The sequence below is a fragment of the Rattus norvegicus genome, chromosome 7, assembly GCF_036323735.1.
Source record: "Rattus norvegicus strain BN/NHsdMcwi chromosome 7, GRCr8, whole genome shotgun sequence".
Classification (NCBI taxonomy): Eukaryota; Metazoa; Chordata; class Mammalia; order Rodentia; family Muridae; genus Rattus; species Rattus norvegicus.
This window is the reverse complement of record NC_086025.1, coordinates 71,457,431-71,529,342: the sequence shown is the minus strand read 5'-3', so window position 1 is coordinate 71,529,342 and position 71,912 is coordinate 71,457,431. Positions and strand designations below refer to the sequence as shown.

The following is a 71,912-nucleotide window of genomic DNA, read 5'->3' as shown; positions in this document are numbered from 1 at the left end:
GGTCACTGTGAACACTCCTCCATCCCGATCCATCTGGCCTCTAATTCTAGTTAACCTGGCCAGTGGGCCATTTTACTATCAGCTTTGTAGGTGCTCACCATCTGGGACCAAGGAACCACGTACGCAACATTAAGTACGGTTAAAAAAAAAAAAAATGGTGGTCCTAGCTGGATAAAGTTTGATCCTGTTTCTATAGAAACAAATGTTTTTTGAGCATCCACAAGACTAAAAACGTCTCTGCATTCTTTCTAAACCAATCACCTAGGAGTGTCTGATGAATGACAAACATTTGTAATCTTAGCGCTCAGATGCTGAGTGGAGTAGGATCCAGAGTTCAAGGCCAGCCTGGGCTATATATGAGATGCTGTATCAAAACAAGAATATACATAAAAATTTGCGGAGAGCTTCTTCTAGAAAAAAATAGGCATTATGACTTCTTCACATTTTAAAATGTCCTGCAGTGTACACGACTCGCTTTTCAATTCAGTTATTTTCTTCCTTTTTCCCTAAGAGGATGGGCAACCCCCCTCCCCAGTGGCTCTGGGTTAAGGTCCTCACCCGGTCTCTGCGTAGCTCCGAGGCTTCAGCAGCAGAGGGCGCTGCGCCCGCGGGCTCGGGGCGGGGCCGGGCGCGCTTTTCTCCCCAGCAACAGGGGCCCGCGCGCCGCTCGGGGGTGCGGCCTGGAGGCTTTTCCCAGCCCCGCCCCTCCCCGCCCTGCTGCCCGGGGAGCGCCCAGCTGGGGCGTTGCCTGCCTCTCGGCGACCTCGCCCCTGCGGACCCGGGCGGGGCAGGGCTGGGGACCACTCCGGTGCCCGCCCCCGGCGCAGCCTTCCCACGGGCTGGCCCAGCCGCAGCTGGCTCGCACTTTGGAGCCGGATGGGGAGACGTGACCGCCGAGATTCCGGCGCCCCAGGGACAGGCGGGGGTGGACGGGGGAGGTTGGACTTCTGGGCACCTGGGGCAGTTCGCGATCCCCTGGGAGGGGAAAGGGAAACGGGCGCCCCAGCTCCCGGCTCTGCGTCCCCGCGTGCATTCTCTAAGAACGAGCCTTCGGTTCCTCTTCCCGATTCAGAGCCTAGCCTGGGATGGGGGCCAGGCCACAAGTCCTGCCCAGAGTCACCGGAGGAGTAAGAATTCTTGCACTGTAGTAGATTGACTTCATGCACTGCAGTAAATCTGACGGTGGGGGCTGAGTCCTACTTAACTTCCTAATGTATAAAATGAGAACCTGGATCACCCCGCCCACCCATCTACCGGGACCTGCAAATCCAAATCTGAATACGGAGAGGTTTTCGGAATGGGGGCGGGGCGGGGTCAGCAATCCCAATAACAAAATTACTAGAGTGTGTGTACCACCAGTTTCCGAGGAGCAGTCTAGTTCTAACTAGGCGTGGCACCACCTCTGCGTTTCCCTAAGGACCTTGACAGTTCACTTGTCCTCTACCCTCCCTACCCCTCTCACACCCTCAGGGAAAAAACTCTACTGTGGACTAGCTGCTTTTCAACCACAGGCTTGAGTTTAACACCAACCCCCCTAGGATTAGGGATCTGTAACCAGCAAAGTCCCAAGACCTTAGCGTCAAAGGTCACAGAGTTGTTCCGTTTCTTTTAATGCTGCTGTTTCAGATCCCAATTCCAGCTTTTCCACTTGCTGCCCTACTATGGTAGTGTCCTACTAAGGTAGTGTCTCAGCTTGCTTCTTCAGCTGACAAATGGAGGCCACACTGCTTGGTTGTGACTGGATCTGGGACTCCTGAGAAATCCCCTCCTTTTGTTTGCAGACTCCCACTGAGTCCTTTCAGTATTTATGTCAAGAAATTCTTCCTACAGTGCTTGAGACTTGACACTGGGTGACCAGTATCATCTGCCTTGTAGCAGCCTAACTCTAAGTCACATTTAAATGACATCGATGTCTTAAGTCCCGTGAACAGGAAGTGGGGGGTAAATAAACACAGGGAGGAATCATGCTAGATTGGGAGTCTCCGTAAAATTTCAAAATTTCTTAGTAAATCAGGATCAAGGGAAAATTGTCCAACCCTGTGCTTAACACTGATGGGGAATTCACCTCAAGATTCCCAGGCCCCACACTCCTCAGGTATGCATGGGGGTGTTATTCTCCCCTCCCCACCCCCCCCAGGTTCACAGTGGTAATCACTATCAGAAAGGTTAGCCTTCCTCCCTCCTTCCTGTTAGGACCTTCTGCCCCAGCCGCAGGACAGGTGCATGGCACAGACAGACCTCCCAGTCATGGGAGTCCAACTGCTCCTGTCGGCCTCCTAGCCCCCCCGCCCTGTACCATGGTGGAGTCAAGTTTTCTCCTTTGAAGTTTTCTAAGACATTGTTTTCTGAATCTGTTCTCACAGGACCCAGGTAGAGAAGGTTGACAGAACAGGCAATCATTTGTGTCATTTATATAAGGGAAATCCTTATATCAGAGCAGAGCAGAGCAGAGCAGAGCAGAGCAGAGCAGAGATGAGACCAGGAGTCCAAAGGCCAAGAGATCCTGTTCTGAGTTCCAGGCTGACACATACAGACTTGGTGGCGACCCATGTCCATCAGTGGGTCTGTGAAACCACATTTCTAGAAGGGGGAATCTCATGCTACACCTCTTCTGTTTCCCAAAGCACCTTTAAGTAATCCAAAGTGTTGGCAATTAAGACCCGCTGTGTGGGTCAGTACAGTGACTGACGGACGGAATAGGAAAATGTGAAGTCTGGACTAAAAAGCCGATCTGCACTCAGCGCCAAGTCATAAGACGCCCAAGGCCAGGTTCCTTTAGCTGTGACTGAGCAGGACTGTGGGATTCTTGGAAGGGACCCATCTGGGAATGAGCATGACTACATGCCAGGCACAGTGGGCACACCGCAGTCTGCTCCAGGTCCTTCTAGGCCACCGTGCCTCATTTTAAGTGCCACAGCTGTGCGGCTAGTCTGGAGCAGCTAATGCTCTGGGTTTTTCCAAGCAAGGGGGACTGCTTGCTGATTATAGAATTTACACTCGGGTTTTCCAGAGCATCTAGGGTTTCCTTCAAGGTGTTTAGAATGCATTTCCCCCGTCTGGTCTGTCTACATCATTTCTACAAAAGCCCCCTACCCTAACGCCAACCCACTAGAGTTACTGCGACTGTTTTCCACACATACCCCACCCCTTCTCATGACTAACTGGGGTGCACATGTTACCCTGTATGCATGCCTGTGAAGTCCTATCTCATCTTGCAGATGAGATACTTGGGATGGAAAGCCTTGCACAGAGCAGCCTCAAATATCTTTAGAGAATTTGTCCCTGTTTAGGACAGGGTGGACACCAAACAGACGATCTCTCGAGATCCACACCCTTTTCTGAGAATTCTTTGACCCCTGGCTGCATTTCCTGAGTGCCACAGGGCCTTGCGGTCAGCCATTGACAGGAAAGATCTGGAGCCAGGCTTGGAGCCAGGCTTTGAGCCAGCAAGTGGTGTCCACAGACGCAGTGTAGCTTCCCTAGAGAGGGCTAGGGTAAGAGCGAGGCCAGGAAGGAAAGACTCCAGTCCCCGGTGCTGGTGTGGATGCTCTGCTCTTCCCCAAAAGACCTTCAAGTCTAAAGACCCGGAGCAAACATCAGCGACCTCGGCTACCACCCCAGCCAGTGGACACCTAGGAACGGCTCTTCTCTCTCTCTCTCTCTCCCTCTCCTCTCTCTCTCTCTCTCTGTCTCGATCGCTCGCAGGAGGCGTGCTGCAGGTAGTTCAGGCAGCTGCCAGCCATGCAGCTCCCCGCTCCATTGCTCGCCTGCGCCCCAGCTCTTTCTTAGGGGTTTTCCGGCTCCGGGAGCCCCAAAGCCACCCGGGGCGCGCACAGCTTTCTGATGAGTCAGCAGCAGCCGGGAGCTTCGGGCCACCGCGGGCATCTGCTCCGTGACGCACCGTGAGTCACGGGCGCCCGGGCAGCCGCAGCCCGCCAGCTTCGCTGCAGCGCCGCCCCCACGGCGCCCACCGGGCCGGGCGCCCGCACCCGCACCCGCACCGTGCCTCTCCTTGGCTTCCCCGCCGCGGCCGGGTTCCAGGCTGACATCAGACGCTGGCCGCCAGGCCACCCTCTGAGTCAACAGTTTCCGAAGCGCAGCCTGCTGCCAGGGGCGGGGGAGACGCAGCCTCCCGGGGAGGCGCGGCCCGCACCAGTCCCGCTGCGATGGAGGGCGGAGGTGGGAGTGGGTGGGGACTAACGGGGCCTTTACCAGAAGTCACGAGGCCGAGGGAGAAGGGAGGGCCAACGCCACCCTGCGGGGTAGCTGGGTGCCTTGGAAGCCCGCCGCCCCGGGCCACACGCTGCAGCCGGCGCTGGGTGGCAAAGCTGGACCCGCCCCGAGGGCGGGAGGAGAGGAAAGGCGGGCCCTTGCTGGGAAAGGCCCCAGGCCAAGTTTCTAGAAGCAGGAAATGCACCGCCCTGGAGACCTCACTCGGCTCCAGGGTGCCAGGGGACCGCTAAGGCTGAAGTCCGGCCGCCAGCCCTTTGGTGGGGACAGCTTTGAATAAACCCTACTGCTGGGGGCCTGGCCTTGCTTGTTTAGTATCAGACCAGAGGGGCTAGGGCCTCACTTTACCCTCTCAGTGGGCTGCAGACCCTGTAGTGAATTTGGGATGGCGACGTAGGGAGGCACCCCTCCTCAGCTAAAGGAGATGTATGTGCAAAGATAGTTTCCAGGGTCCTGGTATTAGCGAACAGGTGGTTTCTTGTTAATAGGGGCAGTAATTCTATGAAAAAAAGGCATGAAAAGGAAGAGAAGGATTTTGAGAATGAGTAAATATCAGTGGAGGACTTAATTCTTTATCCCAAAACAAGTTTCCAGAAGTTGAGGATGTGGCTTGGTGGTAGAGCGTTTGCCTGTTGCAGGTCTAGTTCTTAGGGGTGTGTGTGTGTGTGTGTGTGTGTGTGTGTGTGTGTGTGTGTGTGTGTGTGTTGGGAGTGGAGGGTGGTGGATTGAATTTCCCACCGGAGCCCCACATTTGTAGACTAATCTGGCCCTCCTCTGTGTAGCAAGGCTAGGCATGTCTGGGTGCTTTGAGCTGCCTCCGAGTCTGCCCAGTAACTAATCTGTGTCTAGGAGGCCCAAGGAAAGCAAACCATGAGCTCTGGGGACTAAGCATGAGCTTAGTGATAGAATTCGTACCCAGAAGCCACCAGGTCTAGCCTTGTTCTCTAGCCACAAATGCAACAGTTAAGAAAAAAAGAAGTATAAGAAACATGTACCGGGGCTGGGGATTTAGCTCAGTGGTAGAGGGCTTACCTAGGAAGCGCAAGCCCCTGGGTTCGGTCCCCAGCTCCGAAAAAAAGAACAAAAAAAAAAAAAAAAAAAAAAAAAGAAAGAAAAAGAAACATGTACCATCAATGAACTCCATAGGCTCTGGACGATTCTTTAACTCTAGCAGTTCTCTGTTACCAGCTGAAACAGGAAGGCAGGATCAGGAGGAGCTGGGAGGACCCTGAAAGACAGAGAATGTCTACAGTGCTTGGTTTTCTCTTACACTCGAACCTCTTTGATCCGTCTGTGACCCTAGGATGACTAAGACTGTGGGCCTCCAGCTGGAGTTCGTTGTGGGCCCCTTTCCTGGATTTTACTTGCTATTTTTCCCACAGCCACCAGTTAATTAATGGTGCCAGTCTGGGGAGGGAGGTGTCTGTGTCTCCCGGAGAAGCCAGGAGCCTTCAACAACAGCTGGGCTTTGCGAACTGGTCCAGATCTGCCCTGCCTATTCATCAGTAGTGCCTGACAGGGACTGTGTGAGCTTCTCCTTGCCCTGTGTGACCTTCACCTAGACTTAGGCTGAGAGTGAACCTTCTGGGTTTGGACACCTTTTTCCTCAGTGTGCTTTTCAAGGGTGGGCAGTTCGTTTCCGCCATCCCAGTTGGAAATAGCATTGAACCAGACCCCCCTCCCCCCCTTTTTTTTTCGTGCAGCAGAGTTAAGAATGGCAGCTCTTGGGAAACCAAGGGGTCTAATTTGCTGATCTGGCACAAGGTATGACATCAGAGGAAGAAATAGTGGCCAGTTTCTTCCACTGGAAAGCGGAAGCGGTCAAGGCCCAGGCCTGTGGTTCCCTTCAGGGAATGTTGTGGGCTGGATCATGGAGGGTAGCTTTGGGTGGAGTGCAGGTGTAAGAGCGGCTGTGCTGTTGCTTACAGCACAGACTCCACAACGTGTAGCTTCCACACTGTCCAGGCTTGGAATCCAAGATCTTCTGGAAGCAGTTTCTTCCACTTCTGCCTTGGGCCCATCCCAGGCGACACCTTCCTACTCTGTATAGAGCTAGCTGTTTGCCCCAGTAAGTTTGAATGGCCCCGAAATCTCAGCCATGACTCTTGATATGCCTGGCTTGCCCTGTTTGTTTAGTGTTTGAAGAAGAAAGAGCTTCATCTGTGCAAATCACTTTTGCTGGGCCTCCTGGGGGAAGTGAGTTAGCTTCCGGCTCTGGCCCTCTCTTGCCTCCTTATCTGCCCTTGGAAGCATCCTTTGTGTCTGACAGAGCTTCCTGTTTGCTGCGACTGCCTACAAGGCAATCTTATCTTGGCCTTTGAACCCCATCAACTCTTTCTTGTCTGATCAAACAGCCCAGCATTCTCCACTTCACCACTGACCCCAGCAGCCAATCGGATTGGAGAGCTGGGTGAGGTTGGATCCAGGGCAGGGAGGCAGTGCAGTGTAGCTGGACCTTACTGATACTAATCCCTTCAGGAGCAGAGGCGAGCCTGGCCACTGAACTCCTCACTAGCCTTGGTAAAGGTCCAGTGCAAGTCTACATCCTGAAAATGAAGACGGGGGTGCTAAGATTCCTGGGGTTTAGTTGTAGCTCAGTGGGAAATCAGGGGCTTAGCATGTATGAGACTGCAGCACCCAGCACCCATTAAATTAATAATATAATAATCATAACAACAAAGTAAAGTGAAGTTGTCCATATGCACAATGAAGGGCGGCTTCTTCTTCTTCCTCTTCCTCCTCCTCCCCTCCTCCTCCTTCTTCTTCTCTCCTCTTCTTCCCCCTCCTCCTCCTCCTCCTCTTCTTCTTCTCCTTCTCCTCCTCTTCTCCTCTTCCTCTTCTTTTTCTCCTTCTCCTCCTCCTCTTCTTCTTCTCCTCTTCCTCTTCTTTTTCTCCTCCTCCTCCTCTTCTTCTCTTCTTCTTCTTTTTTAAAGAACAGGTTAAAAGTGAGGTAAACTACGAAGATAACGGAATTTTCCATAGTCACACGGCAAAGGTCTACACTACCACGGATGTCAGAGGTGATAATTGAGGGAATCAAGGGAGATCTGCCTCAGAAGGGTTGGGGTGCCTGCTTAGTGTTTGCCACCCCACTGGCATTCTTCTGTCAGCCTTGGATCTCCAATGGATCAGACAGCTAGGGTCTGACTCTTTCTGGTCACTGGAGTTCCAAACTGAGTTACCTTGTGGGTACTGGGAACTGGGTTATCCGGAAGAGGAGTGTTCTTTACTGACCGATCATCTCTACAGCCTGTTTTTGCTTTTTTAGTTTGTAAAAACAGATACTTTTTTTAAGTAAAAGAGAAAACAATACCCTCTCCTCATCCTCTTTGACCAGATGCTGGGATTTCCCACAATAACCAATTCTCCAACACCAGCTGAGAGAACTACGGTTTAATTCTGCTCTGACACTGTCTACCTGGAATGAAGTCAGATCCCATAAATTACAAGCTCAGTGTTATAGAAGTGTGCTCCTCCTTCAGATGCCACCAGGAACTCAACTTCCAGCATGTCCACCAGCTGGTCTAATAAGCCGGAGGTCCTCATCCCTTTCTGAGGCTCCATCACTAACGTAGGCAAGCGTTCGGCATGTGCACTATTAAAGGGGACTAGGGGTGGGGGGCAAGGGTTGTAAGGATACTCAAGGCCACACATCAAGGACACAGATGAACTGCATGCGGGTGGAGAGGTGTGTAGCGCTAGGTACAAGGAAAACAGTGGTGAACTTGCATGCCTTTGTGAACCTTCAGACCTGCCACATCCTGGGAACTCTCCAGTCCTCGCTGTCCAGAGATTTCTCAGAGAGCCTCCACTGGCTTTGCATGCAACATAGTTGCCTTTACTTCCAGCTGCGACTGAAGGTCCTAGCTTCTAATCATGGCCCGATCCTCTAAGACCAGCTCCTGAGACGTAAGACTCTCCTTAGAGCAAAGGGTATTCTTAGAACTCAGACAATTCCCAAGTGACAGGAAAGAAAAACTGTTACCAATGCCATCCAGGAAAGGATGACTCTGTGTGTGTGTGTGTGTGTGTGTGTGTGTGTGTGTGTGTGTGTGAGAGAGAGAGAGAGAGACAGAGAGAGAGACAGAGAGAGAGACAGAGAGACAGAGAGACAGAGACAGAGAGAGATTGAGAGAGAGAGATTTTTTTTTTTAAAGATTTATTTTATTTATTATATATAAGTACACTGTAGCTGTCTTCAGATACACCAGAAGAGGGCATCGGATCTCTTTACAGATGGTTGTGAGCCACCATGTGGTTGCTGGGAATTGAACTCATGACCTCTGGAAGAACAGTCGGGTGTTCTTAACCACTGAGCCATCTCTCCAGCCCGAGAGAGAGAGATTTTTAAAAGAAAAGGAAAATGTCTTGTGGCTCGTAACTCTGCATATCATATGCATGTGCATGCTGGTACCAGCAGAGGCCAGCAGAGGGCGGTTGGTCCCCTGAAGCAGGAGTTACAAATGGTTATTAAATGGCATGTGGGTGCTGGGAATTGAGTCCTTGGTTCTCTGGAAGTGGTTAAGGTAGTGCTCTTAATCACTGCAGCATCTCTCCAGCGCCCAAATATGTATTGTCTCAATGTATCTCGTAAGAGCTCTTATGAGAACCATAGAATACCTAGCAGGCATTTAATAAAGAATTGTTTAAAAACTACCCATGTGGCTGGGCTTGTAGCTCATTTGGTGAGATGTTTGCTTCCATGCATGAATGCCTGGCTTTGATCCTCCGCACTGCATAGCCGGTATGGTGATATACGCACACCTATGACCTCAGCATTTGGGCCATATGAGAGGAGGCACGGGAGGTCAAGACCATTTTCAGCGATTTCATTGCTGTCGAATTGCTGTTAAAAATACCCAGCACCCAGGAGGCAGAGGCAGAGAGGCAGAGAGGCAGAGAGGCAGAGAGACAGAGAGGCAGAGAGGCAGAGGCAGAGGAAGAGGCAGAGGCGGAGAGGCAGAGAGACAGAGAGGCAGAGAGGCAGAGAGACAGAGAGACAGAGAGGCAGAGAGGCAGAGGCAGAGGAAGAGGCAGAGGCAGAGGAAGAGGAAGAGGAAGAGGCAGAGGCAGAGGCGGAGAGGCAGAGAGACAGAGAGGCAGAGAGGCAGAGAGACAGAGAGGCAGAGAGGCAGAGGCAGAGGCAGAGAGGCAGAGGCAGAGAGGCAGAGAGACAGAGAGGCAGAGAGGCAGAGGCAGAGGCAGAGAGGCAGAGGCAGAGGCAGAGAGGCAGAGGCAGAGGCAGAGGCAGAGGCAGAGGCAGAGAGGCAGAGGCAGAGAGACAGAGAGGCAGAGAGGCAGAGGCAGAGGCAGAGGCAGAGAGGCAGAGGCAGAGAGACAGAGAGGCAGAGAGGCAGAGGCAGAGGCAGAGAGGCAGAGGCAGAGGCAGAGAGGCAGAGGCAGAGGCAGAGGCAGAGAGGCAGAGGAAGAGGCAGAGGCAGAGGAAGAGGCAGAGGCAGAGGCAGAGGAAGAGGCAGAGGCAGAGGCAGAGGCAGAGAGGCAGAGAGGCAGAGGAAGAGGCAGAGGCAGAGAGGCAGAGAGGCAGAGGCAGAGAGGCAGAGGCAGAGAGGCAGAGGCAGAGGCAGAGAGGCAGAGGCAGAGGCAGAGAGGCAGAGGCAGAGAGGCAGAGAGGCAGAGGCAGAGGCAGAGGCAGAGAGGCAGAGGCAGAGGCAGAGAGGCAGAGAGGCAGAGAGGCAGAGAGGCAGAGGAAGAGGCAGAGGCAGAGGCAGAGAGGCAGAGGCAGAGAGGCAGAGGCAGAGGCAGAGGCAGAGAGGCAGAGGCAGAGAGGCAGAGAGGCAGAGGCAGAGAGGCAGAGAGGCAGAGGCAGAGGCAGAGGCAGAGAGGCAGAGGCAGAGGCAGAGAGGCAGAGGCAGAGAGGCAGAGAGGCAGAGAGGCAGAGGCAGAGGCAGAGAGGCAGAGAGGCAGAGAGGCAGAGAGGCAGAGAGGCTGAGGCTGAGGCTGAGGCAGGAGCATCTCTGAGTTGGAGATCAGCCTCATCACAGATATAGTTCCAGGACAGCCAGAGAAATCCCATCTTGAAAAACAAAGCAAGCAAACAAAAAGACTGACAAAAGCAATTTAAGGGACAAAGGCTTATTATGGCTTCTAGGGTGCAGCAGGTCATGGTGAGGAAGTCATGGACCCAGGAGCCAGAGGCAGCTGGTCACATTGTACCCATAGTCCAGAAGCAGGAGATGAATGCTCCAGTCTGGCTGTTTCTCTTTGTATTCAGCTCAAGACCAAAACCTAAGGAATGGTGCCTACCTTAACTGGTTCCCTTTTAAATTTGGGGATCTAGGAGTCAAACCCAGAGCTCCATGCATGCCAAGAAAGTGCTCTGTTACTGATGATGGTGGGGTTGGGGGACTGTAGGCATAGATTTTTCTCTAACTTCTTCAACCTCCCTTCTAGCCTTCTAGGTAGAGGAGAGAGAAGGTTAATAGGAAAGGGAGATTGTGGACCTGTTTAATAGTAGTTCTTTGTGGCGATTCTACTCTTCCTTGTCAGGATACCAGCAGTCCAGTCCAATAACAAACCCAAACAGGAATCAGGAGCAGTGGCTCAACCAGGAGCAGTGGCTCAATCCAGCAAAATGGCAAGGCTCCAGCGAATCAGCACAGGTCAGCAGAAGAGGCCAGAATCCGCTGGAATACAAGAAGTTCTTTGGTGTGTTTCTCTCTATGAAGTGAAGACCAGAGAAGGAAGACCAGCGAAGACCAGTGAAGACCAGTGAAGCGTTGTACAGTGTTGCAGTGCAAGACGCTCACTGTTTATGGGGCTCTATTTATACTCTTTCCAAAATCCCATGCCCTCTCGCGTGTCTGATTCAGCAAAACATCATCTCATGTGACAATTTCCAGAAAAACATCACGTGACAACTGAGTTTCCAAAGAAACCCAGAATTTCCACTTCAGGGGTTGTTTTCAGGTCTAAGTTTGTCCAGGATGAGGAAGGTTGGCCACACAGAGAACCTCTATAAATCCATCATTAGGACACCTACATTTTAAGCAGTATTTAAGAATGGCACAACTTGCCATCCACTCAATGCTGCCAGCCAGAGGCACCCATCAGACTAACAACTGATGACACCGTTGATTGTGGCCCTGACAGACATTAGGCAAACAAGAGCCAAACAAAGAAGGCTTCAATGTAGGAGGGGCTGTAAGAGCCCAACATTCTATTGTGTCAACTATGTTAACAAAAAGTTGATGATTTGTTATGCATGGAAATGGTTCCTTTCATTATTGTTTAATTATTAAGAATAACATGGATGCCCTACTATGTAGGGAAGAGTTATCAACATAAGACACATCCACATAATGGAGACATTGTACAACTTCAGAGAGATTAAAAAAGTACAAGAGACACTGATATCAAATCATATATTTAGTGCATTAGCTTTATTTTAAAAACACGTAAAGAAACAACATAATGTTAGCAACGCTGTCTACCTCCCTCAGAAAAGGATCACAAGAGATCCGTTATGATACCTTTTAAGCTTGCTACATCAATTATAATGAAGGCAGGAGAAATTAGTGTTATTTTAATAGAAATATAAATAATTTCTTAGAACACAGTCCAGGAAAGCTCGGGCTGGGAACAGAGAGGCAGCTGTGCTTTGTCCAACTGATTCCTGCCTTAGCTGCAGTCAGTTTGTATCCATGTAGAATAGTGCTCAGAATTACCCATTATGCTTTGTTCAAACGCATGCCACAGAGGTCTCCAGATCTGTTAAATCAGGATTTCTACCCAGGACCCAGAAGTTACATCTATTTTCTAACCCTCCGTCATGTATTCATTTATTATAAGATGTACTGAGTAGCTCAGACAAGCCTCAAACTCTTGACCCTCTGACTCTCACCAACCAAGTGCTGGGATTCAAGCCTTACTAGCATTTGACAAGGTTTGCATATTTGATTGTGAGCCCCCACCTCCCCACCCTGTAATCCTACAGCTTGGTAGGCAGAGGCAGGAGGATCACTGTAAATTCATAGCCACTTAGTGAGCCTAGCTTAATTAGTGAGGTCCAGCACTACATACTAAGACTTTGTCTCCCAAATAGAAAATAAAAAAGGTGTGGTGGCGGGGGAAGGGGGGCACAGCACAGAGACGGACGGCCTAGTGGGTTACAGGATTTTCTTTGCAATCACAAGGAACTGAGTTTGTTCCTCAGAACCGTGTAAAAAGCAGGTGTGGTTGAGTGCCTATCAGTAACCCCAGCTTCAAAGGAGGCAGATAGGAGATGGGGACTGCTTGCTGCCAGCCTAGCTCCAGATCCGGTGAGAGACGCTGTCCTGAGGCAATAAGGCTGCAGTGAGTGATAGCATGGGACAGCTGGCGTCATCTCTGGCCTCTGCATATGCAGAATAGTTGACTCAATAAGAAGACCCTCCCAACAAAGATGGCTCCTGCCCCATTGTGGGAGGCTGTGACTGCCCATTGTGAGTGGCTGTAGATAACCCACTCATTAGCCCTCCATTTAGACCCTCAGTCCTTTCTAGATGCTGGAGTGAAGATGCTGTGTTTCGTTTACTCCGTCCAACCTCTTCTCCCAGGGTGGGAATCGAACCCAGGGGCCTTGCACACGGTAGCTGGCGTTCTACCACTGAGCTCATCTCTAGTTCTCCCTCACATTCTTCCAGTTCCCTGCACTTGGCTTTGAAGAAACAAGCCAACTGATCAGATAAACCACTCTTTTATAAAGTCAGTCCTTGGTGGGGTCTCTAAGGAGGTGAGCATTCTGCACACAGGTAGTTGACAGTTACAGACACTATTACTTTCTTCAGATGGGGTCATGCTATACACTGTTTGGCCTGGTGCTCATTAGTTAACCCAGGCTTGCCTCAAACTCATGTAGTTCTCTCGCTACAGCCTCTGAAAACCATAGGCATGCATGCATGAGCATTTACATTTTTTTTATTAACTTGAGTATTTCTTATTTACATTTCGAGTGTTATTCCCTTTCCCGGTTTCCGGGCAAACATCCCCCTAATCCCTCCCCCTCCCCTTCTTTATGGGTGTTCCCCTCCCCACCCTCCCCCCATTGCTGCCCTCCCCCCAACAATCACGTTCACTGGGGGTTCAGTCTTAGCAGGACCCAGGGCTTCCCCTTCCACTGGTGATCTTACTAGGATATTCAATGCTACCTATGAGGTCAGAGTCCAGGGTCAGTCCATGTATAGTCTTTAGGTAGTGGCTTAGTCCCTGGAAGCTCTGGTTGCTTGGCATTGTTGTTCATAAAGGGTCTTGAGCTCCTTCAAGCTCTTCCAGTTCTTTCTCTGATTCCTTCAACTGGGGTCCTATTCTCAGTTCAGTGGTTTGCTGCTGGCATTCGCCTCTGTATTTGCTGTATTCTGGCTGTGTCTCTCAGGAGAGATCTACATCCGGCTCCTGTCTGCCTGCACTTCTTTGCTTCATCCATCTTGTCTAATTGGATGGCTGTATATGTATGGGCCACATGTGGGGCAGGCTCTGAATGGGTGTTCCTTCAGTCTCTTTTTTAATCTTTGCCTCTCTCTTCCCTGCCAAGGGTATTCTTGTTCCCCTTTTAAAGAAGGAGTGAAGCATTCACATTTTGATCATCCGTCTTGAGTTTCATGTGTTCTATGCATCTAGGGTAATTCAAGCATTTGGGCTAATAGCCAGAAGCATTTACATTTTTAAAACATCACCACCACCACCATCATCACCACCATCATCGTCGTCACTCTCATCATCATCACCACCACCACCATCGTCGTCATCATCACCACCACCACCATCGTCGTCATCATCACTATCATCAACATCGTCGTCATTATTGTGTGTGTCATTGTGGAGTTGGTTTTTTTCCACCTTTATGTGGGTTCAGGAAGGGAACTCAGACCCCCAGGCTTCTGTGCCAAGCAACTTTATGTGCCCTGGCACGCACCTCCCCACCCCTGTCCACCTCTTTCTTAAACAAGAGCATGCTAAATTCCCCAGGTTGGCCTCAAACTTGTGATCTTCCTGCCTCAGCCACACAAGGGCTTAGATAAGATATTACTTTATTACTTTTAGTCAACCTTGAGGTTTCCTTTATTAAGTGGCCGCTGGAAATGATATCCAGGGAGGGTTCTTCGCTTTCTGCTGCACCCTGGCTCTGGACAGGGGTTGCTTAAAAGGGCGCCCAGCTCTGAGACACACTGACTTGTTATGTCGCAGAGCAGCTGTGACAAGCACTGTGATGTCCCAACAGCCACACAATTATGTCTCCCAAGGTGGTGAAATTCAACACCACAGAAGGCAGCAGTTCAAGGTATCAGCCCACACTGCTACTTCCTGCTTCCGGAGTTGCTCACAGCCTCTTAGGAGAAAGAATGAGCCACCCTGGGAATGGAGGTGCCTGCAAACATGTGGAGTAATCTGAGGGAGGAGTAAAACGAAAAGCACGGAGGCCATGTGAAGCTCTGCTTGGAACCTCCTGCCCACATTCCATGCCTGGGCTTTCTGGAAGTTCTTTAACCCCCGGTCCCCTTGAGAGCATGAGGACGAGGTTCTGGGGGGGTGAATAGGTAACAGCCATGGTTTGTGCTCTGGCAGGGGTGGCATCTCCAAGGGGTGGAAATGAGGTATGGCCTCTGGTTCAGCTGCTCAGGCAGCCCCAGGCATCCAGCAGGGGAGAGGCAACCTCCAAGGAGCAGAGGGCTGGAGGTCAGGCAAGTCTGTCTTTCCTGCTTTGGAGGGTTGAGGACAGGAGAAGGAGCCAGGGGGTCATAACTCATCCAGAAGGAAATGCGTTAAAGGGAGGCCTGCATCCTTTCCACACCGTGTAATTAACTCTCAGCAGAAAACGCCGTGGATTCATAACAGGAGCTGACAGCGGGGGAGGACAAGCACGAGAACCTTCTGGGTTCTTTTTAAATTTAATTTTTAAAAGAAACAAGAGCAGTTGCAATTATAATTGTGGACCTTCAGCGATGGTGTCTCCCAGCAACAAGCCAGATCCTGCTGTATGTCACCCTCTTCCCAGGCAGTGAACCGGAAGGTGTCGCCTGTCACAGAGCAGCTCCCTTCTAGCCCTGACCTGGCTCACCTAGGTCTTCCCCTCCACTCCATGCTCCCTTGGCCTGTGACTGTCCCCTGAACCCTGTTCTCTTCATGACAGCAGTCCTCAGGGTCACCTCAGCCTCCAGCCTGGGGCTCTCTGGGCCATGGAAATCAGCCAGGCCTCCTCCTGCGCTCCTCCCCTGGCAGTCTGACTGTGCCCTGGGAGGAAGGGAGATGCAAGAAAGGAGGAAAGGTGGGGAGCCCCAGGGTGTGGTAACTTAAGGTTGGCAATGCCTGGACGCCTGCCAAAATAAACAGGCCACCCCTCTCCCCAGCACAAAGGGCTCTCTGTGAGGATACTCCCAGACCCATATGGAATCCTGGAGGCTCATATTTCTTAACATAAAAAAATGCCCATTCCCAGCCAGGCCTGGGTGTGGCTAGTGGTTTGAATCTTGGTGGGTGGGGCCTGTGGACTCCCAGTGACCCATCTGGATGGTGTCTGTCTGTCCTTGCTGAGAGCTGATCCTCATAGGAAAATGGGGAGAGGCCAGACAGACAGCTTCTCTTGCAGACATGGTAGTTCTGCCTGCCTCTGGACTACACTTTCTAGTGTGTACTCCCGTTTCCCCTGTGTCCGTCCCTAGAAGATCTCTAATCAAACTACACCTAGAGCAGCCTTCTCTCCCAACTGATGCTGTCCATTGTCACAGAGAAATTATCTAGGACCCAGAGAAGTATGCTGTGGGCACAGAATAAGAACCGGTGCCCTCGGCAACGCTGAAGGCTCCTCCAGTGACCGTGGGAATGGACTGGCCAGGAATTTATGAAACCTTCTGTGGACCTTGTGGGGTTTGTGTTTCAGGAGAAAGAGTTAGAACAAGACCTCGGTTCTCAGCGAGGTCTCAAAGCCATAGGAATGGGCAGCCAAGCACCAGAACCAGTTACAACACAGCTCCAAAGCTGTTTCACAGTTTCTGAGGCCTTCGATAATGTACTGTGGACATGGCTAGCACAGTCCTTCCCTGTACTGCAACCGAGGCAGGATCTTAGACCGCGGGGGCCTCTCCTGCATGATTGGCTGTATGAACTACAAAGGAAACATCTAGTCATTGACCAGACCTTTCTTTTTTAAATTTAGTTTTATGTGCATGGGTGTTTTGCCTGCATATATTTTCAAACCATGTGTGTCCCTGGTACCTGCAGAAGCCAGAAGAGGTTGTCAGATTCACTGGAACTGTAGTTACAGATGGTTGTAAGCTGTCGTGCGGGTGCTGGGAATTGAACTCAAGGCCTCAGGAAGAGCAGCCAGTGCTTCTAACTTCTGAGTCATCTCTCCAGCCCCAGTACAAACCTTTCTTGGGCACCAGCTATGGGCCAGTAGAGAAAACCTTCAACAGCCAGTTCCTGGGAGCATGCATTAGATAGGATGCAGTTTCTCCCTGTACTGGTCAGCTATGGTGGCTGTCACAAGCTCTCAGCCTGGGCCGTCTACAGAAAAGAAGCACTGGTCAGTAGCTCTGTGGCCGGTACTCTGCAGAGGCGTTTGCTCCTGGAGGCTGTGTGGAATCATCTGTTCAACGCCTTTCTCCAGCTCCTGGTGCTTTAGGGTTTGGAGTTCCTTGGCTTGTGGAAGCATCGCCAGACCTTGGCTCCACTTCACAAGGTGTCTTCCTGCCAGAAATTTTCTTCCCTTCTCTCTCTCTCTCTCTCTCTCTCTCTCTCTCTCTCTCTCTCTCTCTCTCCCTCCCTCCCTCCCTCCCTTCCTTCCTTCCTTCCTTGCTTTCTTGTGTTTGTTTTTGTTTTTGAGATAAGGTTTTTCTGTGTAGCCTTGGCTCTCCTGGAACTCACTCTGTAGACAAGGCTGGACTTGAACTTGGAGATCCGACTACCTCTGAGTGCTGGGATTTAAAGGTGCATGTCACCACACCTGCCGAATTTTTCTTTTGTGGAAGGACACGGCCATTGTATCGAGGCACCTGCTCGTGGCCTCATCCTAGTCTGATCATTTACCAAGGCTGTTTCCCTGAGAAGATGTCTTCTTGGGCACTGGGGGTTAGAATTCCAGCATGCCATTTTAGGGGTGAGCATAGAACCTTCTCTGGGAAAGCAAAAACTGGTGTGGAGGAGAGCGTTGCCCCCGGACACTCCAGTTTCTTACAAGGTCTTCTGTGACCACCTCTGAATGGTGAGACCAGGTCACAGTCCGCTCCTCACGGTCTTGCTAGCTAGGATTTTAGTGTCTGACCCCTGCCTTGGATAGGCATGGAAAGTACTGTGGGTTTTCTCCCAGTGCAGTTAGAACATTCCAACGACTCATCTAAACAAGGCAACAGAAATCCACTGTGTAAGGAAGGACTTGCAGGCTTCTTTCCAAGGAGCCCCAGAGGGGTGGGGCAGCAGCATCTTGTCTCCTCCTTGTGCGGCCCATGTTAGAGAACCAGCATCTCATGTTTAATAAGCACTTCCTGTAAGCCAGGCAACTCTGCCTTTATTACCTATAGGCTATTCATGTGTGGTACACGTGTGGTTGCTTCTCTTCTTCCATCACCTGTTTCAAGGCAAACATGGGTAATTTTTGCTGTGATTGCCTGTACTCATCACGGGCCCAGTTTCTAATCTCCTGTGTTGCCTGTTTGAATCCTTACAACAGCTCTTGAGATGAGATGGCGCTCACGCCCCTACCACAGATGAGAAGACAGAGGAACAGGGGGGCGCAGGAACTTAGGAAAGACACACTGAGCTGACTCCTGGCGTTCATGTACAGATGATGGAGTGAGAGCTGGAGGCAGAGCCTTCCTAGCCACTGTTGATGGACAGTGGTGAGCCCTGTAAGCTGCTGCCCTGCTGCCCCTGACTGGCACGTCCATTGTGTGCTGGCAGTTGTGCTGTGGGCACACGGCAGCCTTGCCTCTTAGAGGCATTCTGTCTAAGTGCTTGAGGACCCTGAGAAGAAGTGGGGGACGGGGGGAGAAGGCACTGGAGCCAGCCTGGAGCCTCTGTCTGCGTAGGTGGCTGAGGAGAGACTACGTCAGAGGGTTAGCTCCTGAACTTCTGACCCTGCTGGGTGTTCACAGATGGCTCCCTGCAAGGGCAGGGAGGGCCTCACGCTGGTCCCTTGCCAGGGTGCTGCTACACACAGGGCCAGGCTGTTCCCAAGCTTCTTCCCTGGAGGCCATGTGGGTGAGAGAGCAGACCTTTCTAGCTGAGCTGTATTGAGAATATGGTTCAGGCCCCTGACATGTCTAGAGAGACAGAGACCTGGGACTCTGGTCTGCAGAGTTGAGGTGGTTTGGTTTTTTTGTTTGTTTGTTTTGTTTTGTTTTTGTTTTTGTTTTTAAGATTTATTTGTTGTATTTACATGAGTTCACTGTAGCTGTCTTCAGACACACCAGAAGAGAGAAGAGAGCATCGGATCCCATCCCAGATGGTTGTGAGACACTGTGTTTGCTGGGAATTGAACTTAGGACCTTTGGAAGAGCAGTCAGTGCTCTTAACTGCTGAGCCGTCTCTCCAGCCCCCTAGAGCTGAGTTTTGAGTCTTACTATGCAAAGAATGGAGCAAGTGGTCATGACTCTGTTGGTACCAGGGACACCTGTGATTCCCGGGAATGCTTAACTGGCTCTAACACTTGACTTTCCAAAGGAAGCAGGGCGCATGCTAGCATCATGAGGGTTGGGGTTTGTAAGTGTGAATCCCCCACTGAGTTCCTGCTCCCAGACTCTAGGCTTTAAATTGGGGAGGAGGGCAGGAAACAGCAATAAAGGGCCAGGTGTGATGGCAAGTACTTAGAGTTCTGTTTGGGTTTTATGGCATGAGAAGTACATGAGCCCAGACGTTTGGGCCTCGCCTGGGCAACACAGCTAGACATGATTTCCTTCAACCTGATTCACAATCAGGTAAGCATACAATGTCGTTCTATCTGCTAGCAGTACAGTCCATAAAAACACAAAGAAATAAGAAAAAGAAGGAAAAAGAAATTATCCATGGGAAGTCTTTATTATAAACTATGAAATATGAAGTTAATAAAAAGTTGCAGAAATGATTCCAAAAATCAATAATGTTCCAGAGCTTTAAAACTGGATTAATTTCATAATAACAGGAGAATATTAATGTGTTGTAGGCTCTTATTCCTAAGCTTCTCCCCATGAATAAGCAGAAAAGGGGGACATTTATAGAATTTAAAAATAAAACAAGGGGCTGCCCGAGTTTCCAGGCATTCTATTAAATTTGAATTCTTGATAAGTACCAACCCCATTTTAAACATATGTCTCAAATATTTCATGAGACGTGTACTGATACTAAAAAGTTATTTCCCTAATGCTCAAATTTAACCAGCTACCCTGTATTTCTGTTTACTCCAACAGGCTACCTTAGGTCTGTTCTTGAATCCATCTGAGGAGGGGTTGGCAAAGGAATGAGAGTTGAAACAGCTGTTGGGTAGACCCTAGGGATTCCAGGCCTCTGAGGCTGATCCTTGGGCTGCCACTTGGGGACCCGAGAGCTCCCATACTTCTTCTCACAGCAGCATTTCCCTGGAGGGAGCAGACTGGCCCCACAGCTGCAGTGGGGAGCCTGTAAAATACCTTCAAACAAGTCAGAAGAGAGGAGCCCAGAAGTGGCACAGTTGACAGTCACCACAAGAGAGTCCACCAGGCCTGATCACAGGTGCCTGGCCTTGGATATGGCGGACCAGCCTTGCCACCTGGGAGGTTAGTGACACTAAGCCACATCTCCAGTGACCCAATAACTCCAAAGCCTGCTCTGACCTTCCTTCGAGCCCAGCTGTTCAGCCCATCCTCTTACTAAATTCCCCTACATTCTCCAAAGCTGAGGTCATGGAAAACTCCCCCCCTCCGGCGAGGGGGGTGTGTGCTGCCAGGCTGAAGTGCCAATGAGATTAGCTGGGTGGTTTGTGTAGCTGTGGAGGGTTGTGGGTGCAGGGAGAGAGTCACCTAGGCTCCCTAGAAGCCAGGGAGAGAGTCTAGCAGTTTACCCAAAACAGGAATGAAGCTTCTCTGAGGACTCCTCTACTCCAGTGCTGTAGGGCAGATACTCTGGGTCTTCCTGCTTATCCTGTACTGTGGGAGCTACTCCAGGTCCTTTCTGGTGAACAGCAGCCAGGGGAGGGTGAGAGCCAGGGGCAGACCTGCCTGGGAGGCTTCCGTGGGGCCCTGGGAGGGAAAGAAGGAAGAATGGCTTCGTAGAGATGCCTTTAGGCTCATTTTAAAAGATGACAAAACCAAGACAGAAGTTGGGGGCTTTCTGCAGTTAGCAAGTGGTGAGGAGTACCTGTCAGGTCACCCCAGCACTAGAACTCAGCCCATGACAGGACTCTCTGCTGTTCCAGAACATCCTGTCTTCCTGCAGAAGGAAACACCTCCTGTTAGCTCTGTCAGGCTGTGTAGTCATGTCCCCTGACACCCACTTCCACAGGTTGGTCTGCAGCTGTGAAATTTCCACTAGAAAATAATGCTGAAGGGAACTGGTGTACTTGTGTGAGCATGCCAGCAACTCAGTCCCTTGGGCCCTCAGCCCTGCTCCCACAGAGCTTGGTATGGTGTGTGGGCTGGGCTCCAGGGGTTTGTGTGTTGATGATTGTCCCTCCTCTATGCCCTTGGGGAGTCTCATTTGAGGAATCCTGACAGCCTGATGACCAATCCATAGTCCCGTGTATGTGATTGGCCAGGTTTGAGATATCTGCTTCATGGTATCTCCCCGAAAAGGGACTCAAGAGGTTGACTTGCCCCTGTGCCCTCTTCAGTCCTTCACAGAAGGGTCAAGCTTCACCCGTCTTTCTTGCATTGGGATTGTCTCAGTCTCTGAGGGCCCTGTGGCTATACCTCCTCTAAATTCTCTCCCACAGTTGATGGCAAGAAATTTCTGGTAGTTTTGTGTGCGATGGAGAGAGAATGAGAGAAAGGGCTGAGGGAGGGTTACTCAGAGAGAGGTGAGGGGGTAAGGCTTAAGGGCTTCCAATCATGCTCTCATGGTATATACATTTGCCTGGGGAGACTGATGCAGGGCCTCCCAACCGGGTTTGCTTAGAGGATAGTCAAAGGAGTGCAGGCCACCAACCCAGGGCCAGTGCTCCAGCACCTCCTAGCTCAGGGGTTACTAAGCAGCACTCCTCCCATCCCACAATAATTTGCAGCCCCTCTAAACACCCTGCCCACACAGTGCCTTCTCTTACAGTATGAATTTAGAGCCAGGCTGTGGAGAGTTCGAATCCCAGCTCTGAAACTTACCAGACTTGGAAACATGACTTAACTCTTTGTAAACCTCCAACGTGGGGTTCTGAGTACCAGATGTCTGCCTGGCTGTGGGGGTTATGCCAGAAGTCATGACAGCTGGCTGCTTGTCACTGTTCCTAATGTGATGATGTGACAATTGTCTCTCTTTTACCTTTCCTCCCCCATATTCAGCTGAATCTCTGCCAAGTGCTGTCTTCCATGGCCTCAGCAGCATGGAGATCCTGGGCAGCCTGGGGAGCCTCAGCGGCAAGACCCACCCAGCAAGGTGTGGTGAGAAGGGAGACAGAGCAGAAGGTTCCCATGTGAACGAACCAGAGAGCGCCGGTGACCTCTCCCGAGATTCTGAGGAACACTGTTTCCACTGACTAAAGGAGAGAAGGTAGGGAAGGCCTCCTGGGAGACACAGGGACACAGGACAGAGCCAGAGGCTCAGGTCTCTAATGGGGTGGCCGAGACCTTATTTTGGAAAAGGGTCTCTGATGATATAATTAAATATTTCAAGCTGACAACAGCCTGACTTCTCTGGATGGATATTAAGTCTAGTGTTAAGTGTCCTTACAGAGGCAGAACAAGAGAATTCACAGGAGGCAAAGGCCATAAGAAACAAGGCAAAGCCTTGAGCTAAGCCTTGGTGAGCCATGAGTCTAGAGACATCAGCAGCTGAGCAGGACAGGAGGGGGTGGGTCCTCCTGACACTTGACTTCTGGCCCCCCAGAACAATGAGACCATTTTCTATGGTTTTAACTATCTAGCCTGGGTTTTTTTACAACAGCAGCAGGGACCTAGCACCGATCTCCACTGCTAGATCCCTTAGCAAAAGCCCAAGTCAGCGAGGGTGCTTGTCTTGGTTAGTATTCTGTTAACTTGGCACAAGGTGGAGTCACCTGAGCAAAGGAACTCAGCTGAGAAAATGCCTCCATCAGAATGCCAGTGTGGGACGGCCCAGCCTACAGGGGCAGAGCCACTCCCAGGACCATGTCCTGAGTGGCATAAAAAAGCAGGCTGAGCGAGCGATGGAGCAACCCCATCAGCAGTGTTCCTCCACAGTCTCTGCTTTAGTTCCTGCTCGACTCCTGCCCCGACTCCCCTTCATGACGACATAAGCGGTGAGGGGAATAAGCCCGATGCTCTGGGTCACGGCATTCTTTGACAGTGATAAGAGCACTGTAACCACAGAACAAGGGTGACTGTGATGACAAACACTTAGCTCTGGAGGTCAGGAGTCGAGCTCAGGATGCGGGAGCTCAGGCTAGTGGAGGCCTCTCCGGGCATGCTCTCACATAGCCTTTGGATGCTGCTGCCTGCACGCAGGAAGCTGATCCACCATCTCTCAGGTTTGTCTTTTCTTTGAGTCAGGGTCTGGGTCTCGGTCTGTAGCCCAGGTCTGGCTTCAATTACATTCTTCCTGCGTCTACCATGACTCATGTGCCATTGTGAGTGTAGAAGTCAGAGGACAACTGGAAGGTCAGTCCCCTCCTTCCATAGCTTGGTTTCGGGGTTGGGGGGGTTGGGGGCTCAAGGCGTTTGGCTTGGGAGCAAGCACCTTTACCTGAGCCACCTTATGGGCCTTGATTTCATTTATTTTGTTCCTGTGTGTGTGTGTGTGTGTGTGTGTGGTGTGCATGTGTGTGATGTATGGTATGTGCATGCATGTGTGTGTGGTGTGCATATGTGTATGTGGTGTGTGTATATGTATGTGGTGTGTGTCATACATGGTGTGTGTCTGTCTCTGTGTGTGTGGTGTGTGATGTGCGTGTGTGTAAGTGGTGTGTGGTACGTGTATGTGTGCAGTGAGTGTTCATGTGTTTGGTGTGTGTCATGTATGGTGTGTGCACATGTGTGTGTGTGTGTGTGTGTCTGTGTATTGGATATATGGTGTGTGTGCATGAGCTTCAACACACATGAACATGCACACACATGTCCACACACAAATGCACAATCTTAAACTGTCTCCAGATTGTGACTTAATGTGTAACCTGCTTCTAGGTTATCCTGGTGCATGGCTGAGGTGGTGTCTGGCCCTGAGTTCTCCAAGGCCTGGCTTTGAATTAGTGCATTTGCATTGAATTAATTTGTAGAGTTTGTTTCTGAATGCTCTTGGCTTTGCTGCCCAAGACCCTCTGAAACATAACTCTGCAAAGGTTCTCAGCACTGCCCCACGCACAATCACTTCTCCACAGAGGAGACTGTGCAAGCTGAGAGATACACATGCTCCAGTCATCTGGGCTATAGGGGAGGGCACTTCAAGGACAGGAGAGCAAGGCTGTCCTTTTTTTTTTTTTTTTTTTTTTCCTTTTCTTTTTTTTTCGGAGCTGGGGACCGAACCCAGGGCCTTGCGCTTGCTAGGCAAGCGCTCTACCACTGAGCTAAATCCCCAACCCCCAAGGCTGTCCTTTTGAGGCTAGCTCAGTAGCTTGGCTCTGCTTTTGCCTGAGAGGCCGTGGCCCTGACCCAGGGACAATGGTGCCAGCGCTGCCACTCTGGCCTCTGCTCCCCTTCATCCCTTCCATCTGGAAAGGAGGCAGGGCCTCTCAGAGTTTGCTGAAGAGAGACAGCAGATTGCTAAAAGCCTGCTCCAGGGAGGGGATGGAGGGAAGGCTCAGCACTGAAGAGCATTTGCTGCTCTTGGGGAAGATCCAGATTTGGTTCTCAGCACCCGCAGAGCACCTCAGAAGCCTGTAACTCCCTCTTCTGGCCTCTCCTGCCCTCCTCGGGCACTGCAAGCACACCATACATGCAGGCAAAGCACTCACATACAAAAAAATAAATACTTTGCTTTCGGGGTCAGTCTTACTGTGTAACTCTGACTAGTCTGGAATTCACTGTGTAGACCAGGCTGGCCTCAACTCACAGAGATCTGCTTGTCTCTGTTTCCCAAATGCTGGGCTTAAAGACATTCACTATACAGTGGGCACTATATATGTGTGTGTGCATATGTATGTATGTTTGTATGTATGATGTATGTATATATGTATGTATGTGTGATGTATGTATGTATGTATGAATGATATGGGTAGGTATGATGTATTATGTACGCATGTATGTATGATATATGTATGATATAGGTATGTATGCATGATGTATGTATGATATAGGTATGTATTTATTTAGTATGTATGTATGTATGCATGTATGCATATGAGCCTGCTTATAAAAATCATCCAGAGGTACAGTGTGGCTCACTGGTAGGCCATATAGTATGGGCTCCACCTTCATCCCTAAACAAATCCTTCCCCACCAAATCACACCAGAAAGTGGCCCACCATAGAGAGAAACCCCACAAGGTTTAGGGGTAGCTCTGTGGATAAAGCTCTTGTCATGCAGACCTAATGACCCAGGTTCTATTCCCTTCCTGGGGCCTTTCCGGATGGAGAGAGTAGAGTGTAAAGTTGTCTTCTGACCTCCACATGTGCACAGTGGCCCCTCCTCATCACACACACACACACACACACACACACACACACACACACACATGCACGCACACACACACAAATATTTCAAAGATGTGCAATGCTTAAAATCATAAGAGCAGGGCTGGAGAGATGGCTCAGTGGTTAAGAGCACTGACTGCTTTCCCAGAGCTCCTGAGTTCAAATCCCAGCAACCACATGGTGGCTCACAGCCATCCGTAATGAGTTCTCGTGTGTCTGAAGACAGCTACAGTGTACTTACATATAGTAAATAAATTAATCTTTAAAAGAATCATAAGAGCAAAGTACATTGGGGTATGTGGATGAAAACCCATAATGAACACTAAAAAAATTACTAAAAATAAAGACCAATATTATCCCTAAGAGATTTCTAATCGGATCTCATTCCTAAATTCAGATTGCTGCTATGCTCAGACAATAATCTTAGTTTTGGCTCGGGTTAGATGTGACCAGAAATGCTCTTGTGTTGTCTGACCTTCACACCGTGACCACGGCTTCTCTGATGGTTCTCTGGCCCAGCTGGGAGAAGTAGGCCAGTTCCTGGTCCGCCTTACTCTGTCTCAGTGCAGCTTGCTAGGGCAGACAGCTGGGCAGGCCGAGATCTTTGGGACAGATGCTGTCTGATTCAGTGCCCTGCAGAGTAGCCCTACTGTGCCCTTTCCAGCAAGGAGACAGGCTGTGCAGCAGGTGTGATGGGTGGAAGCCAGTGTAGCTCAAGGACCCCAGGATCCAAGTGGCAAGGAGCACTGTGGTAGAGGTCTCTTTAAATGCTGACCTGGGGTTTCCCGCCTTTGGTCATGGAGTTCCCAGATGAACACACACACACACACACACACATTATATTTACAACAGGCCCTAAAGAGCACAACAGCTGGGCAGTTGCCTCTCCTCTATGCTCTCTTAGAATCCACTTTCCCATCGATAACCCCGAGTTATTACTTACTATTCATCTGGGCTACTCCTAACTCCAGTTGGGCAGCCCTCAGGGTCACGCTGTCTTGATCCTTATCCCATGGCAGCTTCTCCTTCCTCTTCTCCTGCGTGTTCTTCTTTCTCGTGGTCCTCCTCTCCCCCACATCTGAGAAACCTAAACCCCACCCATGTCTACTCTGCCTAGCTGCTGCCTGTTGGCATCTTTACTTACCAACCACAAAGATAAAATTGACCTAGACCACTGGATTAGAATCAAGCTACCCAAAAGGATGGGAGACTTCTGATCTGGTGCAAAAAGGAATTCCAATAAAAACGAACATAGCGATTGGTACTCGTCATATGCAGGAGTTCATCAGTCTGTGGTGTCTGTGGCCGTCGCCTTCATCACGATGGTGAGTATCTCATTGGCATGGCGAATGTTCTATCATATACAGCATTTCCTACACGCTGGCTCACAGTTTGGAAGTCAGAATCACAGAAAGGAAAGTAAGAAGGTTATTGACCAGCTTCCACTATACATCGTGAAGCACGGAGAGAAGGGAGTCGATGTTGATGCTGAGAATTGTACAGTGTGTATTGAAAACCTTAAAGTCAAAGATGTTATCAGAATCCTGCCATGCAGGCATATTTTGACCCATGCAGACATGTACATTGACCCATGGCTTTTAGCTCACTGAACATGTCCAGTGTGTACACTTGATGTCATCAAGACCCTGGGCTATTGGGGGGACCCTGAGGATACACAGGAGCTACCCATCCCAGAAGCTGCCCCAAGAAGTGTTTCTGTTGGGAATCTGAGTGTGACAGCCCAAGATGAGAGGTGTGAAAGCAACCTTCCATCATCTTCCCCAAGTGAGTTTGGGCCACACCGACCCTGTCTTAAAGAAGAAGCGGGGGGAGGACACAGCATTGATAGGAGCGGCAGGAGTGACCCTCAGCATGGAGGATCCATCTGCTGGTGCCTCTTTACCGACAGCCTTGCCGACAGAGCCTTGGCGTGAATACAGGACACTCAGTTTTCACTCCAGGGCATAGTTTGTACACTTGAAAACAGTGGATTCTGTTTTACTTTACCTTTTAGATCCAGGCTTGATATGCAAAGGGCCGAGATATTTTATTCCTAAAGGACTTTTAATTAGCCTTCATCTATTTATCTACTAAAGTATGACGTCTATCATAAATTTCCTGGTATCAAACTGTCACAGACATATGTGGAGGGGTTGTTTCTGAGCACTAGATAAGCTTCTGTGGTACTATAAAACAAGGTTCTGTTTCTCAGGCTTTTAGACAAAGCTCACTCAGTTGAATTGTGAAATGTAGTTCCTTAGTGATCACATGAACTTTCCCTGAAACAGACTCTAGAACCTGTAGAGTGAGAAACCTTGCCGTGGGCAGTGGTACACACCTGCAAACTCAGGAGGCCGAGGCAAGCCTACCCTGGGCTGCATAGCAAGACTGCTCCGGAGGAGATAAGGGAGAGAGATCAGCTGTCTTGCACTATATTGTCTACAGAGGCTCTGAAACCACACATACCCTTTATTACGTGAAATTGTGAAAAGAACGCTAGACGCTTCTATGGTTTACATTTTTACCTTTATTGCCTAATTTCTTTTCACACTTAAAAAGAGGAGGAAAAGGGGTTGGGGATTTAGCTCAGTGGTAGAGCGCTTGCCTAGGAAGCGCAAGGCCCTGGGTTCGGTCCCCAGCTCCGGGGGAAAAAAAAAAAAAAGAACCAAAAAAAAAAAAAAAAAAAAAAAAAGAGGAGGAAATCAGGAGGAAGATGGTTCCGATCCAGGTGGTCTAGGTCAGTATTATCTTGTCTCGGTGGGCGGTTTCTATCTTTATCAATTGGCAGTGAATTTATGGTGTGGACGAATTGTGGATTGAGTATTTAACATATAAATCTAATTGCTAAATTACAAGTTTCTGGAACTTTGATTTTACCTGCCAAGGGGACAGTGTGTGAAAGCGGCTGGCAGAGCAACAACAGGAATGTGAGTCTCCCTTGGATCCGTGCAGAGTGAGAACAAGCGGGAATCAGTTCTGCCGCTTTTTAAAATTTTTTACCGCAACAGAGACCCTGTCCCTTGTAAGCCACAGAAGACCCAGTAGCTGTGTCTGGTCACCTAAAGGCAGCCAGGTATGTGTGGCAGAGGGTTGGACAGAGGGGGTACCCAGTGATGAGGAGTTCTTGGCAGGGGAGGAGGGGAGAAAGATGAGACCTATAGGCTGGCCCTAGACAAGTGCACTGATGTCCAGTGCATCTCTACTGTATTCCTCCTAGGGGGCTAGAGAGATGGCGCAATGGTTAAGAGCACTTTCTGTTCTATCAGAGGATCTGAATTATGTTTCCAGCAACCCTCCTAGGTAACTTCACAACTTCTTGTAACTTTAGCTCCAGAGAATTCCACGCCCTCTTCCAGCCTCAGAGGACACACACACACACACACACACACACACACACGCATACACACATACATATACATACATGTATACACAGTACACATATATGCCCATACATACACAACACATGCATACACACATACACAACATACATACACAACACATACAACACATATATAGTACACATATATACAATTACAGTTACATACATAACCACATACACGAACACACAAACACACAAACACATACATATATACATATACACACATATAAACATATATACACACAGACACATACATGCATACACACATACATATACATGTATACATACACATATGCACATATATACATAATACACATATATGCACATACATACACAACACACAACACATATACAATACACATATATACATGGACACTTACACACATAACCACATACATGAACACACAGACAAAAATACACACATACATATACACACACACACACACATATACAAACATATACATACAGAGACAGAGGGAGACAGAGAGACAGACAGAGACACAGAGAGAATGGAAGTTTTTATTTTAAAGATTCCTTTCATATTTCTCTGAGTTGGTTGGCTTACAACCACCTGTAACTTCAGTTCTAGATAATTGGATACCGTCCTCTGTCCTCAGGGAACATTATACACACACACACACACACACACACACACACACACACACATGCACGCACACACTAATAATGATAATTTGTTTTTTTTTTCTTTTCTTTTTTTCGGAGCTGGGGACCGAACCCAGGGCCTTGTGCTTGCTAGGCAAGTGCTCTACTGCTGAGCTAAATCCTCAACCCCTTGATAATTTGTTTTTAAGAAGACAGTGATCTAGCTGAGCACAAGGATTATTACTCTTTGCTTCCTGGCTGTGGACACATGTGCTGTCATCTGGTCCTGTCACCATGCCTTCTCTCCCATGCTGTCTCCAGAGATGTGAACCAGAACAAACCCTTTCTTCTTTAAGTTTCGTTTTCCAGGTGTTTTGCTGCAGAAATGAGAAAAGTAACTCAAGCCTCTTCCAAGGCTCCTGGAGGGCTGAATCAGAAGGAACCGGCTCTGAGAAATGACCAGTCCAGGGCTGAGGCGGGGGGCTACTCTAGCCACACTGGAATTACACGACTGCTGCCCATCTAGACCAAGATTCCCCAGAGTGCAGGTTCTCAGTGTGAACACAGCGGAACTCAAATTCACACCCAGCTCTGATGCAGGGTGTTAGGTGATACTCAGGGTGATGTCAGTGCAGTAACGGTAGGTGCTGGGCACAACAGACAGATGCTGTGCGTGGGATTCAGGGCTGCAGTGTGGCACCAGGGGTCACTCTGCAAGTGTCTACAAGAGCCTTTAGACCCTCACAATTCTAGGTTCATTATGGTGCAAGAGCAGAGATGAAACTTTCTGTCCAAGGGCCTCTGCCGCTCTACAGTGTAACTGGGTCCCAGTTCCTCTACCCCTCCACTGCACCCCACTGCCTGCAGAGACTATCCCTCACTTGTCCACCTACCCAAACATCAATACTTAGGGGTGACACCTAGAATGCTTCAGTTTTTGTGGTAAGATACATATGAGGGGTTGGAGGGTTGGCTCAACGGTTAGTAGAACTTACCACCTATCAGAGGACCCTGGTTTGGTTCCCAGCAACCACATCAGGTGGCTCACAGTGCCCGTAACTCCAGCTTCAAGGGGCCCCAGGTTCCCTTCTTACCTTCATGGGCATCTGCACATGCATACAGATAGACACATACATAAATAAAACTAAATAAATCTTTTAAAAACATAAGAAAGATACATATAGCTTTAAATCCACAATCATAGTCAATCTTACAGTTAGCAACTGGGTGACTGTAGTTCATTTACAATGTTATATGACCATCACCACTGTCTAGTTCCAGAACATTCTTCAACAATCTCCAAAGGAGATCTTGTGTCTGCAAAATAGCTATTGCCCTCCCCACAAGCCTTGCCCATCAGTAATTTATGTCTCTGTGGAATTGCCTATTTTGGCATTCTCTAGTTATCAAATAACACATGGCTTCTCCCACCTAACATAATCTCTTACATGGCATCCGTTCACACCTTACCCCTTTATGACTGAGGACCATTTCACTAGATATGCAGTGTTCTGTTTGTCCCACTGCGACTTGGATGGTTTTCCCCTTGGGCCACTGTAAATGATGCCTCCAGGAGACTTTAAAGAGCACGACAGTTACATGCACTTACTTACGCATTAGCCAAATTTTATTATTTGTTTACTGTTGGTTGTGTATGTGTGTGACACACATGCAAGTGTGAGTGAGGGCATGTCTCGGGGCAGGCAAGGAGGTGAGAAGTCAGAGGCAGCTCTCGGGAGCCCGTTCTCTCCTGCTGTGAGTTTCTGGGGTTGGACTCAGGTTGTCCGGCTTGTGTGTCCAGCACTTTTATACACTCTGTTTTGTGTGCAGCTTTTTGCTTGAATGTCTACTTTCATTCTTCACGGTCTGCATTTGGGGGGCGGGGTTTACTGGGTGTCATATGCAAACTCTACGTTTTATGTATTGAGAAGTTGCCACACTGTTTTCTAAAGCAGCTGAAGTGCTTAATCCCAGGAGCACAGTACACGTCCCAGTTGCTCACACCCTCGCCACATCTGCTGCTTCTTGGGGTTGTTGGCAATCCTTAGGATCGGAGCCAGGACTCTACCTGATAAGCAATCCCGTGCTCCCAAGCTTCACTCCTTCATAAAATGTTATATCCACCTGCGGTAGTTAGCCTAGTGGGAACAGAATCACGTCCTTTTGTGTACTGGGCATCGTGCCAATCGCAGGTCGGCTGCAGAGAACACAGCAAAGATCCTGCTCTCATGGAAGCTCCTCCATTCCAGTAGGAATGGCATACAGGGGTGGAGACAAGACCTGAGGCTGCAGATCCAAGGCTATCTGGGCTTCGGGGGTCGTGTGTGTGTGTGTGTGTGTGTGTGTGTGTGTGCATGCGTGCGCGTGCACGTGCATGTGCCTGGGTATGTGTGCACTCGTGCATACATGTTCCAGTGATGAATACAGAAACCTGGACACTTGACCAGTGGCTTCTATGCTACCGAGGACAATGCTTCTTCCTCTCCCATCAACCTTTACCTGTGCAAATCCCTAGGGAGCAGTGGTTCCCCCTTTCTTTTCAGGGAATTGGGGGACCAGTCTCGTGAAGGTCTCATGCAGGAAACCACAGCTTTGAGTTTGAGAGTGCAGCAGACATGCCGTGTCTGGAGATCCATGCTCCACACCTCACTCACCTCTGCTTCTCTTCTATCTCCTGAGAGGTGTTTAAGCCTTGGAGGGGATGACACAGATGCCACATATGAGCCTTCGAGGTCACCGCTGATCACTGTAAAATCTCTCTGAGCAAAGCAGACAGCAGCACTATTCTATGTGCATAGAGTGATGTAGAAGGCAGTCTGACAGACACGTGTCCATTTAGCACCAATAATAGCAGCTTCCTACTAGAGCCATGACCCCTCCAGCCACAGACTTCTGGCCAGGTTACAGTCCTAAATATGACTTCCCTCCTGTGGAGTGGGCATCAGTCCAGTCAGGTTGGGCGCTCCTCTCTGACACTACTGTTGTACCCCTGAGCTTATCTCACCTGACTTCTAATGGTTGCATTTCCATGCTGTCCATCTGTTGGGGGATCTGGCCACTAGATTGTGGTCTTGAATCAACTCTCGCTTCCTCCTGATGTGGAGTTCCCTCCATGATCTCAAAATTTTGAGTATGAGTCTAGGAATCTGCCTTTCTTGCTTCCCACTTCCCTTCTTGTCAGGTGAGTTAATGCACACCAGAACCTAGGAGCTACCCAAACCAGAAGGCGAGCAGTTGCCACCACTGGATGGCAGAGCGGGTAGGATCTTGTTACCTATTTGTGCTGGCTGAGTATCCCTTGGCCTGGTCCCAGTTTCTCAGGGCAAACAGACTTGTGGAGCAGTCAACCCTGTGTGCCAGGGACAAGGTGGGGTAGCAGCACCCCGCCCCTTGCCTTGCTCTACTCTGTGGTCCACGTGGTGAGACATCTGGCCCAGTGGCTTTTACCCTAGTGGGCAATGGATTGAATTCTCATGCCTGTTGCTTCCTGGTGAATGCTGCCTGGACAGACCCTGGGCTGGGAAGCTGGCCTAAACAGATTCAAGTTCTATCCAAAGCTTTTCAGACAGCCTGGGTACCGACAGACGGTGTTAGGCAACGTGTTTGCAGGTCTCTGGATTTGTTGTTGCAGCTGCAGTTAAAACTAGTAGGTCTTGTGGGGCGGTAATGGTGTATGCTTTTAATCCCAGTATTGAGAAGGGGGAGGGCAGGAAGCAGAGGCAGGCAGATCTAAGAGTTTGAGGCAGCCTGGTCTACAGAGTAAGTTCTAGCACAGCCAGGGATACACAGAGAAACCTTGTCTTGAAAAAAAGAAAAACTAAAACCAAACAAACAAAACTTGTAAGTCTCTGTTGGAGGCATGAGCTCTGAGAAATACAGGTATCTTCCCAGCAACAACGACTCCCCTCCTGGGCTCATTTGAAGACCCCCCATAAATACTCTGCCTGGTTCACAAGGCAACTCATAACACCCCATGACATTAGTTCCAACCCAATATGTACAGTCCTCAGTGTTCAAGGCCTGTGACAGATGCCTTTCCCTCGTGTTTTCTGCAGCCCTCACAGGACCAAGTCTATGGGAGGAGTAAAGAGCCAGACGGAGGAAAGTGAAAATCACAAGTGTTCATTTTTTTTAGAAATAGTCATCAAAGCAATCCATTTTGGGTCAGCAATGTGGCTCAGTGTTCAAGGCGCTTGGCATAAATGTCGATGAGCTAGGTTTAATCCCCTTGACTCACAGGATAGAAGGAGAGACCTGACTTCCATATGTGCATTGTGTCATGCATGTGTGCAGATTGTGTGTACATAGATGAACACAAAATAAATAAATATCTTTTAAAAGTCAAAATGGGTTGAAAGGATGGCTTAGCAGGTGTAAGAGTGGTTTCTGCTCTTCCAGAGAACTTGAGTTTGGTTCCATCCACAGTGGGCCGTGCACAGCCACCTATAACACTCTTTTCTGGTCTCCCCTGGGCACTGGCCCACACTTGGCATAGACTTATATAGACATAGACACTCACATAAATAAAAGTAAAGGCCTGATGTCAGGGATCACACCTTTAATCCCAGCACTCAGAGGCAGAGGCAGGTGGATCTCTGTGAGTTCAAGAATAGTCTGACAGTGACTTTCAGGGCTACAAAGTGAGACACTGTCTCAAAAATAAATTAATAAAATGAAAGTATAGATATGAAATTGTTAAAAACAACTGGGCATGGTGGCTCACACTTTTAATCTCAGCACTCAGGAGATAGAGGCAAACAGATCTGGGTTTAAGGCTAGCCTGGGCTACAGAGAGGGTTCCATGACAACCAGGGCTACACAAAGAAACCCTGTCTTAAAAACCCAAAACTAAACCAAAACAAAAACTCAACATCAATAGATCCATTCACCCCCAACCCCCAAACACGCCACAGCTGGAAAAAGGGCTGTGGCTAATTTCCCCACCAGAAAAAAAACAAGGAACCAATTAATAAACTGTGTTTCTGTGTACATTTCTAGGCCTAAGTGAGCTCTTCTACCTAGATTACTCTGGACAAATAATTTCAGCTGTTAAGAACCACCATCAACACAACATATAACGTCTATAAAGATTACAGTGATCCTAATACCCATATAAATCATGAAGCGTAGCAGAGACCAAGAGCACTAATGGTAGATGCTGTTGTTTGTGGAGCTCCAGCTATGGGCCAGGCGTGGTGCTAAACATTTTGCTTGGATTGTTTCATTTAAACTTCATAACCTTAGGCGAGTTCATCTCTAGGACCACTCAACCAGGGAAGTAACACTCCTACAGGTGGAGAAATTGAGCCTGAGAGGTTGGAGGAGCTAGAGGGTGTACACGGCTTCCATTTTTGGCTCTTTGAGTGTCCCTGTTAACTGCCGTAGAGCACATACTATCACAATCTGATACGTGATGGGGGAATTGTGGGGGATTAAAATCGGCATCTGATGGCCATTTGGTAGAGGAGACTGGATATGTTTCTTTAAAGTCAGGGTCTCGTGTACACCAGACTGACTGCAGATTCCCTGAGGTAGCTGAGGGTGACCTCCAAGTCTTCATCCTCCTGTGCCCACCTCCCAAATGCTGGGGCTTGTGTGTGCACTACCACACCCCATGAGGAGATAGGACTTAAACCCAGAGAGATTCAGAAGCACCCCTCAGCCCTCGGGTATGCTGTTGTTCCAGTGAATCCCAGCTCAGGCAGAATCCCATGCATATGTTCACGGTGTCAGTGCTTACACAGGGCAAAGGACGGCGACCACCTATGCATCCATCATGAGTAGTCACACAGGCTGGGATGCATGCTTCCTGGTAGGTATTAAAATGAACAAGCTGGACTTTTGTATTTGCTGATGTGGAAAAACATACATGAAGCAGTAGGAGAATAACAGGCACACTACAGTACTCTTTAGAAGTACAAATGCGGGGCTGGGGATTTAGCTCAGTGGTAGAGCGCTTACCTAGGAAGCGCAAGGCCCTGGGTTCGGTCCCCAGCTCCGAAAAAAAGAACCAAAAAAAAAAAAAAAAGAAGTACAAATGCACCATTTGCCCAGCATGGACACCACCTTGTGTCTAATCTCCAGCACCATAAAGACCGAGTGTGCATTATACCCAGGGTACATTTAGGCTAGGTGGTTTGTTTTATTTTTGGTTCTTGAGACAGGGTTCCTCTGTGTAGCCCTAGCTGTCCTGGAACTCTCTCTATAGACCAGGCTGGCCTCACATTCATAGATATCTGTAGGCTTAGTGTTTTTCAAAGCCTAATTGAATAAGAGTTCTTAAATGCTTAGGCCTTCCTTCTAGCCCACTGGGCAAAGTTAGGGGAGAAAGCAGGACAAGGGGGGTGTGGACCTGTTTAGAAGTAGTTCCTTGGGGTGAATCCAAATACGAATCAGCAGTGGCAGTCCAGTCCAATCAGCAAACACCAAACATGAATCAGTACCATCAGCTTATTCCAGAAGAAACCGCAAGGCTCCACCAAATTGTCACAAGGCCAAGGAAGTGGCAAGAAGCCGCCAGAAATCCATGAGAAGTTCTCTGGCATGTTTCTGTCTATGAAGTCACGAGAAGTGAAGACTAGGGAGAGCAATGAAGACCAGTGAAGCACTGCAAGGCGAACCAGTGCAAGAGCATTGTTCACGGTCCGTTGGGTTCTACTTATACTCTTTCCAAACATCAAGTGTCCTTTCAAGTGTCTGCCTCATCAAAACATCCTCTTATAAAACAGCTTCCAGAAAAATATCACATGGCACACCACGACTCCAAAAAACTTAGAAATTTCCACTTCAGAGTGTCACCTGCCTCGACCTCTTGAGTGCTTGGGATTAAAGGCATGTGCCACCACCACAAAGTGTGGACTGGGTAATTTGAAGAAATTTTAATAAAAGACACATTTGTAAATTTTGGGTTGAATAAAGGAAACACATAAGTCCAGTGTAGTGCCCATGAAGCTCTACTGCCACTGCCAGAGCCCAGGAGCAGGGAGAGCTGCGCAGAGGAACACCCTCACAGGTGTTGAGCCTCTCAGTAGAGGGCTGCAGTCCCTCCCCTGGGACAGTCAGCAAAGGGATGGGGAGCCTAGTACCTGCCTCCCCCTCTCTTGCCTTCCCTCCCTTCTACCCTGCCTAGTGCTCACCATTTGCAAACCCAGGCTGGAAGCCAGGAGGCAAAGCAGCCAAGTTGGTGCAGGTCAGCCTCCCAGGGCACAGAGTGGCTAGGGTGAGTGTGGTCCGTGGATACAAGGGAATCTGGGTGGGGGCTGGTAGCACGGTCCACCTGGAACATGAAGCAGGGTGGCAAAAGTGCCATCTCACTACAGATGGCAACGCAATGTGAAAGGTGAGAATCCACTATGGTACACACACTCACACACACACACACACACACACACACACACACACACACACACAGCACACACACAGTGATGTAGTTTAATAGAAGGGAGAACTGGTTTTTCAGTGGAGCAGAGCGAGTCACGTGGTTCCAGTGCACAAAACCTGAACGAAGCAGCACAGGGAGAGACTCAGCTCAGAGACACTGCTGGGAGCTCCTGCTGAGCAAAGGGACAGGTCGCCTGCTCTAAGGCAGTGAGAGACACACAATAAAAGCTGCCTGCTCCCTAAGAGCAGGCAATCAAAGGATAGATTTTTTTAAAGTTTGGTTTAAAATTTTTTTAGGATGCAAAGTATTTTACTTTTAAACTTCTAAAGTTTGAACACAGATAGCCTTGTTTAGATGAGTTTCCAAGCTGAATGCAGTTGCATGGCACTCAGTTTCTGATAAACAGTTGCTAATACCCTATGTGGGTGCCTACGTTCTGATGTGTGGATGGTGAGCTGACCAGCTTCAGCTGGTAACGCCCCATTCTACCTTGGTAAGGGCTTAACAAACATTACGCATTGTTCTGGTCTTACACAGCCAGTGCTTTCCTGGGAGGCAACTTCATCTTGCACACTTCAGAGCTGGGTGTGGACACACTCACCATGCTGTGCCTGTTTACCAGGAGGAAGGAGGCTTGTTTAGTATTGAGTTGCAGGCACCTTTTAATTATCTTGATGAGCTCGCTCATATTCACGTGATCAGGTACAAAGAATTTGGTCTTGTCCAGGACCAGCAGCTGCTTCTCAACCTTATATTGCCCTATAATCACTGGGATCTTGGTGGGGTGCTACTCTTGGTTCAAAGCTCCGAGGCTGCTTGAAGGTCTTCTCAGATGGCATAGCATGGTGGGGTCCTGGGTCAGACGATCGATCTGGCTCCCACGATGATTGTGTGATTGATTACTTCCCTTGTGTGTCTCCTCAGCCCACACCTGAGTCAGATGACTTGAGGCACCGATTTAATTTTTTTTTTAAGGATAGAAGAGTATACAGATTTTGCCTGAGCCACACGGGAATTTCTTCCTGTGGTTCAGAACTGATACAAAGGGCTTGAGACGAGAGGCAGAAAGCCAGTTGGTCCACAGACCAAATATTAAGCTCCACAGAAGAGAAAAGTCAGTCAGGGGGAATGAGTGAAGAAATGCCTTAAAGATAGAGATGCAAAAGTCTTGCCAGGATGATTTCTCGGGATCTTTGAACATGATCTACTCATGAGATTTCTGGGATTTCTTTGCCTGGTACAACATAGAGACTAGAAATAGGCTTATACTGTAAGCAGGAATGAATTTAATTAAAGTTAATTACAGAGAAATAAAAATATTGAAGCATTCAACCTTAAAAAATTAGATCGAAGGCAGGGGCAATGCCACCTAGCCTAACTCAGACAGTAGAAATTTAGGCCTTGAGAAATACATAAAGAGAAAACCTGGAAATAGGCTCATACTGTAAGTATACAGGGATATTAAACTCCTCAGAAGGGAGAAATTAGGGAGATCGAATGGAAACAATGCTTCAGAGATTTGAAAAGGTCTTGCTAGGACAATTTCTCAGGATCTTTGAACATGGTCTATTCATGGGATTTCTGGGATTTCTTTGTCCGGTTTGACAAATATAGCCTGCAAATAGGCTTGTACAGTAAGTAGATAGAGATATAAAATATTTGAGTTTGGTGGTTATATTAAAATTCCTCTGGTAGAGAGGTCAAGCTAAATGTATAATGATTTCTGGTTACTGGACTAAGGACTTGTTATTTTGGAAGAGAGGTTCTGTTTTGTGTTAATGGGAAAGGAGAAGAGGGCTTTGGACCCCGTCCAGAGCCATATGGATCAGAAATGACAGAGGAGACTCCCTGAAGAACTAGAAACAAATCAAGAGAATCAAACAGGACAGGTAAAGATTCCTCATGCCATCCTTCACATGGCAACAAGGAAGACTTATTGCAATTGGTTACTAATAAAATTAACTCATAAAAAAGATAGCTGTCTTTCATCTGCTCAAACAAGGAGAATTTCATCTGTAACCAATCTGTGCACCTTGCACAATCCATATGAAATCTTAATGGTACTAAAACTTTGGTTGTGAGATTCATATATTACAGAATGTACAGCTCTGACTAGACTCATTCACTGGGAGGCTGAACTGACCTGCTGCTCCAGCCCCCTGCTTTCTGACGCTGTCCAGAGACTCGCTTCCAGAACAGCTTTAGATTTCAGGCTCATTTCAGGCCATTTTGCTTCATCCAACCTTTTAGATGGTTCTGGTGAGAACTTGTGTCCAACTCTGAACCTTTCAAATATACAGAGACTAGATAACAGATGCTAAAGCCAGCCTCTTGAGTCTAGCCAGTTTTTCTAATTTTCCTATCCTACCTTGCCCGTTTAGAAAGTTTCTTGTCACACATATTCAGCAGGAAGAAGCTATGGAGAGTCGTCAGCCCAGTTCCCTGGGTTTGGGTGTCTGGTAATGGTTATTTTACAAATTATAGCTAGGTTGACATTTTAAAGGATTATTTGTAAATGGTTATAATTTTGAACAGGGAGGAAATAAGTGGGGTGGATTATTGAATTTTATCCTTAAACAAAACGTTGTGTAGCCATAATCTTAAATTGATAGAAATCTTTAAAATTGATGCAAATTGAAGTCATAATTTTTTACATTGGTACAGAATTTATATTGATACAGATTTAAGGTTTTCATTGGTGTGAATTTCGTATATTGATACAAAATTTGAATTGTTACTCTTAGATAGGCATTGTGCCTATGCAATTCATTTAAGAATATGAGGCTTAGGCCCAGTCCTTCTAATAGCTGCTTTACAAACTGTTTAAGATGATTAAGTAAGGCAAGTTAAGGGCCAGATAGCAAACTCATGGTTCTGTTAGATTCTGATTTAATAAAGTACCTTCAGTTTACTCAAATAGAAATGGCTAAGAGTAGCCAAAGTTTAACAGTTCAAGATACTTTACTTATGTAGTCCTCACAAACATCAGAAATCCACAGATTGTGACATTTAATGTTATTTAATCATTTGACAATGAGATATGTCTGCTCTGGACAGTTTCCTCATTCTTCTTCAAAGAATAATTGAGCATCTTCACCTCCAGGTGAGACTGCTTATTGTGTCAAGGCAGCCATGCGGCAGAAGTTGCCTATTTTATCTACAGACAATAGTGTCCAGGACAAGGACACACTGTGGATAGGCGACTGACAGCTCTGCCAAGACCGGGTAAGCAGTCCTTCGTAATCCTGCTTTGCAAAGCTCTGTCAGATGATCCGAGGCCAGAAGGGTGAAGACAGATGCTCCAACGTTATAAGAAATCAGGGGGCTGTCAGCTGTCTCTACAATTGTTTAAGTTTGAGAAGGTGTTGGTTGCTTCCTATATACCCAGGTAATGTTTAAGTCGTTCTTAGATTTCTGATGGGGTTGAAGCCTAGTTTAGTCTCATAATCAAACTCAAGTTGTTTAACATTGAGAGAGAGGTTATAGAACGGAAGACATGGTCTTCAGATGGCACTAGAGGCTAAAATCTAAACATAACCCAGGGATAGAATCATAACTTTAAGTTAGAAAAGTTGGTAGAGTACTTTATCTAATTGACAAATATTAATTGTATATCATACCTTGTAATTTACCTGATTGTTATGGTTTTGTTCAATCTGGGAGAGAGGTGTTTTTTGTTTTTTGTTCTTTTTTCAGAAAAGGTGATTTTAGGGGATGGTTCTGATGCTAAGGTCCTGTTCCCCAATTGATTCTTGATCTATCAATAGAGATGCCAGGGGCCAATTGCTGGGCAGGAGGAGAGAGGCAGTGCTTCTGGCTCCCCACTGCGGGAGACAGGGAGATGAAGAGAGGGAAGTCGTTTTTACCATGATTTGGAGGGAGAAAAGGTGACCAGTCATGTCAGATCTTGGGCAGAGGGAGCATAGGCCACTTCTCCATGCAGAAGGTTAGGTTGTTGAGCTGGAACTAAAGGTAATTGAGCAACTGAAGCTGAGGGCAGAGTGAGAGGTGCTGAGCTAAGAGTACTGGGAAGGGCAAGCTAGCCACAGGAAGCTGGAAGTGCCCAACAACTGAGCCAAGAAGGCAGGTTGAAAATATACTAATAAAATGTACTAATGGGAACCGTGGATCCAAGGGAACCTGGGCGGGGCTGGTAGCATAGTCTGCCAGGAGCTTAAAGTGGGGGTAGCAAAAACTACACGCTACAGCTCCCCAAAGTAGGCCACACCAAGATGCATCCATCTTGTATGCTCACTCTGTGGTGCAGTGTTGCTGTTCTTCTACAGATAGCTGGGGTATTATTTCATTTGTGTTAGTCCTCTCTTCATCAAAACAAAGTACCCAAGACAATTAACTTATAAAGAGTGTGACGCCTTGAATAGGCACGGCCCCCTTACACTTACCTGTTTGAATGCTTGGCCCATCAGGAGTGGCACTCTTAGGAGGTATGGCCTTGTTGGTGTAGGGGTGGGCTTTAAGGTCTTAGAAGCTCAAACTGGTTCACTTCCTACTTTCTGTGGACCAAGATATGGCACTCTCAGCTACCTCTCCAGTACCATGTCTGCCTGCTTGCTGCCATGCTTCCTGCTGGACCATAATGGACTAAACCTCTAAATGCTAAGCCAGCCCCAGTTAAATTCTTTCCTTTATAAGAGTTGTTGTGGTCACCCCCTACACATCTGCAGCAGATGTGCAGCTTGGTCTTCATATGGGTTTCTGAACAAGAGGAGTGGGAGCTGTCTTGGTCTCTGTTCCCTGTCATTGGATCCCCTTCCCCCTACCTGAACTGCCTGGTTAGGCTTCAATGGGAGAAGATGTTTCTAGTCCTGCAGGGACTAGATGTCCTAGGATGAGGTGGTCGCCAAGGGGGAAGGAGAGGGGGTAATAGGTAGGGAAGGGATTTGTAAGGATGGGGCTGGGAGGGGGGGGCTGTGATCGGGATGTAAAGTGGATTATATAGAGATAGATAGATAAAGAGATATAGATAGATAGATATAGAGATATAGATAGAGAGATAGAGATAGAGAGATAGAGATGGATAGATAGATAGATAGAGATAGAGATAGATAGATAGAGACAGTGATAGAGAGAGAGAGAGAGAGAGAGAGAGAGAGAGAGAGAGAGAGAGAGAGAGAAATAGACTAGTGAGTAAATAGAGTTGCTGTGGTCATGGTGTCTCTTCACAGCATTGGAAACCCTAACTAAGACAAAGAGAAAAGGGCTATTTTGGGTTCATGGTTCTAGCCTCTGTTAGGGATGCCACACAGTGATGATGGTAAGTGTATGGGACATAAACTTGCTCTCTTTGTGGTCTGAAAGCAAACATGAAAGAGAAAGTCCTACAAGACTAAGACAGGGCAGTAGCTAAAGGTGTCTGGCACCAATCCCGATGAGCCGAGTCTGATTCCCAGAATCCCCATGGTGGAAAGGGAGAACCAACTCCTAGGTCCTCTGACTCCACATATGAATCATGGAATTTGAGCAGCTCCCTCTACATACACAAAAATTCTAAAAATGCAAATTAAAAGAAGTATCGGGGTTGGGGATTTAGCTCAGTGGTAGAGCGCTTGCCTAGGAAGCACAAGGCCCTGGGTTTGGTCCCCAGCTCCGAAAAAAAGAACACCCCCCCCTCCAAAAAAAGTGTCACATAACCAAGCACACAGGACTGAAACCATACAGTGTCCAGGGCACAGACACCACACTAATCTGTCTAGCACCTGGCCATGCACTAGGATAGCCCCAAGGGGCACAGCCTTTTTAGTGAGCAGCACGGCAAGGCCTAGGAGAGGCACTTCCTGCTGTGCATCTAACTTTACAAGCACAGTGAGGCCAAGCCTCGCCTATGCACGTGTGCCTCTGTACTCTCTGTCAATGAGGCTGTGGCCCTGTACCATCCCACCCCATCCACATGGACCACCCCCTATCCTGCTGCCTCTGTAGTCACAAAGCCAAGCCAAAGTCCAGGTAGTCAACCACCCATGTAGGCAACCTCTGACCAAGCCAACCCCATGCAGCGTGTGAGCTCCCTCCATGCACCTGCCTGATGTGCAATCCTGTTTCTGTCACTCATCACAACACACCTGAGGACCACTTGGTATCATACCCTCCCCATAATGGGTACAACATATATGTGCAGAACTGAGACTCAGAGCCTAGGGGAGGACTGACTTTGGGATGTCTGTATGACATGACTCCTCCTCCGGCCCCCACTCTAGGGTTCTAGCCATAGTTATTGGAAATGAACACTTATATAAAAGACAGATATGGACCCAAGCAACAGGAAGAAGAGAAAAGGACTAGAGTCTCACAGTTCCTTTTAGGGGAATACCCTCCAGTGACCTGAGTACCTTCCATTAGGCCTCATTTCCTTATTAACGCCAGCCTGAGACCCAGTCTCTAACACATGGGAGACATTCACATCCCAGTGCGTCTCTGAGGCTGGGTGAGCCTAAGAAATTACCTCCATCAATCAAGTGCTATGCTACAGAGGTTCTGTGTGACTTCTGAGACAGATGCTAGCCGGTAAAATGGCTTCTGCTCACCTCTCTGCATTGTACCTTCAGAGCTCAAGCCAGTGAGGAAGAAGGCTAGGTTTTTAAAGCTTCTGGTGCAGAGGAGATCATGGAGAGGCCACAGGGTGATTCAAGAGATGCCCAGAAGTCTCTGTGGTGTCAGTCCCCACAAGGCTGCACCTGCTCATGCTCTCGGGGCAGGGGGAGCTGCAGTTCCAGGATAAACTCCCAGCTGCCATTAAGCTCACCGGCGGACCCCATTGTAGATCTTGCGACCTGTGAGAAACAATAAATAATGTTCTATTTTTCAGCATCTAAATATAGCATCGTAGCATTGAGATTAATGTCCGGCGGGTATCCTGAAGTTTTATGGACACTGCCATCTTATTTATTTCTACATTATTTTTGGATTTTGCATTTTTGTTTGTTTTCTAAAACAGGGCCACATGCAACCCAGGTTGGCCTAAAACTTGCTATGTATCTACTGGTCACCTTGACCTCAAATGGTTCGGTAGGTATAGTCTTCCCAGCACTGCGACTGTGGTGCTGTAGGCCATCTTGTCCAGCCATTGCTGTCCTTTTAGCAAGCAGAGTAAGGTGATGATTCCCTTTGGGGCCTCGCTCAACCTGGAAATCCCCCCACGCTCACCTGTCAGTTGACGACCTCAGGCATGCTATGTCCTCTCTGACTTCCATTCTGCCCTCTGGACTATCCCGCTCCTGTGCATAAGGGCACAGACCCATGCCTCGCCTTCCTTCTCTTGGCCTACAAGGCTAGGTACTGGCCTGGTCCTATGCTCTGGAGACCAGACACCTCCTTCTTGAGTTGGCCTCGGCAGCAGCCCCTGCCCCTGCTTGGGTCTCTGTACCTTCAGAAAGCCAGATGTGAGAGTAGGTTACCAGAGAGTAAGCAGAAAATAGTTTCAGATTGTTTCAGTTTCATTCTAACTCTGGCCATTGGCTCGGTTGCTAGGTCTCTATTAAATGTCTATGACTGACCACAGCTGAGTAACTGAATTAGAACCAAGATCTTCTGGAAAGAGAAACAATGAGAGGAAATCCAACCCAATGGGGACTTGCTGGGGAGCCCACTAATGTACAGAAACACGGAATGGAGAGGAACTGACCCGCACCCATGAGGACAGTGGCTGGTAATGACCTGCAGGGCAGCTTCCTGCCAACCTGGGGCTCACCTCCAAGCCCTTCAGCCTTCCAGGAAAGACTTGGGATATTATTCTGGGCATGGCATACTGGGAAGGATACTGGGGGTGGGGAGCAAAAATAAAGGACAAATGGCAAGTCTAGACGGGCAGTCCCAGGAGAAAGGCCAGGCAATTGTACCAAACTCACATGGGCAGGGGTTCAGGCCAGCTGCAGGTGTGGATCGAATGTGAAGGAGTAAGCTGACATTGAACTTCTGAATCGAAAGGCAGAGAGGCCATGGGGGCTACCAGACCTCCTTTGAGTCAGCTTGAGAGACTGGGATAGAACCTGAGAGAGATCAGCAGAAGAATCTGGCTCACCGAGAAATGTTCTGGATGCCTGCAACTATGAGCAGGTTCTTTTCTTGTCAGATACCATAACCCTTGAGCCAGGAAGGTCAAAAGACAAACTTGCTAGCCAGGCAAAGCTACATGCCTATAATCCAAACACTTGAAAGGCAGAGACAGGATTATCGCCACACAGTTGAAGGCATCTTGGTCTATACGGAGTTATAGGACAGCCAGGCCTACTATATAGTAAGATCCGATCTCAAAACAGGCAAGTGAACAAACCCTGTTGGCCAATAGGGCAGAGAGATTCACACTGTTTTGGTGTTTTGGTGAGCCCTAAAGTGTGTGTGTGTGTGTGTGTGTGTGTGTGTGTATGTGTGTGTGTTTGTATGAGTGTATGTGTGTGTATGAGTGTGTATGTATGTGTGTGTATGTGTGTGTGTGTTTGTATGAGTGTATGTGTGTGTGAGTGTGTGTGTATGAGTATGTGTGTATGAGTGTGTGTGTGTGTGTGTGTGTGTGTGTGTGTAGGGTGTGGGGGCTAAGTGGCCTCCTAAGTGCGATGCCTTTCCATGTTCAGAAAGTGTGTTCATTTTTGAAAGCACAAGAGAAGCACATGGCTCCAGACTGAAAGGATATCAAATGCACATTGCAAAACACATCTGTGTCCTGTCTCTGTTCTCAAGTTCCACACCAGTCCACCCCAATGCCCCAGTGCCCCATATGCCACCTGTCTAGGCTCTTATAATCTCAAAGGATTTGTACTGATTCAATGTTGATCAATGGCCCCTTGGCTCCTCTCAGAAATGCCCTAGTTACTGCTGAGGCCAGGTTGCAGAGTGGGAAGATGAGAACAGGGGGAACAGAAGCGGATCCTGTCCAAGGAGAGATGAGTCCCACACGGTTAAGAGAGTCAGTGAGCCTGCCTCTCCCTCTGCCCAGCTGTAATGACTCAGGCAAGTCAGAGTCTCCCTAGCACAGTGTGGTCTGTGACTGGGGATGGAGCTCCAGAGGAGCTACTGTGGTGGGCCCTTGGCCACGTTTAGCCATCGCTAAGGTGGTGGCTGTAATAATCACTGAGCTGGCTCTAGTCATCCCTAGAGCCCATGTTGGGTGTAGATGTGTACTCAGGTCAGTGGGCATTCTGTCTAGGGTGTGAAAGTCACAGGCCATTGTGTGTGTGTGTGTGTGTGTGTGTGTGTGTGTGTGTTCCACCAATGCCTGATTTTAAGCAAGTCATTGGGCATCATGGGTGTCAGTTTTCTCTCATCTGTGAGAAGTCAAGATCTATCCTCTTTAGGTGTCCTCTCTGCTCTCATACTGGAGGGGGAGCTTTGCCTCAGGAAGGTAAGCTGTGGCCTTTGGGGAAGGAATGTATGCCAGTCAGCCGAGTCTGGAGCCTCCTCTGCTTCCTGCTGGGGCAGCAATGGGCTCTAGCTCCGCCTCCCTCAGGGCCACGCCCAGCACCTCCTCCCCCCCTCCCCCCATTCTTGCTTCCCCTTAACTCTCCCTCTTTGTTCACTATGACTCCCGAGGACAGGGCTGCTACCCTGAGGCCCTTGCTTGGCCCAGGAAAGGTCTTCAGAGGGGAGGGGACCTCTGGTCTGGAGGAGGCCCAGTTGGGTGAGGCATGGTCTGTAGATCAGCTCAGATCAGATCAGGCTCCTGAGGGACAGGTGGCGGCCCTGGGGGATGGGACAAAATCTACTTCAGCAGATCACCGCCCATACCTGTCACCCTGGAGCTTGGCTCCAGGCTGCTGTTGTCAAGAGGGGAGAGGGTTGCTATGTAAACAAACCCTCCTCAGCTGGCAGCTTCTGGGCAAACCACAGACCTGAATTCCTGTTTGACAGAGTTTGTGCTCCACCAGGCTGTGAGGGAGAAACTTCCTGGCAGGCTGGAGACTCTGAGATGCCTCTCCGAGAAGGGGGAGAAGGGGCGCCACAGTCAGCAGCGGCAGCATAACACGAAGAGAAGTGTCAGGCAGGCTTTGCTGTGTCACTATGGTGTGGACTGGCCTCTCTCTGCCGAAAGAGAGGCACTATGCATTTCCTACGAACAAACCAGAAGGTCAGCAGGAGTTACCTGGCAGGCTCGAGGTCCGTCCCTGGTACTGCGCAAACCAGAAACAAGCCAGCAAACCCAAGCATGCAAAAGCTGTTTATGACCATTCCCAGTGGGCAGCAAGCCACGGGGCAGTGAGCTCCAGCCACACCTCCCAGCAGTCCTTTTGCTTCTCCATCATAACATGACTTTACAGTTCCAGGGGCTCAGGTAAAAAATGCTGGTGCACACAGTCAGGCAAGAAGGAGGCAGGGCATGATGTTGGCAAAGACTGAGCTTCTCCAGAGAAGAGTGACTAGGAGTCCGTGGCTTCTGAGCTCCTCCCACAACCCCCTGACCTCCCAGGTCCCAAGCTGACTCCTAGTGACCATGTATCAACTTCTATCTTTATGGGCCACACCTCACTGACCTGATGAAGTGAGGGGCCCCCTTTACACATTTTTAGTGCTTTAGTCTATTTCTTTGTATTTCACGAATTAATTTTATATTCTATCTGTCTGTCTGTCTGTCTGTCTGTCTATCTGTCTGTCTGTCTGTCTGTCTGTCTGTGTATAAGCATAAGTGGGACACTTGTGTCATGGTGCACATATGAGGTCAGCAGCTATGGTAATCCATCTGTCCTTCCACTATGTGGGTTCTGGGGATTGAACTCACAGGTTGTCAAACTTGGTGGCAAGCACCTTTATGCAGGGAGACATCTCACAGGCCCTTAGTTCTCTTGCTAGGGGAGGGACCATCTGTCCTGTCTGTTTTCTTGTAGGCAGACCAACCCTGCCCCCCAGAAAGTGGGGAGCAGGACAACTTTGCTTTGGGGAGGAGCTGTGGTGCCCCCAAGCATCTCACCCCTGTTATCCGAGATTCAGGGCAGTCTCAGTTGGAGGAGTTAGGGGAAGGTGAAGAACAGGTGACCTAGGCTTTTGAAAAATGACCCCAGCTTCCTCATATCCACACTGTGGATGGAGTTCTTTCCCACCCTTTTCAATGATGAGATCTCCCTAGAGCATCATGGTGGTCTAAATAACAAGCCACAAAGATTCTGGTGTCCAGATCTCTGGAACATGGTAAAAAGGACATTGCAGTTGTAAGTCAGGATCTGAACATAGATTTTTCTTAGATTACCTGGTCATAGAGTCTCCTCACAACAAAAAAATCTCAACTAAGACACATAGCCATTATCATTTTTTGTTTTGCTTTGTTTTGCTTTTGCTTCTGCTTTTCTTTGCTTTGTCGATACAGGGTTTCTTTATGTAGTCCTGACTAGCTTGGAATTTACTATGTAGCCCAGGCTGTCCTCAAACTTGTACAGATTAACCTGCCTCTGCATCCCCAATGCTGGGATTAATGGTATGATCACCACATTTGGGAGACAACTGTAATTCTTAACGGTTTCACTATTTATTATTATCATTATCATTATCATTATTATTATTATTGTTGTTGTTGTTGTTGTTATTGCTATTGTTACTAGAGAGAGTGTGCTAGTGCTCCAGTATGTGTAGGTCAGTTTGTGAGTCCTGAGGATTAACCTCTGGTCGTCAGGCTTGTGTGGTAAATGCTTTTACTTGCCAAGCCATCTTGCTAACAGACATTGTAAATTTTAAATACGTTTTAAATACGTTTTTTGGCTAAATACCATTCTTCACATTTTGTATGACTTACTAAAACTATTTTATCCTTATTCATACCAGGAGATTTTACACACACACACGCGCGCGCGCGCGCGCACACACACACACACACATACACACTTAACACTCACATTCACAATACCTTCTACGTGCACACACACTCACATACACATTCACACACTCATACACACTCTAAACTCCCCAACAACTCATCCATGCATTCGCATGTGCTAATACTCATACCATATAAATATACATACACATTCTCACACACAGTAACAGATAGACCCAGACATATACACACACCAATAAATAAAAATTATGCACATTCATAAACACAGTATTTCATACTTGTGATCAAAATGCACACTCATAATACACATGCAAACAATCCACACGCATACTTAATCAAACGTACCTATCATACACACAGTACATAAGTGTGTACTCACTTATACACATGTAAAAACACACACATTCTCTCACACTCTTACACAAATACCCATGTAAGACACAAACATCACAGCTCCTCACAAACCTGTACCCCCAATAACCACATATATACACACTCAAGTCATACTCACACACATATACACACACTAACTCAGGCACACATTCACACAATAGTTATAAGTACATCCATTCACACACAAATAAAACAGTCATATCTATATATACACACATATACATATACACATGTACAGAGACATGATCACCCACAAACCTATATAGACATACACATGTACACATAGATACTTGTACATCTATATACATAGATACTGACATATACACATTTACACAATAGAAAGATTCACAAGTGCACATGCAAGAACATACATGTATACACATAGATATACTTGTACATACATATTCTCATATTTATACTCAGTTATAAACTGACACACATATACTCATATATATACACATATAGTCACACAACCATTTACATTTCTATACACATTCATATGCATTGATTCACATTGAATCATGCACACTCAAACACAAATACTGATACATATGCACACGCTTGCACACACACACTCATACACATGCCCACATGCCACACATTCTCACACATATTCGAATACCCTCAGACATACTCACATACCTATACAAGCTACACACACCCTCAGACATATTACAAATACGTATTAATATACACATACATGGAAACCCGTAGACCCACACTCACACAGATTCATACAAGAACAGTGTAAAACACATGCAATACACTTATTTACACTCAAAAGAAAAACATATACATTAAACTATGCACAAATATGCAGATATGTATGTATATACAGATATGTACATTTATACATACACACTCCCACATACTAACACATTACAAACACGGTTTTACACACACACACACACACACACACACACACACACACTGACACAGCCACAGTCATCCCTCACAAGCACACATACAAATCCCATATGTTCTTATTCTGACACTCACACTTACACACCCTAAAGTACACTAACAAACACATTCTCATACCCATACAATGACACATGAGGCACATACTCATCTGTGTACACCAATATATATGTCTATGAGCCCTCACACTAACATACTAACATACACACAAATACACACACACCAATGGATACACATAAACACATATACACACTTATATACTCACATATATTCACACACATAAGGTCAGTACATGCCCATACATGCATAAATATACATTCATACTCACATATACACACTCAAGTACATACATGAACAGTGGCATGCTTACATACATTCATGTATATACACACTCACATTCTCACATGCATGCATACTCTCACATGTACTTATATACACAACCACAAACTTACATACACACTCATTCATTACAGTGTCACACAACACATACTCGTACATGTGTAAATGTGTATTTTGTATATGTGCAAGGTACATATTTACACACACAATGCACACAAACACATTCACACATTGTCACATATACACACTCACATATTCACAGCCACACACATAGTCTTACACATGTATACCCATGTACAATCACTCCCACACATACATGCTCACTCATGTACAGTGTCACACACATAAATCCTAAACACTTGTACTTACACTCACACAAATACATACACAGCTCTAGTAAGATAATTAGGAACTTCGAATATTCTGTGTGTTTAGTACATTCTGAGGACTGTTTTCAACTGAGACAGAGTCTATGTTGCCCAGGTCAATCTTGAACTCACCATGTGGCTCAGTCTGGCTTTAAACTCTCTGTGTAACAGAGATGCTGGTCTTGAATTCACGATCCTCCTGCCTCAGTGTCATGACTGCTGAATTTAAAGGTGTGTGCTACCACACCTACCTCTGGGTTCTTAAGGGTTTTTTTTTTTTTTTGTTTTTTGGTTTTTTTTGTTTTTTGTTTTTTGTTTTGTTTTGTTTTGTTTTGTTTTTTTTTTGGTTTGGAATGGGTTATTGTTATATTGCTCAGGCTGACCTTGAACTCTTGAGCTCAAGGCAATCCTCCCTACTCAATTGAGTAGCCATAACAAACATGTTCTATTACAGACTGGTTAGTTTTTGTTATCAACTTGACACAACATAGAGTTGCCGGGAAAGGGGAGCCTTGGAAGAGAGATAGCTTAGATCAGATTGACTAATGGCTATGTCTGTGAGAGATTATCTTGATTGATGATTGCTGTGGGAGGCCCAGCCCACTGTGGGCAACACCATCCTTAGGTAGGTATGCCTGGCTGTATAGGAAAGTTAGTGTAGGTGTGAGGGAGGGAAGGGAAAGGTTGGAGGGAGAGTAGGCTCTTTCCTCTAAGGTTTCTGCTTCAGGTTCCGGCCCTGAATTCCCTCACTGATAGCCTGTGACTTGGAGGTGGGAGCCGAGGTAAACTGTTTGCTATCCCAGGTTGCTTTTAGTCATGGCATTTATCACAGCAACAGAGAGTGAACCAGGACACAACACACATTTTGAACGCTCTTCAGACCTAAGTTTAAGCATCATTTTTATTGGAGTTTGAAATAAAAACAACAGGGCAGGCTGGCTGTAAATTGTCCAGCTGCCAGGAAAAAGGGGTGGAGACGGGAGTAGGGGCGGAGAGGGGGGATGGGAAGGGTGGGGGTGGGGGATGGGGGGTTGTCAGCCATGAGAAAGTCCAGGGTGTTGGGGTGTGTTTTGGCTGGTATTCAACAAGGAGCTAGAAAGGGAAAAAGGAAAAGTCACGCTTCTGAGTTAGAACTCTGAGAAGCAGCCAGACTTAACGGTGAGCATCTGCAGCAGCAACTTCGCCAGTGATCTTGGGGTCCCCAGTGGTCTTGGGCTCCCCGGTGTTGAACTCTTGATATATTATTTTTCTTTAAATCTTCCAAATGTTTTTCTTATCTAAAATATTAATTTTTTTGGTATACAAAATAGTGGATGTCATGCTGGCACTGCCTTCCACATACATTGCTTTGCGTTGTTCCTATCCAGCTGCTTCCTTCTCCCTCTTCATGCAGTGCTTTGACAGCCCTGGAGTAGGTCCTGGAATCACTACATTCTTCGTTTGCTTGAGGGGTGTTGGCAGACCATGCACAGTTCACTACTGTGTGCCAGGAGCAAGCATAGCAGCTGCCCATGAGGACGGAGGCATGGTGGTCCCAGTTACTGCATAACTAATCCTTTCTTTGACTTTTCCATATGTTTCTTTTTTTGGGGGGGGGTTCTTTTTTTCGGAGCTGGGGATCGAGCCCAGGGCCTTGCGCTTCCTAAGCAAGCGCTCTACCACTGAGCTAAATCCCCAACCCCTTTCCATATGTTTCTAAAGACAGACAGAGGCTTTTCTACACAGAAGGGAGTTTTGGCAAATTGTGATTTATTCTTCAAAACCCAACTCCTCTACAAGTTTCCCCCTTATTATTCTCTGTTCCAGTTTCATTTTTGATGCTGTACTAAAACATGCTGACCAGAAGCAGTTTAGGAAGAAGAGGGTTTATTGGGCCTACGATACCAGATGACTGCCAGTATGGGAAGTCAAGGCAGGAACTTACAGGCAAGCCTGCTTGCTATAACACACATCACCTCCCACCAAGGAACTCATTCACAGCCAGGAAATACAGAAGAAACCTTCGTGGGTGCTGCTTGCTAGCTAGCCCAGAGACAGGGTGAGCTAGCCCAGCTCAGCTAGCTTTCTTAGACAGTGCATGACTCCCTATATAGGGAATGGTACTGCTCACAGTGGACTAGACCCTCTCATATGAATCACCAAGCAAGACACACCCCCAGAGACTGATCTGGTCTATGTAATCCCTCAATTGAGGGTCTCTTCTCAGGTGACTCCAGGTTGTGAAAAGTTGACCATTAAAGCTAACCAAGACATCACCCCAGGTCTGCCTCTAGGGTTTCTCTCTCCTTGTGTTTATGCCAAATGCTCAATGTAAAGTCATCCCCAGGAACTACTTTGTAATCGACTATCCCCACAAACCATCACAGGACACTCTTCTCTCCTGCCTGTCAGATGATTTGTCCTAAAACCCTTTTTTAATCTTGTTCCTTTGCTCTCAGGCCTTTGACGGATCTGGATTCCTATTTTCTCTCCCTGTCATATGTCAGCCTCGGCTGGCTTCCAGCTGGGCTCTCTCCACATAGCCAGTTTTACTCACAGTGCTTCAAGCTCCGTCATCCATGGTGACTCAGCCTGGGTGGCTATCGCTAGACATCATTACTCCAAGCCCTAGAACAGCTCCTGAGAAGTAGGTTTCTGTTCCCATGGCTTACCACATGACCTCTCTGCAATTGCCCTCTGTCTGCCTTGTAGGTCACATGACCCTCTCTCTTCCATGTACAGCATAATAAATTGCCACCAGCCTCTGGGACAGTGACAATAATATACCACAGTGTCAATGGCTTTTAGTTTACAGGTTTCTTTGCTTCGACTAAAAATTCCTCACTTCGGGGTTGGGGATTTAGCTCAGTGGTAGAGCGCTTGCCTAGCAAGCGCAAGGCCCTGGGTTCGGTCCCCAGCACCGAAAAAAAGAAAAAAAAAAAGTCCTCACTTCTTGGAAACAGTATTTTTGGTCATTTGAGGAGGATTTTTCAGGCTCTGTTCTCTATCCCCCGACTATTGGCGGTCTTGTTGGCATTTCATTCAATGTCCTCCATCTTGGCCTGCCTATCTTTTCCCAGTTTATTCAATCTCCTCCAGGGAAGGGCTTACGCTGGCCTCCTGGTCCCTGCATCAACTGCCCAGCAAGCACCTTCATCCAGTTGGCCCCAAGTGAACACTCTAACTGACCTTTGCCACGTCTCATCCAATTGGTCCTGCTGAGGCAAGGATGACACTGTGTGCCGCAGGCTATCCGAGTGGAAACCTGAGAGTCACCTTTGATGCTGCCCTGCTCTGATTTCCTGAGACCACCTATGCTACAGTCTCTTCTCTCAAACCCTGGCTCTGAAGTCTCACCTAAGAGTCCTATACCTGGTACCACCTCACTTGGACACATCTCAAGTCATGCAATCCATTGCAGTAAATCTCTTTCATCTCCAGCTGCTGTGAAGTGGGTCTCTATCCCACGATTTGCCATGTGACCGCATCTCAAAACTGGCTTAAAAGATCAACATCCTGAGTCCAGCTGCTGCATTCACTCTTGAATCAACCTGCTCCTCTCCTCTCCTGCTGGGTGCTGATTCCTGCCGGCTTAACATTATCTGACAGGCTGTACGCAAAACAAACAGTGACTCGGTTTCCAAACCTGGACTCAGTCCCTAGTTCCTGGTGCAATCGCAAACAACTACTTGTCTCTTTAGGCTTTGGTCTCTTTGCTTGCAAATGGACATGGAGTACATGCAATGTTAGTGCATGCAAAGGTCGGCACTGGAAGCCAAATGGGAAAATGGACTCTTCCCTTGATGGTCTTGGGGTAACTGGAGACCCACTTAAATAAGGAAACGTGCTACAACCTCACTCCCGCACCAAATGAATGGTGGATGGATATAAAACTATCAAAGCATTAGAAGAAATATGTTAAAACTGAGGAAAACCTGTCCCAGCATGATATCATGAAACCCAGTTCTTATAAGGAGCTGATTGATAAATATTATCATGTGAGAAAGTAGGTCAGAGGTAGAACACTTGCTTAGCATTTGTGAGGCCCTGGGCTTTGCCCCCAGGACTGGTAAAAACCAAAACCAAGAATAAACCTCAATAATAACAAAATCTTTCTAAATAATGGGGAAAAGAAACAGACACACACACACACACACACATATACACACAAAGAGAGAGAGAGAGAGACAGACAGACAGACAGACAACCAGACTGACTGAGGTCTATTAAATAGAAAAAAATCTGTGATATAAATGACAGTTAATGCTGCATTTTTTTTCTCCAGACAAGGTTTCTCTGTGTAGCCCCTGGAAGTTGTAGAATTCACTGTGTAGACCAGGCTGGCCTCAAACTCACAGAGATCTGCCTTCCTCTGCCTCCCAAGTCCTGGGATTAAAAGTCTGTGCCACCACTGCCTGAACAACTATGATTTTTAATGATATGTGAAGGACTTTCAAGGTTCGATAAGAAAAAATACTGTCATAAAAAGACTGATAAGCTTGATTTGCATTGGCAAGAAGGAAAAGGTAAATGTGAACATGGGTTGTAGACGCCACTCAGTAGCAGACAGAACATTAGCTTTATTCTCCATAGGATGATGTCCCATCTCTCTCTCTCTCTCTGTCTCTCTCTCTGTCTCTCTCTCTGTCTCTCTCTCTGTCTCTCTCTGTCTCTGTCTCTCTCTCTCACACACACACACACATACACACACACGTCTAACAGGTTCTCACATCTAAAGCTTCCTGACATGAGTGTTTCCCAAACTTCCTTTTAATTTTTTCTTATTATTTTATTGGGTGTATGGACATTTTGGCTGCATGTATGTAAGTATACCATGGGTGTGGAAGAACACTATGGTGTTCATGGAGGCCAGAAGGGGCATCAGATCGCCTGGACCTGGAGTGATAGTCATTTGTGAGCCACCATGTGGGTCCTGGGAACTGAACCTGGGTCCTCTGGGAGGGAGAGCAGCCAGTGCGCTTATCCACTAAGCCATCTCTCCAGTCCCCTTCTCTGACCTGGGATGCTTTTTTTTTCCGAATGAAGTCTCATCTGTGATTCCTGTTTCTTCTTCACAGTACTTGCTATGTAGCTTAGGCTAGCCTTGAACTCATGGTGATCCATCTGCCTTTTAGGTGCTGGTATTATAGGTGTGCACTACCGTGCCAGAGAAGATTGCAGTGTCTTACTATGTGACTGTATGAAGACTCCTGGTGTCCCTTTAACTACGTAAATAAATCCAACCTGAGTGGACTCAGTGCATTCTAGCTACATTTGCAATTGTCCTCTCCTTGTTCTATTTGTTACATAGAGCCTTATAGAGGAACAGAAATGCAATTTGAATTTGTTCGGGGGGTATGTGTGGATCAGTGGTAGAATGCTTGCCCGGCCTGCCAAAGGCCCTACATTTGATTCCCGGCACCAGGAAAAACAATCTGAAAGAGAAAAGTTTCATGTGAAGGGGTCAAGTACCAGAACTGGCCCAGGCTCGGTCTGATCCATTGGGATCAAGTGTCAGAGAAGCATCTGTGGTATCCATGGAGATGGCCAGGGTGGCAGGGAAGATGAGGACGGGTTCCCAGAAGGAGGGAGGGTGTGGGTGTGGTTTCTGGGTAGGTGAAACCATTCCTGTCTACTGCCCTCACACCTGCTTAGGACTCTGACCAGACCTGTTCCTCCCAGCCCCAGTCTCACCCATGACTCAGCCTGTTCCTTAATCAGACAGCGCTCCACTTCCAAGCTGTCTCCCTCTTCTCTCCAGCCGTGCAGTGTGCCCTTCGCTCTGACTGCACAGCCGCCACTGCTGCTCTAATCCTTCTAGTGGGTGGGTGCCTGTTCTTTGTGGGAACTAGTTCTCAGGGGCTGCCAGTCAATTTTCCTCAGGATTCTTCTCTTTTGGGAAGACATGACCGAACCCCCCAGAGATATAACCTTGACTGCAGCCGTCTAGAGATATCCTTAGCCACACCTTCTGTTCACAAGCTTCCTTTGCGGGTGTTTCATGAGTCCTCAACCAAAAGTGATGCTTGCTGCTTTCCACCACTCTGATTTGCTTCCCTGCATGGTTCCAGGACAGTCGTCAGTTTATCCTCCTTTGTCTGGCCTTCATTCATTACGATTCCAGGCCTGAGGTCAATCCCGAGCACCTCAGAAAGCCAAGTGTGGCGGTGCACACCTGTAATCCCAGCTCTTGGAGGGTAGACGCAGGACGACCAGAAACTTAAGATCATCCTTAACTGCACGGCAAATCCTGGCCCTAAAAACGTGTTTATTTTATGTGTATGAGCGTTCGGTCTGCTTGATGTATGTATGTGCACCGCCTGCAGGCAGTGCCTGAGAAAGCCCAGAAGAGGTCATTGGATAGCCATGTGGTATGGGTGTACTTTAGTTATGAGTGGTTGAGCCACCCTAACCAAAGCCAGGTCCTCTGAAAGAGCAGCAAGGGCTCTTGACCACCAAGCCATCTTTCTAGGCCCTTACTGGTTTTGGTTTTGAGACAAGGTCTCATGTAGCTGAACTGGAATTTACTGTGTAGTTAAGGATGGCCTTAAACGTCTGTTCCTCCTGCTTCTCTCCTTCAAGAGCTGGGATTTCAGGTGTGCATCACCACACTTGGTCTCAAGAGGTGCTAGGGTTTGGTCTTATGCATGCTAGCCCAAGTTCCTGTGTGTGTGTGTGTGTGTGTGTGTGTGAGAGTGTGTGTGTGAGAGTGTGTGTGAGAGTGTGTGTGTGAGAGTGTGTGTGAAAGAGTGTGTGTGTGAGAGTGTGTGTGTGAGTGTGTGTGTGTGTGAGTGTGTGTGTGTGAGTGTGTGTGTGAAAGAGTGTGTGTGTGAAAGAGAGTGTGTGTGAGAGTGTGTGTGTGCGTGTGTGTATGTGAGTGTGTGTGTGCGTGTGTGTGTGAGAGTGTGTGTGTGTGAAAGAGAGTGTGTGTGAGAGTGTGTGTGTGAAAGAGTGTGTGTGTGAAAGAGAGTGTGTGTGAGAGTGTGTGTGTGAAAGAGTGTGTGTGTGTGTGAAAGAGAGTGTGTGTGAGAGTGTGTGTGTGTGAAAGAGAGTGTGTGTGTGTGCGTGTGTGTGTGAGAGTGTGTGTATGTGTGTGTGAAAGAGAGTGTGTGTGAGAGTGTGTGTGTGAAAGAGTGTGTGTGTGAAAGAGAGTGTGTGTGAGAGTGTGTGTGTGAAAGAGTGTGTGTGTGTGTGAAAGAGAGTGTGTGTGAGAGTGTGTGTGTGTGAAAGAGAGTGTGTGTGTGTGCGTGTGTGTGTGTGAGAGTGTGTGTATGTGTGTGTGTGGTTTTTTGTTTTGTTTTGGTTTTTGGTCTTTTGTCTTTTTTTTTCCCTCAGAGTAATCAGAGTAAGAACTGTGTTTTGTTATTTGGAAACCAAACCTTCTAAGTCACCCTGCCTTCCAACAGAGGCTGGCCAGGAGTTTGTCCAGCCTGGGCTGCCCTTACTTCCAGCTGAGGTCAAGGCCTCTCTTTCTAGCACTGGGTCACAGAGAGGCTGTGCCTGGGCTCTTCAGTGCTCACCCTGGCCCTGCAGGTGTGTTTTTTCCCTCTGCTCCACTTGCAGGGGAGGACAGGCACTTGGGGAGAGCTGCTTCTAGGCTAAGTTGTCTCCTGACGGCAGAAACACTCCTCTTTACTATGACTCCATAACAGAGAGGGTGGCTTGACCAACAGAAATGCTCAGTCTCACAGGACTCCTGGAGGCTGGGCATTGGCGACTGAGATGACCAGCTCCTCAGGTTCTGACAGGTTCCTCTCAGAGGCCGTGACCTAACTCAGTTGCCTGCTTCTCACGAAGGGCCCGGCACTCTCATGCACTTTGGCTATCAAACAGCTCTGCCTTCACCCTTGCTTGGGTGCTGTGCGTGGTCTGCCTGCCCGCCTGTCTGTCTGTCCATTTGCCTTCTTTTTCACAAGGACACAGTCATAGCAGATTAGTCCCTGCCCTAATGACCTCATTTTAACTTGGTCATCTGCAGAGATTCTGTTTCCAAATAAGGCCACAGTCACAGGACCTGGGAATTAGGGTTTTGCTCCATGCCAGTGTACTTCCCGCCACTCTCTCCTCCTGCCGTCCTGTGCTATGCTGTGTGTCTCCCTGAATCCACATCTCAGCACCTCTGTGCTTGGGGCTAGAACTTTTGCCCATCTGTTCCTTTAGTCGCTTTCTTTTCTCTGGGCTGAAACCATGGGCTCTGAAACTCACCCGGGCCCAGCGTGCAGACCAAATACCCCCTCCTCTCCACACAGAAGGCTTTTCCACCACCATGTGACTGAAGCCTTCTAAATTCCTTGTCACATCTGCTTCAGTTCCCTCTTGTAGTTGGTCTTGTCTGCCTGACGTGTATTTGTCTAAGGATCTTCATCATCAATTCAATGTTAGCTGATGTTTAGTGCAGATGTTCTGCACATCAGAACACTCTCCTGGCTCCTGAGAACACAAGATTCACAGAGAACGATGCTCACAGACTTGTCTGTATGGATCATCACAACGTTTGCAGCAGCGGCAGCAGTGGAGTCCAGCATGACCCAGCAATGCCACATGTGTAAAGGAAAAGTGAATTCTGAGCTCGAGCTCGTTTACCCTCTGCACAGGCTGCCTTATCATGTTAGATATATGACTAGCCCTGGCCTTGTGCTTAGCTCTACCACTCGTGGATATTGACACAGTGGGGCCAGCCTCATCTACCTCATCTGCCAAATGGAGTGCTAACAGTAGCAAAAACACAAGACCATTCAGCATATCCAGGAAATAATGGGGAGAAAATGCCTAGTATTTATGTCTTTGGTAAACACGAATCAGTTCCAGTGCCAGTGATACATAGGAGGTGGAGGGAGGATGATTAGGAGTTCAAGGCCAGCCTGGGCTACATAGAAAATGCAAGGCTAACCCTTTCTCAAAACAACAGACAAAACTAAAAAGGGATAAAAGTAAGACAAAGGAATCATTTAGGATACTAAGGTTTGCAGGTCTCTGTCTTTCGGAAGGTAGGCGTGAGGAAGGGGAAAGAAAACCTGAGCAAGCAGGGCAGCTTGAGTGAAGGCAACCTCAGTGGGCAGCTCAGTGAGTTGGGAGGACACACACAGGAGGCAGCACAAGGGGGCCTGGGAAGGGTGGAGCCTGGTCTTCCTCACTGCAAGTGTGGCTTTCTCACCTCTCCTTGTCACTGCTTACTCAAATGAATGCAACTTTTTGGTCCAATTCCCTCCAGGGGCAAACTCCCTCTTAAGCTGGGAATGTGTGAGCCATCGGTAATGTTGGACAAGCTCAGGCCAGAGAGATGCAGGGCAGAGGTACTGCTGGAGGCCCCGGAGCCTGCAGGGGAAGTGGGTGAGGCTCAGCTGAGTAGTGGGGCTCTGACTGTCTACAAATGCAGCCAGCCGCTTTCAGTCCTCTGTCCTCAAGGAACTGACTGCAGCCATGCCTTAGGACCCTCTTCTGGAGTTCAGACTCCAGCTTCTGGTTCAGCAGAAGAGGTGAGAATGCCTGGAGCCCCAGGACCTGCTCAGCGTGAGCAGGGAAGCTTGGAGGGTTGCCACTGAGAGCTGGGAAGGGCTCCAGTGCAACATCTCTGCTGCCATGCATTTCCTCTTTCCCAAGCCTCTGAGTCAAAAGTCCCAGAGGCCCCAGGGCAAGCAGCAATCATCCTGAGTCATGTGCCCACAACCCTCTCACCTGAGCTCTCACCTGAAAGAACCCAAGCTGGTTTCTAACCACACCCCTTCTAGCAGGACAGAACTCTGTGCCAAGGTCACAGAGCGAGCTGGAGGTCAGAGGGCACAACCATTTGTTCATCCCCACTTGACAAGACGACCTGGGGATAAAACCGCTTGTGTTCCAGGTGGCTCGCTGGCGTTTGCTCGAGAACTTGTCTTAGAAAATACAGACTCTAATTTAACCCTGATCTTTTGAAAAAGAAGGACACACCACCACCACCACCACCACCACCACCACCACCACCACCACCACCACCACTACCACCACCACCAACACCACAAGATCCAATTCATTTTATCAGGGCATGTGATAATTTGCACAGTACGGTACTAATCATGGTATGCCAGGCCAGATAGTGCAGGCTTGTAAACTCCACTGCTGGAGCAACTGAAGAAGGAGGACCACAAGGCTTGCCTCTGTTCCTCTGAGCTTAAGAGCAGGCTCGACAAACACATAGGCAACTCTGTCTCAAAAAGGGTGGGTGGGTGGTGTCAAAAAGGGGCTGGTGACCAGCTCCGAAAAAAAGAACCAAAAAAAAAAAAAAAAAAAAAAAGGGGGCTGGTGAGATGGTTCAGCAGGTAAAGACACTCAGTGGTGGAAGAAGAGAATTTGCTGCTGTAAGCGTCTAGGTCTAACCTCTACTGTCTATCCCCAGCCCAGTAATAGATAAATGGAAAAATTATCTTCAAAATAATTTATCAGTGACAAAATGCTGGCTAACAGGCTTGAGACTCTAGCTTTAATCAAAGTCCAATGCTACTAAATAAATAGAAATACATATTTAAAACTAACATGTCCGCTCTCTTTGGCTGGAGTCCCCTGGATGTTCGCCTACCATCATCCACTCTGGGCCTGGCCCAGCTGAACGGGTACCTGGCCAGCTCTGGCATTCCCTGGGAGTTTTCTGTCAATCATGTATGGTCTGAACCCTAATCCAGAAATACGGCAGGAAGCAAAGAGTGCTCTTCTTTTCCTGGGCCATACATAGATAGCTCTATGACCTTTGGGCCTTTGGTCTTTTCCATTGTTTATCACTTAATGGTGGTTCTTACCCTTCGGTAGTTGTGGGGGGGGGGGACTACTGAGGTAGTATGTGGTCCTCTGGACTCATGAAAAGCTCTTCAAGAAGCTTGGCCTTGCAGATGGCAAGCTTACTCGCAAAGTCTCTCTGTCTAAAGATGGGTGTGAGATTGTAGTAAAATCACGAAACCAGCCACTCCTTGGTGGAAAGGAAAAGTTAACCCAAACTGCCAAGGCTATCTCTCCCAGGTCAGAGAGGAGAGCCAAGGAGTATGGCTTTAAAGAGGGCAGGTAGCTGCCAGGAGGGAGCCTGAGAGCTGGAACTGTGTGGGGGATGAACACAGGGCTTTGATCTGTTGCAAACTTGTTTGGGTTAATAGGGAACTAGATGCCTGCCTGGAGGTGGGGAGCTGGAGGGGGCTGGTGGAGGCAGATAAGAAAGTAATGGCTTTTTCCTGAGAACCAGAAACCCTCTTTACAAGGTTTCTAGGAATGCTGACCTTCAGTAACAATCCTTCTGTTTGCCTGGTCAGAGTCCATCCTGAGCTGAGCCCAGACTGCCATTTTGGGGGTTAGGACCTAACACTCCAGCCTTTTGTTGAGGATAAGGGACATTGATAATCTCTAGCTTCTTCAAGCTGGGCAAGGACTATGTTGTTGGGTTTTCAGGAAGGCTGGACCGTCGGTCAGAGTTGGGGTGTGTGCGAGTGTGTGTGTGAGTGTGTGTGAGTGTTTAGGCCAGCAATGGTAGGAGAGCTGGTGAAATTCTGTCAGAAGCTTCTGTTTTACTAACTGGTGGGAAATCCCACCAATTCTGTCTTGAAGGAATCTGAAGAGAGAGGGAAGAATCGTTATTATGAGAAGTATAGATATTATGGACCCAGAATGGGGAGGAGTCAGGGACGCAAGAGAAGAGGAGCCCGCCTTGGAGTTGGCCCCGTGAGGCTATTGTTTGTGAGCCAGTTCATTTAAGTTTTTACTCTTCTCTTCTCCTTGGCTGGACTCATTCACACAGTAGCAACACTCTTCAGTGAGGAAGAGGCAAGGGCCTCCCTTTCCAGCAATCTGCAGGTTCAGGGCTTTTTGGTTTTGCAGGGCCACAAAGGCCATGGGGAGCTGAGCCGAACTGAGGTTGATTCCTGGATAGTGTCCGGTAGAAATTTACTGAGATAGATACAGATTATGACCCAATCTGCCTATGGTCAAGCCTGCAGGAGTTGCTGACGCTGCCAGGCTAACCCCAGGAATGGCTGGGAGAGCCATGGCCCATCAGTTCCTGTGTGTGACTTGGAGCAGAGTGTAGAACTCACATTTGGTGTCTAGAGTGAGTTGGGGATAGTGACAGATTGGAGAAGCAAGGACCATGAGTGGATTTGTCTCCACACTAGTGGAGCCTGATTGTCACCAGAAGAGAGTTCCTTCAGGGGTAAGGAAGATTCCTGAAATCGAGATGTTAGTCTGTGCCGATGAAGGGCGGGGCTGGAAAGAGCTGTGGAAGAGGCAGTCACCTGGTGTCTTCAGAGAGTAGAGAGTTACCGGAGGTGAAGCGGGTGAAAGGTGTGTGGGTTATGGAGTTTAGGGCTATGAGGGTAAGAGGAATAGCTTTCACAAGGGATTGTAACGGGAACACATAGAAAGCATGTGGATGAGTCATTCTGCTTACGTGTGGAAAAGACACTTTCCTTTAGAACAGCCTTCCAGAAGGTGGGGCGAGGTCTCAGGCAGCTTAGCCAGCAGGATAGACTCAGAATTTCTAATAACACCATTTATAAAGGCAGCTAGTGCTTTCTCAAGGATTCTAAAAATTGCCACCAGCCCTCCAGGAGATGGACTAGCCCACAGAATATAGATGTAGATATGTCCCATGACCCTTTGGGCCAATTTTTCATCCCAGGGGTCTGGAATTGAAATGGTGACCATACCTGGCCGGGACCCATGGTGGAACTGTTGAAGCTGTATGCCCTGTCATGGTTCAGAGTAATGGTACCTATTGCTCCAAGTGTGGGCATCTACCCCAGGAGAGATCATCTATCTAGGCTGGGTTTGTTTGATCTTGGGGGAGAAAAAGTATCTGGGATTGTTATGGGGATTGAAGCCGGCTTGTTCATTACCACAGCTGTGGAATCATGCTACCTGGTGGTCAAAGTTCAGATTGATCATATCATAGAGGCAACAGGAGGCTGGACAGAAAGGAGGAACCATGAAATTCACTAGTTTGAGTAGCAAATATCTGGAATTTCCATGCTGGTTGAGTTGCCTGGGAGGTATGGAGACAGAGAGCCCCAACAGGGGCGGGAGGAAAGAGCTCATCCTCAGGGGTAGACATAGGCAGGAGAGCTTAAGTTTTAGAGGCCCAGTTGAGAGGCAGGAGGCCTTATCAGATCCAGGTCTGGAGCCCATTCGAGCTGTGACAGATGAGATCCTTGGAGCTCAGCCACCATTGGAGCTCAGCCACCATTGGTGTATCAAGGATGATCGAATCAGTACCCATCCAGTGTGGGGGGAGAGCCTGTGATGAGAGATCTTCAAACAAACTCAACCTTCTGTAGAATGGTTTGGGTGACAGGTTTAGTGGAGGGCCCAGGGAGCACACCATCAATTTATTCCCACAAAAAGCATCTTAAAAGAGAGAAAGGAGGTGGGCAGTCATATATTAGGGTGGATTCCAGAGAAGAAAGGGACGGCTGTACATCTACCCAAAGGGCTAAGGGAGGAAGAGCCTTGGGTGTGGCCTGAAACCGAGGAAGGTGAGAGGGAAGAGGTGTCCCTTAGCCCTTCCAACCTCCCCTGAGGACTGGGGGTGGGAGGGAATGTGGAGGTGCCACTGTACCCCTAAGGCCCTTGGGACTAACTGACTGACTTTAGAGATGCATGCCAGACCGTGTGTGGATCTAGGAAGTCCAAAATGTTGTTCCTGAGGCAGGAACAGACCACTTCTGCAGTCTCAGCTATATCAGGAAGAGCATCTACCCTTCCTTTGTAGTAGGAAGAAGATCTTCATGCCTCTTGTTGCCCCCACCCCCGGGAGATCACTCCAAAACTGATGGGGAGGGGGTTGAGTACAGGCAGAGGGTCCTTGGGTGGTGGCTATAGGGAGGTGGAAAAGACAGGTAGGTTAGAGGAGGCGGTAGAGAGGCAGAGCTCCAGTGTGAGAAGACTTCTAAATAACTGTTAGGAAAGGCTTTGTTCAAGCATCAGAGAGACAGTCTCTGCCTTGGAGAAGCAACCAGCCCTGAGGGCCCTGTCTTTGAGACTGGGCAGGTAGAAGTTAGGCTTGGAGGAGTTAAGAGAATGGAGAAAGGATGGTAGGCATGTTGGCTAGCCTCCTCACCGGCTGTATCTTTAGTACACCCGGTGACCTCCCAGGTGAATAACTGCCACGTGCTTGGAAGAATGAGAAGCTTCTAGCAGCTTTGGAGTGAGAAGCCCATTGGTAATCAGCATGCCTTGTGAGAAAGCCCCTCTTCTCTCCTGCCAAATGGAAGTGTGCTGTGCAGAACGTGAAAAGCACACTTAGACTCTGTGCATATGTTGATGATTTTGTCTCCTGCTAAGGTAACGACTCTGCCTTCTGAGAAGTAGTTAGTGCCTGGTGGCGGAGGGACAGACTACCACATGGTCAGAGGAGGCTATGGCATGGTCAGCTTAACAGGAGCTAGTGGAGCTGAGAGATGAGCAAAAGAAATAAAAATATTAAAAAAAATGACTGCTCCTAGGTGTGGTGGAGGAGAGAGGTCATTGTGGATAAAGGGGAGGGAATAGGCAGAGACAGAGACATCTGGGAAAGTCCAGAGTGAACAGGACCCTGAGCTGTCCGTGTGAGAAGCGGGAGGGGATAGGGGAGCGCCAGGAGCTCAGGAGGGTAAAGGGGAGACCAGAAGGCTGGTTAACCAAAATGTCTGGGTTATACAGTAAAGGGCAGGTGGAGGACAGGCAGCCCAGCCCCTGGGTTGGAAAAGTTTAGGGTAGGGGGCAGGGTATACCAATCATACCCCTTAACAGGTAGGAACTGAGGGATGCTGGGAGAACCTGGAGGCCAAGTCCACTTTGATATGTTAATGAGCACCTCTGTTAGCCATTTGTCCTGTGTTTGAGACTTAATAATATCCCAGCCTCTTTGTTGACAATAAATAAGGGTGATGTAATTTTTTTCCATGACTACTTCCTTCTGATATTGGGGTGTCATTGTTGGGGACCCAAGAAAGCTGGAATGCTGGTCAAGGACAGGAAGAGCAGACTGTTTCACTCACTGCTTGGGGCCAGGCTTGGCGGGACCATCTGGAGCTGGGGAAGTGCAGGCTGCATTGGAACAGTCTGTGAGACTGAACCAGGGCCTATCTCATCTGAGTCCCGTAGGATGCAAAGGTTCATGCTGGTTGGAGATTCCAGCAAAGACACCTAGGGCTGGTGAGTTTGGGCAGTTTGCAGTTTTTAGTTGATTGGATATCTGCTGGAACAGATATAGATTAGGGACAAATATAGATTATCTTGGGTGTACATTTGAATCTTCCAGACCCACAGGCCCAGTAGTTGGGGGGAGGGGAGTCTCAAGACCAGGGAAAGCAGGAAGAGATCCCTCCCTCAGGAATAGGCAGTAGGCGGGGAAACCAGGGGTTGATTGACAGGAGTGCTTATCTGGAGTCTGTTTGACCTGCAAGCTTACAAGAATATCTTTTTAAGTTTACAAAAAGAGATAAAAGTTTCAGATATGCTAGCACTGCCATTGCTTGCAACCCGTTCTGAAGTCCATATCATAAGAAGGCATCACTCATGCCTTTGAGTCATAGTGAAAGTTGGGTTACCTGGGAGTGATTTTGGGTTAAAAGTATTTGTGAGTTTATCTCCTCAGAGTCTGGGCAAGGTAAACTATTTCCTCAGCCGGAGACTGAGGAAAGTGAGGCCCGAGGCCTGATTTTTAAGGATGGAGAGAAAGCAGCTGTAGCCTTCAGGGAGGAGCTGGTATGCTGCAGCTGTTAAAGCTGCAATCAGTCAACACCATCAGAGATCTGAGAAGGATACATTATAGTAGGAGATGTAATCTAAACGGCCTGTGTATCAGTGAAAACCACAGAGACTCATCTACTACCTAGATGGCTACCATAGGCTCCCATGGTCTCAGTGGCTTCCTTGGAGCAGTTGCTGTAGGTCTTCTTGCTATCATTTAGGAAAGCATTTAATCTTCAGTCGCCACACAGAGCAGTGTTGGCCTTTGGCTCCCAGACCCAGGTCTGAAAGGTTTTCCTTTGGAGAAGGAACCTGGGGACTGATCTGTCTTTGACCACATAGAGCAGGGAAATCAAAAGAGTCCACAGGCTGGGAAGAGCCCTGGAGGCAGGCAGGAATGGTAAGAAGAGGTTCTTAAGGTCTAGAACAGGGAAGTGAGCTAAAGGAGGGATCTGAGAAAGAGTGTAAGGTTAGGCACCACGGGCTATATTGGAAGGACAACTGTGTTAATCATCCTGAGGTCCTGGATCAAGTGGCAGGGGCACCAGGCTTTAGGACAGGCAGGATGGGAGTGTTATAGGGTGAGTAAGTGGGCTTGAGATACCCTTATTAAGAAGGCATTGTTTTGGGCTGGAGAGATGGCTCAGCCATTAATGGCTAAGCTCACAACCAAAAATATAAGAAGGCATTGTTTCATAGGTTTTAAGCCCTGTCTATATTTTAAAGAGATACAAGAGCAACAGGGATAGGAGGTAGGGTCAGACTAGGATCTTAATGGTGGAGGGGAGGTGATCAGAAGCTACCGAGTGAGTGGGGTACCCCATACTTTGGATCAAGAAAGCCTGGAAGAGGATAAGAAGGAACATTAGTGTCAGCTGATCAGTAAGGAGGCACTTAAGAGGTTGGAAGGGGAGGAAAATTCTGGAAGGAGTTGGTTGAGAAGAAAAAGAAAATTTAGCCATCACATCCCTGCCCAGTAAAGGGGTTGGGCAGCTAGGCATAATGGGGAAGGGGTGAGTGCCCTCGTGGTCCAGTGGGAATGGTGGAGAGGGCCTGAAACCCTAGGCTGGTGAGGCCAGCTCTCAGCATCTCTCACAGAGATCTAAGAAAGGTAGGTTTTACTGGAGTGAGCAGAAAGTATGAACCAAATAGCCACCATATCAATTAAAAGTGGCAGAAACTTACCAGATTGTTGTACAGTTAACCTGGGCTCTTCTGTGGTAATCTCGGCATTTTTGCTGAGGCCTGGGGAGAAGCTCCAAAAGATTTTCCCATGGAGGAGGAACATGGGGGACTGACCTATTTTGGTAAGGAAAAAGAAGAGTAGTCAACTCTACTGTGTCCTGCCTGTCCACAGTTTGGGCAGGGTCCTGGCAATTTTCAGCACTGACCTGGTAATTCCAGTGGCCCAGGGAACTGTCACAGCACCCACAGGATAGGAGTCGTCTCAGAGGCCGACGTCACCTGCATAGGCATGGTAGCTCTCCAGACTTTCCTTTTCCTTGGGGCTGAGAGGAAAGAATAACACACAGGCCATGCCGGGTGAGGCTATGACCCTGGGTGAGGCAACTGAACTCTTACGTGATGTTAGACAGGTCGTTGGAGACAGGACTAAGATGTGTTTCTACCTGGGAGAATTCAGCCCTGGAGTAAGCCAGGAGGGCCGGCCATTTCCCTGAGGGGATGAAGGCCAGCTGTTCAGCAGCTGCCAGAGGCAGAGGGGAGGAGTTAGGGTGAGGGGGTGGAGCCAGGGGACCGTGCCAGTGGGTGAGCTTTGGGTGGTACCCCCAGAGGGTCGGGCTGAGGAGGTGCCCTGGCGGTGCTGCATCGTCTAAATTAAGGTTGAAAGGGGTGTCAGCCCAGGTTCCAGGTCCAGGTTGTTCTTTGGAGGAGGCGTGGCTTTTGTGAGGAGAATCTGGTGAGTGTGTCAGGAGGTCTAGATAGAAGGGCACCAGTGCGGGGTGGGGGGTGGTGGATATCTCAGACTATTTGCCTATGTATTGACGGGCTTTAAGGTCGTGAAAATTAGGAAGTTGAATGTACCATGTGGGCTGAAACATGTCAGAGAGATGCCCAAGATGATGTGGTGGGGCACCCAAAAGCACACCGGAAGGCTGCTTGATGGACTGGCACAACTTTCCTTGTTGATCCAGTGAGTAAGAGAGACAGAGTAGGTAGCTCTGAGAGGAGGCTCACATCGGCATTTGGTTTGATTAAAAGGGGTATCGCTCCTTTAGGGAGGATGGAGACCGCTGTCTGTCCAGGTCAGATGTAAGAGAGGGCACAGAGAAACCACTGAACCAGTCACTCCTTGGTAGAAAGGAAAAGCTAACCCAAACTGCCAAGGCTATCTCTCCTGGGTCAAAGAGGAGAGCCAAGGGGCATGGGAGTCTTGCCAGTTTTTGGTTTTTTTGTTTTTGTCCTCCCCCCCCCCCCCCCCCCCGGAGCTGGGGACGGAACCCAGGGCCTTGCACTTGCTAGGCAAGCGCTCTACCACTGAGCTAAATCCCCAACCCCGAGTCTTGCCAGCTTTAAAGAGGGCAGGTAGTTGCCAGGAGGGGGCCTGAGAGCTGGAACCCTGTGGGGATGATCGCAGGGCTTTGATCTGTGACAAACTTGTTTGGGTTAATAGGGAACTAGATGCCTGCCTGGAGGTGGGGAGCTGGAGGGGGCTGGAGGAGGCAGATAAGAAAGTAATGGCTTTTTCCTGAGAACCAGAAACCCTCTTTACAAGGTTTCTAGGAATGCTGACCTTCAGTAACAATCCTTCTGTTTGCCTGGTCAGAGTCCATCCTGAGCTGAGCCCAGACTGCCATTAGGACATTGTTAGTGTCACTGGCATATTGAGCATAGGGACCTAACAGTGGGGAGAGCTTTCCCCGTTGGAATGGGACAAGTCCAGGAGATCCCACCCAGGAGACCCTGAAAGGGCTGGCGCTGTGTGTCAGGGTGGGGGAACAGGAATTTCAAAATCAGATTTGAATTCCTTTCATGGCTAGTAACATTCTTAGTAACAGTGGCTTGGTAATTCACCTGATGCTGTGGGGCAGAAGACAGCACACAGTGGTGCCTAATAAATGTTTTCTCTTTTCCCCTGCAGTGGGAGGCTGGGCCTGCGGTGGGTCACAATTTTGAAGGTCAATCAGAGTTGCTAGGCGTAAAATTAGAATTTTAATGTATTTTGTTTGCCTGTGCCCCATTCCAATTCAACTAATTGCAGAATCTCTGGGGTGGGGCTCAAGTTCCTAGACATTGTCCCTGAGAGCAGCCATCCACAGAGCCAGTGAAGGTTGGGAAGCAAGCATCTGTCACGGTAGCCATGCTGGCAGATCCAAATTGGCCCCTCACACACTGAACCTCATTCTCTCCTCATTTCCCTAGCTGGGAAATACACATCTGAGGTCACAAGCATATATCTGCCACCAGTCCGATGGGACCAAAGCACAGTCTCTTCGGAATGGATCTGTGGCCTCTGTCCTTCCTCTCCTTCCATTAGTGAAGAAAAGTAGTTCTCTCCACCACCTACCCTAACCCTGTCCTCCCAGTCACCTCGCATTCATTGAGGAAGGTGTACTGTGTCAGGAACAGAGGTAAGGCCCCAGGAGCCACCCTCATGAAGGTCCTGTCAGCCAGGCCTTTGAGCTGACGAGACTAAAGAGGACAAGGCTCTGGGATCAAGCAGAGGTTGCTCCCTGCTCTGCTTCCCCTGTCTGGCTTCAAGTAACTCACCTCCTGGGTCCTCAGGCATTTCATCAACAGCAGGAAGATGGCCACACCCTCTTCTGCTGCACTGTGGAAAGAAATAAGTGATTGAAGTGAAGACCTTGCACATAGTAGGTGCTCAGTCACTTGTCAGAAAGGAGATCAGTGCCCAGTGGATGTGTGAGCCAGGCAGGAGCAAAGTTTCCTGTTTTCCTCCACCTCATTTCTCTCCATCCCATCATCCACCTGTGGCGGTGAGTCTGGGCTACCCCGCTTTGTGCTCCCGGTGGGTCGTGCTCTCAGCAACCTGCCCAGAGAATCTTTGGATCCGAGAACGAAAGTCACACACGTGCACGCGCACACCCGCGCACAAGTTAATTTTAAAATGCCTTGGCTGGTTCAAAGGCTGGGCAGTTCTAACCCTTTGCTACCCCAGGCCCAATCCGGGAGTGGCCAGTGGCCTCTCACCCACCTGAATTCTTACGTGGCTCGTTGGCTCTCTCTCCTGAAGCTCTAAGTCTGATCTGTCTCCACCACGTCATGGCAATTCTCTGCCTTTTCCCTTCTCAGTTCCTAGCCTAGGGTCCTTCCCTATCTCTTCGATCACTTAGCCATTAGCAGCTGCCATCTTTATTGATAGATCAAAAACCAATTGAGAACAAGATCTTCACCATTTGGACAACACAGATTCCCAATTAAATCAAAGCATTAGAGCCAATCCCCAACACCCACCTATCACCCCACCATCCCATCTCATCTACCCATCACCCCACCCCATCATCTCACCCCATCACCCCATCATCCCACCCTATCATCCCACTCCATCATTTCACTCCCTCATCCCACCCTGTCACCCCATCACCACATCATCCCACCCCATCACCCCACCCCATCACCCCATCATCCCACCTCATCATCCCTTGCCATGTACCTGCCATCTTGTTTTGTTTTCTTTCTTCATGCATTTTTCCCACTTGGATTGGACTCTGTCTCTGTGCTCTCTCTCTCTCTCTCTCTCTCTCTCTCTCTCTCTCTCTCTCTCTCTCTCTCCAGTCTCACTATGTAGATCAATCAGCAGGGATAGTCTCAAACTCATAAAGATCCACTTGTCTCTGCTTCTGAATGCTGAGATTAACAGCGGTCATTGTTAGCCAGTGAAGAGGCCAGAGGTGTAGGGCCTGGGAGCTCTGACTGGCGTCTTATGCTCCTTTCACGGCCTCTACCCCTGTACCTGCAGTGAGAGATGCAAATGCATCAGGCACTGGCTTCCGTCTGAGCAGTGTGAGCACCCAGCCTCGGTGTTTTCTAAACCAGGCACTGAAGGCTGGCACCCCTGCCCAGAGGGTTTAGGGACTGTTGTTATTTGTTATCCAGAAGACTTCTTTCAGCATCTTCAGCCACCTAGTCTCAATCCTTTCTGGCCTCCTATTCACCACCCCAGCAGGCTGGCATCTGTGATAAACCCCATGACCAGGTCTGGATGTCTGCAGAAGAGGGTAGTGTCAGTCAGCGTTCACCAGGAACTCACAGGGGTATCTCACCTGCCACTTCTAGATGTAATAGCCATGCAGACCAGGTAGGAGATGGTACCTTCTTAGAGGTTCAGATCCAAGGACTCAGCTAATGAGTGCTGTGTGAAAGAAGTCCCCAAGGCTGACAGAAGCTCACTCCTTTCATAGTTCAGCTGCTAACCCTTCTGGGAAAACACTCCCCTTATTTACTCCCATTGTTAAGTTGGAAATGACACCACCTCTGGGCCTGGAGTCACTTATCTGAAGGGGCTCCTTGACAATTCCACCTCTGCTGATAACGCAGATCTGTTTGTTCCCAGGAGGTTCTGGGGCCTGACCCACTGCCCAGGCAATCTCAGAGAGGAGGCTCATCATACTTCCGGCTCTTTTAACCTCCCAACAAGTGAGCTGCAGTTTCAGTCACAAAGGTCACTCTTCTCTGTAAGAGCAGAGTGATGCTTAAGCTTGCTGCTGACTGGTGACACAGAGCCTTGAGAGCAGGAACAAAATCCTGTAAGGTGGGCCAAAAGGCCAGCACAGTTGCCTCTGAGAGACTTGAGACCCTTGACTCTTGGTTCAGATACCAGACTGGGCCTCATATCTGGTTGGAGCAAACTCTGCCCTGAAGGTGAGAGGCAGGACAGGGGCTGCCACTGTAGACCTATACGTAAGGCTGGATCTAGCCTCCCCCAGGTCTCAGCCCATTTTTCAGGATGTGAACCACACTCTATCTGGACCTTCCTCCTCAGAGCTCCAGTACTGGAAGCAAGGAGACCTGTAATGGGTGCTGCATGGCTCTTCCCCATGATGCAGAGTCTAAATAGCCTCAGAGATACTGCTGTAGGAATTAGGGTCTTCCTTTACAGATGAGGTCCATCCACTGCCCAGGGCTGCCTTCCCCAGTTATCGGGAGCACTCAAGAAATCTGAGATCCTCTCTTTCCCTTCCATGGGTTGATGGGAC

The 71,912-nt window shown here is 48.4% G+C and overlaps 1 long non-coding RNA gene and 1 pseudogene across 1 annotated transcript; one reads left to right on the top strand and one right to left on the bottom strand.

The window, feature by feature from the left end:
- Positions 1–21,703: 21,703 nt before the first annotated feature.
- Rnf149-ps1 (ring finger protein 149, pseudogene 1) lies at positions 21,704–41,086 on the top strand (annotated as a pseudogene).
- An 18,956-nt stretch (positions 41,087–60,042) lies between these two features.
- On the bottom strand, positions 60,043–70,186 carry LOC120093639 (uncharacterized). The gene is made up of 3 exons (XR_005487068.1): positions 69,466–70,186; positions 67,128–67,244; positions 60,043–67,035 (listed from the first exon to the last, which is right to left on the bottom strand). It is a non-coding gene; the product is annotated as an uncharacterized LOC120093639 (long non-coding RNA).
- Between the last annotated feature and the right edge of the window lie 1,726 nt (positions 70,187–71,912).